This window comes from Galendromus occidentalis, unplaced genomic scaffold (assembly GCF_000255335.2).
Source record: "Galendromus occidentalis unplaced genomic scaffold, Mocc_1.1 scf7180000075683, whole genome shotgun sequence".
In the NCBI taxonomy this organism is placed as follows: domain Eukaryota; kingdom Metazoa; phylum Arthropoda; class Arachnida; order Mesostigmata; family Phytoseiidae; genus Galendromus; species Galendromus occidentalis.
In genome coordinates, this window is record NW_003803673.1 from 1 (window position 1) to 61,466 (window position 61,466).

A 61,466-nucleotide genomic window follows, 5' to 3' on the forward strand; every position below is an offset into this window, starting at 1 on the left:
TATAAAATCGAATGTATGTCTGTCTGTACGTATCGCGATTACTCCCGAACCAAACATCGGAATGCGACGATTTTCCGGTACCGAGGTCAGGACATGCTAGGGATGGTTATAGACCTATCAAATTTCATAAGGGTTCAATCGCCAGGCCCTTTCTCTTTCTTCCCTTTCGTTCCTATACTTCGTTGTTGTTGTTGTACGAATAATTATTCAACTCCGGGTGATAACGAAGATCGCCTTCTCTGGATCGACTCGATAACTTGAAGGCAAACGTATGGTAGCGTTCCGAATGCACTATTTTTGGTTCGTGCCCTGAAAGTCGGCACTCGAAATTACCCGTTGATGATCGTTAGGAATGGCCCCCAAGCGGAGTTCTCTGGGACGTTCCACGCGTCAAGTTAGGAAGCGGAAAGCATCACTCGCACTTGAGACCGAGGATCGGAGGCACGAGAGGCTCGCGCGGGAGAGAGCACGACAGGAATTAGCGCGTTCGAATGAAACAGAAGATCAGAGAACTTTGCGGCTAGAAGCGGATCGGAATCGTCATTTTTCAGCCCGACTTCATGAAAATAGTCGTCAGAGAGAGAGTAGATTGGAGGAAGATCGATTACGAACAGCCCGAAGCCGTATGCATGAGTCCGATGAACGAAGATCGGCACGATTACTGGAGAACAGGGGAAGGTGTACTCAATCCAGGCGCAACCTTCACGTGGATCTGAAACTTGCGGCTTATGAGTACGATCCGGTGTATGATTATAGCAAGCACACCAGCGTGAGTATCGGTAAAATGGATGAGGTCTGTCAGTTCTGTCGGGCATTCAAATTTAGGAATGAGAGTCCTGGAATGTGTTGTGCGGGGGGAAAGGTCGTTTTGCACGAGGTGCATTCACCGCCGGAACCTTTAGCATCGTTAATGCTCGGCCAGACGAGTCAGGCGAATCTTTTTCTTCGAAGCATTCGTAAGTACAACTCATGTTTTCAAATGACATCTTTCGGCGCCACGGAGATTATACGAGACAATTTTATGCCTACCTTCAAAGTATCAGGACAAATCTACCATCGGGTTGGATCGCTTTTACCATTGCCGGAGGCGGATCATCAATTCCTCCAAATCTATTTCATGGGGAATTTCGACGAGCAAGTTGACCAGCGGTGTCGATTTCATTCAGGTGTCAACAGAGACATCGTTGCAGCTTTGCAAGCTTTCTTGCATCAACATAACGAGTTGGTTCGGTTGTTCACGACTGCTTTGGAGCGTATGCCCGAAGACGATTACGTGGTTGTTATCAGAGCTGACAAAACACCGACTGGAGAAAACAAGCATCGCTTCAACGCGCCCTCAATCAATGAGGTTGCAATCGTGATAGTCGGAGAAGAATTCAATTCGCGAGACATCATTCTCCATCGTAGAAACGGCGATCTCCAGAGAGTGGCTGAAACTCATCGGTCTTACGACGCATTACAATATCCACTGATGTTTTGGAGTGGAGACGATGGTTACCATTTCAATATTAGAATGAGGAATGTGCGAACGGGCCAAGAGATGGACAAAAAGGTCAGCTCGATGAATTATTATTCTTATCGTCTGATGATCCGAGAGAACCATGATAATCATATACTGAGATGCCGAGAATTATTCCATCAGTATATAGTTGACATGTATGCGAAAATCGAGAGTGAACGTCTTTTGTTCATCCGGCTGAATCAGACCAAATTGCGATCGGAAGAATATATTCATTTACGAGATGCAATAGCCACAGACGGGAATGTGAATCCGAATCATGTGGGAAACTCTGTTATCCTCCCGGCAACTTTCACTGGAAGTCCACGTCATATGCATGAGTATGCTCAAGATGCGATGACGTATGTTCGGGTCTACGGCCGTCCGGATTTATTCATCACGATCACATGCAACCCGGCTTGGGATGAAATTAAAGACAATTTGTTTCCTGGTCAGGCGGCTTCGCACCGTCATGACATCATCGCGCGTGTTTTCAAGCGAAAATTGAAAGCAATGATGGACTTCATTGTCAAGCACCATGTTTTCGGAGAGCCGCGGTGTTGGATGTACTCCATCGAATGGCAAAAGAGAGGATTACCGCATGCGCATGTTTTGGTTTGGTTGATCCGCAAGATAACCCCAGACAATATAGATGCTGTCATCTCAGCGGAAATACCAGATAAAGATTCAGATCCAGGATTATTCGAGGTCGTCACCAAAAACATGATCCATGGTCCTTGCGGTGCGATCAACAACAAATCTCCGTGTTTGAAAGACGGAATTTGTACGAAGAGATACCCTCGGAATCTTCATGCGGAGACCATAACTGGTAATGATGGATATCCTCAGTATCGACGACGATCAATCGAAGACGGAGGGAGAACAACAACACTCAGGGTTCGCAACCATGATGTTGAAATCGACAATCGTTGGGTCGTACCGTATTCCCCGCTACTTTCCAAAACATTCAAAGCTCACATTAATGTCGAATACTGTAATTCGGTCAAATCTATCAAATATATTTGCAAGTATGTAACCAAGGGGAGTGATATGGCGGTCTTCGGAGTGGGGAACGCATCAGCACCGATCGACGAGATAAAAAGATACCAAATGGGGAGGTATATTAGCAGCAATGAGGCGGTATGGCGTATACTGTCCTTTTCGATACACGAACGATACCCTACGGTAGTTCACTTGGCTGTGCATCTCGAAAATGGACAACGAGTTTACTTCACTGCCGAAAATATGCAATCGAAGGCGTCGTCACCACCAAAAACGACTTTAACAGCTTTTTTCTCATTGTGCGCGAAAGATTCGTTCGCGAGATCGCTCCTCTACGCCGAAGTGCCCAAGTACTACACATGGAATGTTTCTACGAAAGCATTTAGCCGTCGAAAACAAGGCAAGCCGGTTGAGGGACATCCGAGTATGTTTTCGACCGATGCATTAGGTCGAATCTACACGGTTCATCCTAACAATCAAGAATGTTTTTATTTGCGCTTACTGCTGGTACACGTGAGAGGACCGCAATCTTTCCAAGACCTGAGAACGGTGAACGGCGAAGTCCACGAGACCTATCGAGAAGCTTGCTTTGCCTTGAATCTTCTAGAAGATGATATGCACTGGGGGAAAGCACTCAACGATGCTTCGAGTACTGCTATGCCTAAACAGATACGCATTCTGTTTGCAATAATTCTAACAACATGTTCCCCTTCGAATCCACAAGATCTTTGGAATGAATTCAAAGATCATATGAGCGAGGATATTCTCCATCGATACCGAACAGTGAGTCAGGACTACCACCTTCAATTCACATCATCAATCTATAATGAAGCTTTGATTGATATCGAAACTATATGTTTGACCATTGCTAACAAGAGATTGAATCAATTGGGTATGACCGCACCCGATAGAGCAGCGGAAACAATCTTCGATCGCGATCTCGCGCGCGAAACGATTTATGATACTAACAGCTTGAAGTCTTTCGTGACTCACAATCTTCCAAAGTTGACCTCAGAGCAACGTCAAGCATACGATACTATTTTACAAGCAATCGCGGAAGGCAAAGGTGGGTTCTATTTCTTGGATGCACCCGGAGGGACCGGAAAAACCTTCCTGATATCATTGTTACTGGCGTCAATACGATCAAGAAACAAAATAGGTCTCGCAATGGCCTCATCTGGAATCGCAGCAACACTCCTGGAGGGCGGTCGAACAGCCCATTCGGCGCTGAAATTGCCATTGAATTTACATATCAACGAGACTCCAACGTGTAAAATTTCAAAGAGGTCAGGGATGGGGAAGATCCTCGAATCCTGCGATCTTATTATTTGGGACGAGTGCACTATGGCGCACAAAAGAGCCTTAGAAGCGTTACACCGTTTATTGACAGACCTGAGAGGCAACGAGAGTCTGTTCGGTGGAGCTTTGATCCTTCTATCAGGCGATTTCCGGCAAACTTTGCCAGTTATTCCACGTTCCACACCCGCAGACGAATTGAATGCATGTTTGAAAATGTCACCTCTTTGGCAACATGTAAAAAAACTATCGCTGAGAATTAACATGCGTGTTCTAATCCAGAATGATTCATCTGCAGAAGTCTTCGCTAACCAGTTGTTGGACATAGGCAATGGAACGATTGACGCTGACGACTCTTCTGAATGCATTTCACTGCCAAAGAACTTCTGCACGATGACATCTTCCAAGGAGGATTTGATTCAAAAAATCTTTCCCGAGATTTCCTCAAATTATGGGAATCACGAGTGGCTAAGTACACGAGCGATATTAGCCCCAACGAACTCTGATGTGAATGACATTAACTCATCCATCTTAAATGAGGTGACAGGCGATGAGAAGATCTATAAATCGATTGACACTGTGATCGATCAAGAAGAAGTTGTGAACTATCCGATAGAGTTCCTGAATTCATTGAACGTACCTGGTCTACCACCACATGAATTGACATTGAAACTGGGAGTTCCGATTATCTTCTCCGGAACATAAACCCACCCAGATTGTGTAATGGGACAAGGCTCGCAGTGAAAAGATTAGCTGACAACATCATTGAAGCTACAATACTGAGCGGAAAATTCAAGGGAGAAGACGTTCTTCTACCACGTATCCCAATGATACCTACGGATATGCCTTTCGAATTCAAACGTTTGCAATTTCCGGTAAGACTTGCTTTCGCGATGACGATAAATAAGAGCCAAGGGCAAACTTTAGAAGTATGTGGTTTAGATCTGACGAATCCATGTTTTTCTCATGGACAACTCTACGTTGCATGCTCACGGGTCGGAAACCCCTCTAACTTATATGTTTACGCGCCAGATGGAAAAACGAGGAACATTGTGTATCCGCAAGCCTTGAAATAATCAGATGCACTATCGAATATATTCCAATCGAGCCAGTTGATATTGATATCACTTATATAATAGAAACAAAAATTGAATGGGGAAAGGTGAGGTGATAATATTGTCCATTCGGAGCTACGTCTAAAGAGAGTTTTTGATTCCGAAGATTCGAGGATGATTCCATATCCGGGGAAGCATCAATTGAGCAAAAAGAGGTACCTTTCCTGAAAGAGAGCAGTAGCTCTGATGCGAAAGTTGATCATGCGATCAATACGAAATAAATCGGATATAGATTTTCGAATTCAAGAAACCATGTCATCTTTCTCTAATCTCGAAACCCACTAGGCATCAGAACCCCAAATCGTCATCATATCTGGCCAGCATGGAAACCAGAGCTGTGCGTCAAGAATTAGTTTTGGTACTCGAGCCCGTTCTCACGGGGATACGATCGAAACGCATGGGAACTTGGAAGATAATATCATCCGTAACAGTGTTTCCCAACTCTTCGGTTCCGCGAAAAGATTTCTGGGGTTCCGTGAGACGTATTCTGGGGTTCCGCGAGACGAAATCTGGATTTTTCATATCCACATGTGTGATCGTGCATGAAAAATACCAATTCGTTCTTGCGGAGTATCTGTATCTAACACGACCATCATCCTGAATCTGAGAAAAATCGGATTCATTCTTGCATACCGATCACAAGAGATGTGGAAAAGCTAAAATTAGACGAGACATAAGAGCGAACCTCGTGGAATACGAAATACGCTTCTGTACGCGTATTCTGTCTACAGAGACGTCCTGAGACACAGACGAAAAGTATAAAAAGCCGCGAGATTTGTTTCGATTCACCAAGACAACGATATCCAGCATTCACGAATCATGGCCGATGCCACGAATGCGAGGAACGTCCCGGGTCCATCTGGATTTTCTAACAAGAAGCGCAAATCCAACACGACAAGCCCCGATTGCGATGTCTCCATGGTCAAAAAAACAAGGTTTCTAAAAGATGTGGTCTTGACGAGATATGGTGGAGTTTTGGAGGGCAGAGTGACCTCGAAAACACCCATAAAGGAATGGTCCAAAAACGGAAAAGAAGGAAAACTATTCTCTTTCCTCATGGCCGACGAGACAGCCCGAATTAGTGTCATCGTGTCAGGCGACAAGACAGATGAAGTATTTTCGACAATCCAGGTCAACCACTGTTATAGAATCACGGGGTTTAAACCAAAGCCAGTCAATCCTCACTTCAGTTCCACGGATCATGAATGTGAAGTGACGCTCTCGAAGGTAAAAACAAAGCCGCCGGTCTCGCTCAATCACATACTTCCATCTTACGCATAATCACTTTTTCTAGATCTCGAAAATCAAAGAAATCGAGAGGGACGACATCCCACAAACTCAATCCCTCTGTTCCTCGATTGCGAGCATTCTCAATATCGAGAAAAATTGCCTCATAGACTTGACGGCAATTCTATTTGATCTACTCCCGGTTCAGAACATAACATGTCGCGATGGCTCCATTCAGAAAAAGCAAACGGCGTTGTTGGTTGACGACTCGAAGAAAATTGTCTCGCTCGATCTCTGGAACAAGCACGTGGAAAAATTAACAGACATGGAGGGCTGTCCCGTATCTATCAAGTCGATAACCGTAAAAGAGTTTCGTGGCAAAATAGTTCTCGGTTCGATGGCGAACACCACCTTCAACGATGGTGAACCGACCGGCGAAACACGAAAAGAATATCAGAAAAAGTGGTGGCTGACGGGAGGTGTTTTCTCAGAGTTCGAGGAGCTGGAGATACCCCTGCCGACTACCGAATAAAGAAACTCGACATCCTATCCGCTAGAGTCTGATTCTGTAGTAATCAGTAGTGTGATCAAGAGTTTTCCTATTTCACCTCTACACGAATGGCTAGAAAACGAACCATGATTTGCGGCGGTCTACCTTCATTAGCCGAACGTGTCCTTGGTGTCGATCCGTCTATTTGCCGCAGCGAAGCGCGGGCGGGAACTTGATATCACGACGAAACCCTTCCTCGAAGCACTGTCGTCACCCTAGCCGAGCCTTACCAGTCTCGAGAAGCATGACCTCCGCTGGACGTGAAAGCCTTGTGAACCATCAAATGTGCCGAGAAGTTCGGCGAACGAGCCATGCTTGAGTGGGGGGGGGCTGTCATGGGAACAGAGCTGATGCGGAGCTAGGACCGAAAGCTGAGATCCTATAGGGGAATCCCGAAACCGAAGCTCAGCATCGGATCGGAAAAAAACGAAATTCTACGTCGTAAAATCTGCCGAAAGACGTTCCTAACCCCCGTGGAGTTACGCCCACGACAGTTTTAAAACAATCTTGTTTGTCTTGATTTTATCTCAATCAACGGACTGCAGGCCATCGATGAGCACTATATGGTATTAAACTAAGACGGCTGCTCAGTCACGATGGAAAAGAAACAAACTCAATCTCTCCATGGAGCCTCGTTCACTCAATAAGCTCGAAACGTACCGAGATTGCTATTTTCGTACAGGTACCTGCAGAGGACTCGGAAGCCGACGGTCGTCTCCCTAGCCAAGATTTCCGTCCTCGCTTGCCCGCCCATCCTCCCACCAGACTGCCTCTCCATTCAGGGTCAATAAAATACGCAGCACTCTGGGAAAAAAATAGGTTTTCCAGCTGCTCTCAGGCGTATGCTTCAGTGCCTTGCTCGTCGCCGAGGCTGCCGAGGTACACAGAACGAATTGCTCTGGTCTCGTGGGAAAGACGTCGGCAATTGCTCTAGGTATGTACCTAGCTACCTACTTCATGCTGCTACTGCTGCCGTTTCTGAAGTGGACTTGGCTGAGTCTACCACGAAACCCAATAAAGACTCGGAGTCTATAAAGCTCCCGCGAACAAGGATTGAGATGTAGTCCGCTGTGAACACACCCGCTGAGACGCAAGCGGTCCGAACGGGTCGAGTCCGGCTGAGCCGTGTCGCCGAGCTCAGATAACATATCGCGAATTAGAACTACTTAGGCTAACGCCTGACGGGCTAAACCGTTGTCGGTCTGCTTTATCTTATGTCAGGGCAGTTTGTAATCCACTCTGGCTGGCCGAACTCGATGACAGGAGACGAACTAGCTTTCAGATAGCAGTGGAAAGACTACGCCTACTGGGAAGCCACCAGACCCGGTATTCGCCGCTAAAACGAGCGGCGTCTCGGGCCGAGCCCCCGGTGGCGTCGCAGCATCTTTCGCGTCTGTCGTCGGCTGACCGCAGATATTTCCCTGGACGGATTTCCCTGTGATCACCTGAGGGGGAGAAAGAACCTGGAGAAAGAACGGGAATGGCCTTCTCCCCCCTTTCGGCTGTCCCCAAAACACGACGAAACGCTCGAGGCTGTTTCTGTGGCATCACTCCAGAAGGCGGAGAGACTCGTGCTGATAACGTTCTCAACTAGACTGACTGAGAGGGAGCATCAGCGCTTATCTCGTGGCGTTTCGGGAACAGCCCGAGCCCTGCGATACGTGGCATCCTGCTCACTGACTGACTGACTGAGTAATCCCTCCATACGTGATGAGCTCCCTTGTGCGGAGACTCCAGAGCTGCACGTCAGCAGTGAATGGAGCGACAGCGGTGCACAAATGCACACCGAGAAGTCCCAGTCCACGAAGTCGAGCTAAACTTCTCGGCGGATACGTGCTTGGATTTGTCATGCGGCGACAAGAACGGATACGACGACAAGTGGAAGAGACGAGAGCAACTGTCGCATCCACTTTCCGAACTCCTCCAGAGAGAAGTCAGACGCATCCCGGGAGATTTCGAGGATCCATCCAAAGGGCGGCATCTGGCGCCTGTCGAAATTTTCGCATCGGTATCCTGCTCGCTTCTCTCGGCATCCTTGTCCGATGCACCCCATTGCCCAGGACCGACTTTGTTCGGAACGAATGAGCGCGAGTCCGGACAGACGGACGCGGATACACACGATATCGGCTCCGGCGAGGGCATCGGCGCCCCCGTGGAGGGCTTATTGAGGTTCAAGGTCGCTTGATGGGTGCACTATTTTTAACGGTCCGATCGATCGCTACCGGAGTGACTCCATATAGATTTTCGGAGCACCAGGCTTAGGCTAGGGATGAAACCCTCGGAATCGATGAGCCGCCCGGAGATGAGAATCCGACTGAGGACGGAATTCGCAGCTCGGACTCCGACAAGCGGAGTAAGGCTAGTAGTGTTGAAGCCGTGGACGGAGGCGCGCACTTGGCGTGAGTGTTGCGAACGATCCTAGAGCTTCCGCTCACGCCACGGTCGGGAGCGAGCACGGCGCAGACGCTGTGGAACGACGAGCCCGGGGGAGAAACTCCCCGGAGGTAGAAACTTCTCCAACGTCTGCCTTGCGAAATGGCTCTGAGCGAGCGTCTAAAATGAACGAGTGATTTTCCTTTCGGGAACGTTCGATCTATGGATCCGCCCGCAAGGTCACGAGTGCTTCCCCAGAAGGGGAGTAGGGAGCCCATTCCCGGATGCCCATCTCCGAAGAGCGCTTCCAGATTGTCTATTCAGAGAACGTCAGTCTTTTATTTTTCTCGTCGCCAATCCGGCACGCATCGCAATCCACAGACGATTCGACGAGGCTTGTCAGCTGTTCTGAGGAGAAATTTCGCAAAACAGCGCTCACATGGCGAAGTGTGAGGAGCGAAGTGCTGGAGGACACCGCGGTCCACGACAACTCGGCCTCGGCGACAACTCGGCCACTACGACAACTCGGCCACTACGACAGCTCGGCCACTACGACAACTCGGCCACTACGACAACCCGGCCTCAGCGACAACTCGGCCTCCACGACAACTGGGCCACCACGACAACTCGGCCACCATAGAGACTCCTTTTTTTATAGAATTGCACGTAAACCCGCGCTCCGGCTTTCTCCGAGAATCTGCCCCTTTTGATCCATCCTGGAAAGCCCGAACGCCCCGCCTGACTGCACTCGGACCTCGGAGAATCATAGAACACTTCGGCACTTCCCCTCATCCACAGACGGTCTGGGAAGCTTTAGACCTCATTAGACCGAAAGACCGTATTTAGAGTCGCCGCCTGTCGTGCTAGAATGTAGTCGGTGTTGTTGCTATCGTCGTTGCTCGTACGTGCAGCATGTTTACCACGAGGCATCCGAAGACTTTCCGAACGGATCCCACGCCTGGCATCGGACTGAAACATCTCCGCGAAGACAGGAATCAGGATGTCAGTTTCCGTCGAAAGTCAGCGAGGAAAAGAGAGACTGGCCCACGACGGGTATCTGTACGTGTTCGCGCAAAGGAGTAAGGATCAACAGACAGAGTTCTGGCGCTGTCAATACAAGGCCAGCAAAAGTCAGAAGTGCACGGCCCGCGTTCATAGGTCTGTTAGAACTGGGGAGATCACGATCAAAGGCGCTCACACTGACATGCCGAGTTCAGCAGCTATAGAAGTCCAACAGAAGAAGGTAGCGATGAAACGTCGAGCGGTGGAGACTCTAGAAGCACCGCAGCAGATCATCAACAAGATACGTGCTACTTCGTCGCTGGCTGCCAAGGGGAGCATCGAGAGCAATAAATCGCTGACAAGGACGATACAAAGAATTCGCAATCGTGTCGGAATACCTTCGGTGCACTACACGGATCGTCGGGATATCGTCATCCCTGAAGAATATCGAGTGTATGAAAGTAGCCCCGGGATTGTGGAACGGTTCTTGCTCGGTGACTCGGGATCCGACGATCCCAACAGGATCTTCCTCTTCGGCAGAGAAACGGTGGCCTCCTGGATCGGGGGAGTTTCGAAAATCTACTGTGACGGGACCTTTAGTTTGGCCCCGAATGAGTTCGCCCAAGTCTTCGTGATCCTTGCGGAACGTCCAGGATGCGTGACCCCGATTTGCTACGCTCTTCTGCCGAATAAGTCGGAAGAATCGTATTGCAAGGTAATTTCTAGAAAGAAGATAACGTAGATTAAGTTTGAGCTGACGGTAGCAGTTGAGAATGTCGCCTTGTCCTATATTCTTAAGCCCCTTAACTAACCCGTCATTCGCTTCTCTGCTAGATGCTCGATATGTTAACACTCGGATGGCCGGCCTTCAACCCGACGAGCGTTTCCGTAGATTTTGAAAAGGGCCTGATGAACGCGTTCAGCGCCTACTTCCCCGATGCTCAGATTCAGGGATGCTTCTTTCATCTTGTGCAAAACATGAAGAAGCAAGTCGCGGCTCACGGTTTGAGCAGAAGATATCGTAACGAACCGGATTTCGAGCTCAAGGCAAAGATGATCTCGGCGCTCGCGTTCATTCCCCCAGAAAGACTGGAGGTCGCGCTCCGCGAGCTCCGCAGTGATTTGCCAGAGGAATTACAGACAGTCCTGGATTACTTCGAAGACAATTATATCGGACGTCTCCAGGCTCGCGGCGATGGATCTCTGACACGCCGGAACCCGTTGTTCCCGGTTTCCATGTGGACCGTCTACGAGCGCTCGCTTCGAGGGGAATCCCGGACGAACAACTACGCGGAAGCGGCCCATCGCAGTCTTCAGCGCCAGTTCCGTGTCGAGCACCCGGGGATGCTCAAATTCATTGACGGAATCCGTTCTGTGCAACAGAGCAAGGACGCCGATTTGGAGCGTTATATAGCCGGGTACGCCGCTGATGGGAAGAAGAACAAGTATGCTGAGAATGACCGTAGAATTCTACGTATCCTAGAAACGTAAACACCAATACCTTAAGCGAGACTTTGAGGGGCATCGCCCATACCTACAAAATGAACCCTTGAAGCGGAAATCCCTCAACGTTGTCAATCTGTACATACAGTACATTCCAGTCAATTCAAGTTTCCTCCGAAGATTGTGTGAGAGGATTTCATAAAAACCAAGTGACGCGTTCTTCCGACGCTTGTGAGAAGAGACAAGGCATACCGAGTCACCTTGATTCTTTCAGAAAGTCTTTTCATTCAGTCATTCTCCGATTCTATAAAGAAGGAGTCTCCATGGTGGCCGAGTTGTCGTAGTGGCCCAGTTGTCGTGGAGGCCGAGTTGTCGCTGAGGCCGGGTTGTCGTAGTGGCCGAGTTGTCGTAGTGGCCGAGCTGTCGTAGTGGCCGAGTTGTCGTAGTGGCCGAGCTGTCGCCGAGGCCGAGTTGACGCGGTCCGAGGACACCGGGATCTCTAGCAATCGTACCCATTGCTATTCCGAGGCGTCTTGGCCCCTCCTGGGTGACTCTGACGTACCTGTCAAACTTCCTCCTCATCCGCTCCATTGGAGTTGGGACTTTAATAGGAGTCAGGTTGTCTCACTTTATATCGTCGGCGCGGTTGCCAAGCAGCTTGACTTGACGCGGCAGAGCCGTCTATCAGCTGCAGCGGGATGAACGCCTCTCGAAGATAATAAGGCGTTGTACGCGCTTCGCAAACCAGACCTGCTTACACCCGATAGCGATGAACTCTGTTGCCAGCCCGATCGAGTTTGCCTTCTCCAGGAGGATGAGGACGACCTTAGGAACCTCGACTGAGCATTGATGCACCGCGTACAAGCATGGAGAGATCTTCGCCGTGATGCGCTCCATGGACAGCTGTGTCTTCTCTCGATCGAGCTGGCGAGCAATCCAAGGCGGATTCGCGACAGTAGATCCCTGAAGATGCGAACGGGCCTTGGTCAGATCCCGATAGATCCGAAAGGGGTGGCGAACATTAAACAATCTTATGCAATCATTTAGGTACGGCTTCCAACTCTGCGGAAGCGACTCGCGGCGAGCAAGAGGCGCTCTCCCGGAGCAGGGAGCGGGGAGGAACGAGGGAGAAAAAAGCAAAGCCTGGCCCTGCGTACCGAAGAAAAGGTAAACGGCAAGACAAGGTTCGTAATTTGTTATAATGGTCCGTGAGGGCGTCACAGACCCGAGATGCCGACCCTTTAAGCTCTGCCGCCTGTTCGTCTCACCCGACAGCTGATACGACGCGGCGGGCATAGGTACGTTCGTAGGTTCCGATAGGGCGACAGAAAAAAAAAGATAGCGAACGTGGCTGCCGTACGCGGTGCCCGAGCAGCCAAGAACCGCCGACGGCGCTCGAGTCGAATGTTCTGAGTTGTTTCGAATCGTAAAGAGAATCAAACGATCATTCTCTGTTAATGCCAGTTCACTTGAAGAATTCGCTCGGGAATCTTCCACTCGCTCCTCGTATCCAGCTCGGCGACCGCTCAGGACGATGACTTGTCGCAGAAAGCTTTCCCCCAAATTCGAATTCCGACCGGGCTCAATGAATCAGCGATTCCCGATTCGTTTTCGCCGACGCTCTGATCGAACCCCCGACTGATTACGGGCGAACGTGAGCACGCATCGGCGAAAGTTCAGGCAGAGGGGAATCGACCTAATTAGGCGCAGCTTTCGATCCGCATCCGCACGGCCCGAGCTTGCAATCAGCTGATTTTGAAATATGTCCGACGTCTGATTTAAAACGTTGCGTTTGCCGTAGAGCTGACCTCTCGGGAGCGACTACCCCCGAACACGATATGTTCCACTCACGATCTGGTCGTGATGATCATCGCGGCATGATCTGGTCATCTGTTTCCGAACTCTGGTCGTTCCAGGACCTGTCGGTCGGCTATATGCGGGAGTTCTCCCCTCGAATCCTCGGAGTAGCGGACAGAGTGGAGTGAGCTGCTCCACAGTCTCGACCTTCCAAGAGCACGATCGATCACGAGGGTCGAGAAACTTCTTCAAAAGGACATCCGAGCATCTTGGAGTTCCGAGCTTGTAGAGCTTCTAGAGCCGAGGGTGAAATATTTCTATTTGCCCCTGGGTCTCGGGAGACAACCGTGCGTGAGGTTTCCGGCGCTCAGCTTCCAGCGCCACGACCGGAAATCCGGTGAGCCAGCGGTGCGTCAAGAGCGTCTGACGGCTTGCAGTCAAGCCATATGAGACGTCGCAGGACCGACCGCAGAAAGCTCTCAGGCCACCCACGGCAGTTTCTCTTGAAAACCCGAAAGCCTTTCTTTACGGATGAGGTTATTCTCACGGGCGCCGACTACGGCTGCAGCGCTCTGTCTGTCAGACCGAGCGAGCAAGCGTCCGACCGGCCGGCTGACAGACTGACTGAGACAGCGCCAGGAAACAAGCTAGTTTAAAGGCTGCTCTGCCGACAGCCGACCACTAACCCGTTTATGGAGCGCGATCTGGACTCAATTAAGGAAGCGCTCTATCGGCGGCGGAGGGAGTGAGCTCCTCGCTTGTTTGCTCAGTGGCATTCAATATCAGACCAGCTAGCTAATTTGGCTTATCCGTCGAACCAGAGGTCGTATATCTTATCGCTCATTTCGACCACAGACACTTCCTGGCTATGGACGCATGCGAGCGAGCGAGCTTGCATTCAGCGTCGTTCGATGCATTGATGCCTGCCCTGGAGCTCCGTCAGGCATAGTTTGCAGGGCAACGCATCTCGGGGAGACTTCTTTTCGAGCCGAGCTCTGAAACAAAGGTTCCGGGAGTATCGATGAGCTTCAAAGAAACAATGCACCGACGCCGACGTCGCGACGTTCCAGCGCGGAACGCATCCTCCCGGTGCGCGACTCAGTGACGCTCTGACGACGTCTCGTTCTCTCACAGTAAAAAAAATCTCATGAACCACGAAGCCTTCGGAAGCCTCGCTCTAACGAGTTTCCAGGACGAATGAACCATCGAGTTTTCTTTGCAAGGAGTCGAGGCGGAAACGCTTGCTAATCTCCTGTTCGTGGAAACCAGGAGAGTATGGCGAAAAAAATCGATGAACGCGGGGAGAATATTGATCGGGATAGCTCGGAATTCACTGTATGATGCAATTCACGTACGCCGGACGCGGAAATTCGCGGTTTTTCGCTCCCTATTCGTCAAACAGGTCTGCTGTTCGACCGTCTGTTCTCCTGCTCGGCCCAGAATCACGTTTTTGCGCCCGCATTGGACCCCTCGAGCTCGATTCGAAGTCGCTCGCTTCGGTCATCGCAGAGATAATGACGTGGAGCATAATTAATCGAGGAACTTAATCTTTGCTTCTCGCTCACGCTGTCCCCGCCAGTCGGGACTCGCTTTCCCTCGGGAATCCATGCCTAAATTGAAGGCGTATCCTCCATACAAGCGCGGCGCGGCGGTGGCCAACCCTCTTGCTCCCGCGGACGACAACGACCATGATGCCGGAGTCCGCAAATCTCCTGGACCATTAGTTTTCCAGAATGAGCGCTGTCTGCCACTTTCCCACTCCGATAAGACCTTTGCTTGTCGACTTTTCGAGCCTTCAGGGTTCAGGGCAACCTCCGTCTCCTTAATCTATGGATTTGCTCCGAGCGTATTTTGAATCACCGCCGAGATAAATTATTGCCCCTTCATATCGAGCACCTCTCAAACTCCTAGTTGTTTGTCCGTCGACGTGAAGTTGGCCATCGCTTTGGGAAAATAAGGCTCCCACCTGTATTTAATACCAGGAACAGGTCGGAGGGAGTTCGCAAAATAAACGAAGAAGCTCCGCTAGGCAGTGGAGACCTCTCTCCCACGATACGGACTCGCCCACTTTTGTTGATGACTCGTGAAATGAGATGGTAGAGCTCAGGAAATCATCTTGAGTCTGCCGCTTGGGCTTCGAGTAACTGGAGAGTTTGCACGCTTCTTTATTCCAACGGAATATTCCGCCTGACGCCTTTGTGTGGCTCTGTCACGTTTTATCTTTTTATATACATACATATACAGCGGCTGTGGCGGCTGCTCCAATTCAGAAGCTTCGCCATCACCGCCAGCCCCGCTCAGAGAACATCAATCACGAGGGAGTTTGTGCAAGAATTTGGGACTCCTCGATGGGGTCACTCGCACATACTGTGGAGAGCTCCAGTGACTTCGTCTGGCTAGCTCACACAGGGATCGGGATTGGCAAGGACCCTCCCGGAACAATCAGAGGAAAGAGTCCCTAGCACAGACATGAATATCATTTAGGTGATTTTATCGAGCCCCAACGGCGGAACGAGAGGTCGCGGGGAGCGTGAAGCGAGTTTTAGGAAATGTAAAATCCTCGGCTGATATCGGAACTTCCGGTACCGCATTATCTTTTCGCATCACGAGGTATCCTTCCACGCAGACGCTGCCGTTCCTGAGCGCTAGCCTCTGTTTCGAATGATTCCAGTAGCGTGGCGTTTATGATGATTAAGATTCGAGACGGTACATGGCTCACACGTTACACTGACGATGAAAGGGATGAGCTAGGGCGTCGTTTTTCGAGGAAGTTCTCGGATTATCGTTTTCTTTGGAAGCTGGCGCTTTTGTCTCTGTGTCCGCTCGTGGTTACTCTGTTCCGGCTTTAGGAGTCGAAAGCAAGCGAACGCGATAGCTGAGTCGGTGATCTGTTGGCCAACCATAGGAGAATAGAACAGATAGAGCCCGCAGCGAGGCTGAATCACCAGAAGAGGAAACTGCAACAAAGGACGGAATCTCAACGACGAGCGGGCAGCCCTACCCGAAGGGTACCCCCTTGTCCCCCTCCCTACGATAGATAAGAGATCACAATTAGCGATGGAAATCAGTCGTTCGGGAGGATAAGACCCTTTCAAAACTTCTATCCGATCGTACACTCCAAGACAGAAGAGATTTGCGACTTTCAACCTCCCAACGATAAGCATACGGAAGCCGTACTTCCCTTGGCTGGTTGAGACACCTCGTTTCGTCGAAGTGGCCAGCGCTACTCAGACGGTGGATAACCTTATGAGTCGGATGTCTCCTGTCCCGGACGGCCGGTTTCGAGAGAAAATCAAGAGAAAGCGCATTCGAACTGCGAAAGTTTTCAGAGGGGTAATTCGGTAGCCAGTAATGGGTTTCATTTGATTACTGTTTCGAAGCTCATTCCCCATGTGCGCTCGTTTCGACCGCAAATTGCGGCCGTTTAAGCCACATTAGACTTTACGGAAGTTGAAATTCGCAAGGTGCTCCAGCACCCGAAACGGACCAATGGGTCCCAACTCCGTTTTCGGTGACCAGTCTGTCCAGACTCCGTTCACTGAGGAGGAACCGCCACTTGATGCTCGACTCATTGATCGCTCCTTCTCTGCTTCCCCTGTCGCCTCGCATATGCAGATCAGCTTATCGATTGGTCACCTGATTTGCCTCCAGACTCGAATAACTGAAAATATTGTATTCAGAAGGTATTATTGGAAAATTCTTCTTTCGACCAATAATCGAGCATCCGACGGCCAGCGCAGAATTCCCGTAGTGGATACGTCTTGGGCACGGCTGAGGGACGCATTTGTTTTGTCTTGATCAATTCTGCAGACTCGGCCCCCGAAGATGTCATTTGAAAACTCGAGCTTGATTAAACACTCACAGAACCTCTTACCAGCCTGCCGAGAACATGTAGTATGTGGACTTATGGATCACCTCGATTCTCGCCGCTCACAGACACCCAAGACCGCAGCCGTCTTCTTGGGTGGCCCCTGAAATTGCACGTTAACAGCACACCCTAATGTCATTTCCGTGAGCAAACAAGAAGAAAGGTCATTTCAAACGCACATTAAAAACATGTTAACATGGACTCACAAGCCGTTAAGCGTTCCCTTCGTTTGGTCAGAGAAAACCCAGCACGCAATGGCTCCCACAGAAACGCTGCCTCGTTCTCGGTATTTTTGTATACGTTGGCGGGACAAACGACAGAGCAAGAAATCAGAAAGAGACATAGGAAGGTGTCGATTTGTCTCTGTTCCTAGCAGCGGAGAGATGACGGAAAGCTTCGACGTGTCCTTGGAGCTTCCATTTTCCCGAGACTTCGAGAGCTCCGCAGAGAGAAAGTGAGTTTTCGGTAGCCTGTCGACAGCGTCCGTGGGACACGCGTGCCTAAAAGCCTTTGGAGAGTGTTTTCAGCCGCTCTCTTTCTCGTCCGCATGCTCCCGATATTCCTGATGGCCCGGAACCACAGGAGAAGTTTCAGGATTACTTCAAGTCCTCAGAGATAGGGGGCCCCAGAAAACCGTCTCTTGAGACCGATCAATTCACTGTATCCTTTGAAGATCTCGGGATATCGCATGAGCCGGGGACGAGCAGCGACTCGGATCCCGACTCCGCCCCCTTCCGATTTTTGCCACGAAAGAGAGCGGTAGAGTTCTTGGGAGATGGAAGGTAAGGGCGCTTGTTGATGTGCGGGAATTCCGCGCTCTGGGAGCGCCGCACTGTTTATCCCCAACGAAAAAGCGAATAAGTGACGCGATCACCGCTGCGGTATTGGATTCTCGAGTCGATGTCGGCCAGAGAGCACCTCTGAGGTATTCTGGTCTTTCGCAACTGCTCCATGCACTCGTCCCGCCCCCAACGCAAAAATCAGTTATTCCATTGTTACGTCCATGGAAGGCCGGCAGAGGTGGAGAGGAAAGTCACAGGAGACGGACGAATGTACAAATACGGAGAGCTTTTGTTTCAGGATGAAAAGAACTGGGAAGCGCAGTCATTTTCCTTCCAATAAGGGCAACAATTGGGAAGGCAGAGAGGACTGAATTTCAGTTTGCGGATCCTCTCGTCCCTGGTATTCGCGTTCTCTTCCGCTGTCTCAGTCGCCCTCGACCTCCACGCCGTCGCTGCTCTCGCTTTATTTGACACTCATCTTGCGCGTGGCGCGGAGAATTTCCTGGGAACGGCCACCCGAGCGCGAGAAAGGAATCGATGTCCTTTCCGATACTCGGATATCGTCATCCGTACGTCGTGCTTCCGATGGGAGCGGGAAAAAACGACCAGTCATCTTTCTGTCGATCGCGTCCCTAAGCCAAACAACGTGAGGAACTGCGACGTCTCTATCGGCGAATCGTTCGCGGTGATCCGGGTGAATGCGCGAAAATATTCCGTCATCAATTCATGATTCCGAAATTCTTTCTCCTTCCAGACGGATGGTCGCGTGCTCGTATCGTTGAGCGCATCCGCGACAATCTGTCGCGTGAGCTCCGCACAATATTCGGATCGTTTCGTATTTCTTCATCTCCTCTCCAGTCGTTCTTTTCCGTCACTGCCGCTGGTTCCAATAATAGCCATGTTCCCAAATTATTGAACAATTTGATAGAATCGATCGCTGCAGCCGCCGTGTTATATACCCATCCACTTAATTGAAGAATTGGCTCCTTGGCTCGCGATGTGATCACCCTTTGCTTTTCTCGTGGCTCCTGCTTCGTTCGTTCGTTCCTCCGCTCGCTCGCTCGTTCACGTCTCCGCTGCCGAACCGATACCGAGGAAGAGAGAATGGTCGGCCGACCGAAGACCAAAACTACCGAATTAATATCAACAACGACGTCGGCGCGGACCGCAAGTTCTGATGGGCGTTTCTATTAGGATACAGTGACATCGCTTCTTCTTCCGATGCTTTCCATGTTCCTCGATCCCTCTCTCTACCCGCTGTGTCTCTTCCCCTCTTGAGCGTCGTATAATTGTCACAATTTTCAGAGACTGCGGCTGCCGCCAGGCAGAACGAATCCAGAAATCGTTGAAGAAAGACAATCCGGTACGATTCGGAATGAAATGATATATTTCTCAATAAAATTTCTGCCACTTCATTCTCAATATTGGTCCGATTGAGTCATTATTCTCTGCTCGGACACAGACTGCTTGCGGCGAGGGAATGCATTCTCCTTGTATGTGGTACTCATGGATACGTACGCTCTGGGCCGAACGTCGACGAATCGCTTTCAGCCTGACTTTGCTCTGGATCTGGCCTGTGCTCGACAGGCATGGAAAGTGCTCATAGATGATCAAGAAATTGTTTCCGACAGACCCGGACGTCATTCTGACCGAATAAGCTCAGTGGATCCGAACGGTACGACGAAAAACCTCCTCTCAGCCCTCACGACTGCTCTCTTCTTCTCTCTTTCGATCCGAAGCCGTAATGAAGCTATCGACTAATCGCATGAGATGAGTCGATGATTGACGGGCGACCCGTGCGCTGATCGCGGAAACTCATGCGAGGAAAAAGTGAAAGCGAATAATCTCGCTTCCCGCGTCATGAAAACCAGCGGCACCGTCGGTCGGTGTCGACCTGAGTCGATCAGGCAGTGGTTGACCTTCGACAGGCCTAGGGACGCCCTGGATTTGATTTGATTTTTTTCGCTGCTATTTTTTTGCCACAATAACTGCGCCCGCATCGTGTTGAGGTGAGTTCCACCGCCGAGTTCACTTTCCGAATGTGATCTGAGCTCAGAAGTTCAAGTGTTTGATTTGCGGCCGTTGTCTATGCGCGCGCGAGCAGTTCAATGACGTCGGCAACGCGCAGTCGCGCGACCGCCTGATCGGCTGTATCAGCTTTTTTTTGTCGTTCGTTCTTTTCCTTTCAGTCAGTGAGTGAGTGACTGACTCTAGTCGCATGCCAGATGCTGTCTTTGAGCCCCACGGTTTGAACTCACCGTCGTTCGCCGTCCCAACGGCTCTGCAAGCTAGGCAGCGAGCATACATGCGTCGACGACGAAGACGGCGGCGGCTCAGACCCGCTACATTCGTTCATTGAAGAAGCTCTGCTCACAAGCATACCCAAATGAATTTACATTCGTCGGCAAGGAGGTAGACAAACAGATGACTTCAGGCACAAGGGAAAAGGTATCCGAATCACAAATGCTGTCGCGTATCCCTAATCAACAATGCAAGGGCAGGGTGTAGGTCTCGCTCGATCTAAATGAGAAAAGCCTGTTGAGGACCTTCGTTCCGTCGAGTTGTCGAGTGTTTCGATCCGGGCCAGCATCTTCCAGTACGAAATAAATTCAGAGCCGAAACCGACCAGTCTGAATTCGATTCAGAAGTTCGTCGATATCCTTCGTCGAGGGAAGCCGCTACGGACTCGCCACCGATCTCATTACGCTCCATTAGGACTTGCTCGCGACGCTTGCAACAATGATCGCTCGGAGATTCGATCTCGAGTGCTTGTCGCCAACAAGCTATCGAGCTCCGCTATTCAATAGGCTAGTCTACTCAATCATTTGGCTTTCTTAGTCGTCGTTTAAACGACTTGTGAATAGACTTCCCAAAACAGAATGACCTGATGTATTGACTCTCGGAGTTGCAAACCTCTGATATAGGCGCCTTCTTTCGTCACTCGCATTGAAGACCCCCCATGATACAACGATGGCACCTTAATTCGATAGACCACCAGCACTGATTTCCCCTATCGGCCACAACGGGGCTTGAACCACGGAGCTCACATTTCGGAGTTCCGAGCTTCTCCGCTCACAGGCATGACTTCGTTTTTGTATTCAACAGCGCTGCAGGGACCACTGACTGAACTGAGTTGTGTCAGGTCTCCCGGGAGTCCGGTTACGCGGCTCGCGAGACCAAATTGAATCGAAATAACAAGACAGTGAGGAGAAGAAGTTGGGTCGAGGTACACTGAGATTCTCAGCGAACTCCTCCTGTGCTCACAATGTTTTTCCACTTATAGAGACAAAAAAGGGCTGAAGCAAAGTAAGACAAGGGACAGAGTAGGCAGGGCTTTTTGGAAGCACGGCGGCAGCGACGACGGTGACGACGAAGTCGAGGCGAACAGCAAAAAAGATTACCGACAAAATAGGATGAGGGGAGACCCAGACGAGGAAGATGAAATCCCTTTCGTCTGGAAAGAGGGAATCCACGAGTACTTTTCATCACATGACAGCGTGACTCGAGGGGAGCGATGAGGAAGATAGGGAGAATCAGGCAGAACGGAGGAGCAAGAAAAAAAAGAGGGAAAAAATCAATTTGACGACTGTCGATTTACTCCGAGTGAGTTCCGAGGATCCGGAGGACAGTTTTCCCTGGCCTCGCTCGAATTCGGATCTCGCAGCAAATCCCCTCCTAGGAAATCTCGGCTCTGTTTCACGGGAGCGGTCCGCTTCTTTCCATTCCCCTCGGTTTTTTTCCCGACGCTTCCTCTCATGCGATTCCTACGTGCGCACTCATTTGGTCCATCGAAACAAGCTCGGAGCCCTCGACAAACTGCGTGGTTCGTATCACGGGGATCCCTGCATCCCTTTTTGGAAGCTTCCACCTCCATCTCTCTCACGTCGGATTACGATCTCTCCTCGGGTACGTGCGAATCCACAGGCGCACAGCGGTTCCGAAGGCCTTTCGAATACGAGAACCGATTCTCAGTCTGCGGCAAATGCCGGCAGTCGTCTGTGAAGTTTGGACGAGAGACACGGCACAAAGTCGAACGCGGCCGACTTGTAGCGGAAGAAACAAATCTCTCAGACATCATCGGGGTATCAATGCCGAACTCAGGGCGAAACCGCATTTTCATTGAGACTTCAAAGTGGCTTTTGTACAACAACGGATTGTTCAATGTAAGCTGGGGTTCGCGCCCCTTGGACGGAAACGCCCACTGTTATAGTGTCGTGTCGGCATGGCCGGTCGACCGAGCGACCGACCATGTTGCTCTCCACGTTCGATCCGCTGCGACTTCAAGTCGAGGAGTGTCCTCACTTCGAACGACTCTTGAGACTTCCTCTCCTCCACGGAGCCTTTCTCGCTGACCGAATGTCCGAGCGAGCGACCGACGAACCGTTGGACTGACCGACCGACCGACTGACTGACTGACTGAGAAGGGGGAACTCTAGCGTAGAGTCGAAAGCGACTCGCTAAGCCAACTACACTCCGCTCTACGTTCGAAGTGACTCTGGTCGGAACTCTCGAGATTTAGTGCCGCGTCGCGCCCCGCCCCGATGACGACAATCGTCGCTCGGAGCTCCTGGTTCAAGTCTTGATGAGGTTGTCATCTCCTCTTGACTCGTTTTGTGCGAGATTCTGAGAACGAGCGTTCTCGCACTCAATTTCTCGTTGTCGTCGTCGGCCGCCCGTCGATCTACAATGCCCATTGTAAAGAATGCCGCAGAAGTGAAGTGTCAAAGAGTCTAAACGATACCTCTATAATGAACTGCGTCCTCGTCGTCGAAAGACCGCAGAGAGTCTCGCTTATTTTGTAAGAACGCAGCCGTTATCGTTCACTCTAACACTCGTCCTATGGGGAGCGAGAGGAGATCGTGCTTTCTCTAAATACTCGTCTCCTATTCTCGCGATCTTGACGACGTTTTGACACCGTGCTCTATGACATCGATCACAACTACACGGACACCGGCGACTATCGGCTCTCAAAAGCGATGCTGCTCAGGGCACTGATGATGTCGACGATGGCCTTCTATGTTGAAAGTGATGACGATGATGATGGTAACCACCACCGCCATGATGATGATGATGACGCTCGTGGTTCGACGCTATGGTGGCTACCAGCGCATGAGAGCCGCTTAAATTAGGGGTGTCTCTCAGACGACCAACGACTAACTAACCGACCGACCGACTGAGCGAGCCACCGAGCGACCCGAAGAAGGAGAAAGCATTCACGAGACCGCGCGCCACCGACCAGAATTCCTTCCAAGGCGCCCCGGTGAATTCACCGTTTTCGCCGTGCTCGCCGAAAGAATTCCTGAAGTCCACTCGTTAGACCAGCGAGGAGCCGTCTCACGAGCAGCTCCGAGTGAACTTCTCGCGGACTTCGACAGAGCGCTCGTGTCGCATCGCTACAAACCAGTAGGTGTCAGGAACGAGGTCCGAGAAAGAGAGAAAGGTGCAGAGAAAGTGGGTATTTCTCCATCCATGGGGAAGGAACCACTAATCCTGGTCCTTCCGTAAAATACTGCGGCCCTAATAGAGGCCGATAGGATCACCGGGCTGCGGCCCACCAGGAAAAAAGCGGACCCTACTCTCTCATCGATACGGTCTCATGAACTTGTGGAGTACGCCAGGATACAGCGCAGCGGACGGTCCGGTCGAGCGTTCTACTAGTGAAGAAATTTTGATACGCATTCGAATCGTCTTTTTTTTATCAGTTGCCGATTTCAGCCTCCGACCGACGGACGCGACGCGGACGATGACGCTCATCGCCGAGCGTCTGAAGTCTTCTGCCTGTGAAGGACTCTGGATAGCTGACGGACTTCGACGGAGGCGGAGCTGAAGGCGGTCCGGGCAAGAAGAAAATCTTCATTCTCTCCATCTTCGTCGCGTCCGGCTTATTTAAGCCGAGCTGCGAGGAGAGCGAACTTCACAGTTGATTAGACTTCGATCGACTTCGAAAGTGCCTCACTTGTGACCCACCGGACTACTTTAACGTCTCACGGAACTTCTGGAGACTCGAATCGGACCTTTCGTGCCAAGATCCCTTAACTCAGACAGAATGGCTCTTGTGTCAAGCTACTTCGAACACCGCGAGTACGCGTCCACCGAACCGACGTATTTCTACGGTGACTGCTTCAATCAACAGCAATCATCGTCCCCGGGCTTCAGCACAGTGTCGCAGAGCCCTCCCCAACAGTCCTTCGACATGATGTACACCGAGTCGCAAGACATGGAAGACGCAAGCAGTGAATACTCGACCGGTTCCACGGAGGCTTCACGAGACGATAAGAAAGTTTCAAAATCGAAGAAGAACACTTCGACTGGAGCACCTCCGACCGTGATGAAGAAGCGCCGACTCGCCGCTAACGCTCGTGAACGTCGCCGAATGCATTCGCTCAATGTTGCCTTCGATAAGCTCCGAGACGTCGTGCCTTCCCTCGGCAACGACCGGAAACTGTCCAAGTTCGAGACTCTTCAAATGGCTCAGAGTTACATCTCGGCGCTAGCGGAACTCCTAGCGAGACATTAGCGCTGCAAACGATGATTGTTAAGTTATTGATTATGTAGATTTAAATAAGCCCTGTGCGAACGCGACGCGGTCCCGGCCTCAAGGTTCATGGTCGCGGTTGACTGTTCCTGTATATAGCAAGATCGAGAAGCACTTTGTTGTATCATAACTACAGCTCTAACCAAACGATGCCGGCGAAGTACATAGATGACTATGTTACGCGAAGGGAGCTCCGTGAGAGTTCGTCATCGACGGGGACGAGACAGAAGGACGACTGAATCGATCTACAAGTCTGCTAGTCGAACGCGCCATTTATTGCTCACTTTTTTCCCTGCGAATATTATTTAGAAGCCCGATAATGATCTATCGAACCACCCATTTTGAAACACACAAACTTCTATGAGGATGATGATCTGTTGACCGGATGTAAATAAAAAGCTCGAACGTGCCATTCACTTTACGAAGTACGATTGTCTCTTCTTTCGGACAAATAATGCTCACTCCACAGTTTTACTATAATTTCTCCTTTGCTGAATCGAAATCAATATTCCTATTGAATAGGAATTGGAATGTCTCAAGAATCAGGCGGATGAGATCTCACCTTTCAGAAGTAGAAGCGAGTTTCTCCATTTCATTCTCGAGAGGACAGAGGACGCGTCTCTCTCCGGTGAGACCTGAGACATTCTCAGAGGGGGCTCACGTCTTCGGAGAGTCCCAGATAGTAAAATCAGTGTCCAGAGGGGACCATATTTCTTACTCTCAGGCTCTTGCGCGGAGCGACGCTCCGTCTGCGTTTTATCGGCCGTTAAAGTCTCGATTTGCCCTCCCCTTTTTCCATTCTTCGCCACCAAGGGAAACTCTCCACGGAGTCCGCTTAAACATGAGAGTCATTGATCCTCATGAAATTTAGGAAGTTTCTTCCTTCTTCCGTCGTTCGAAACTCTCGGTGCTCTTCTCTGCGACGACCCGTACAGGGGACTCGTCTTGAGGATGACATCAGAATCTAAGTTTTTGAGACCGGGTTCCCATCTAGGCTCTCATTGAAGACAGTGCCAGACCGAACTAATAGAGTTTTCCGCTCCTCCATTCCCCAGAACCACAACCCGCGATTCACCATCTCAGGCTATGGTTCCGCTCGTTGCTCCGCCGCGCCGTCATCCCTCCAGCTGGAGTAAGGACGAGCATAAGAAACGGAGTTGACGGATCGTTTGATTGGTCACAGAGGGAGCGTCCATCCCGCTCCTCGGTATCGGAATCGTCAAGCATCCTCTCAAAGGCCGGGAGCCAAGTATTCGATTCTCACGAATTCTCAATGAAAATTTCAAGCATTTCGATGAGTTCACTCGAATGAACAGACGAACGTCGAGAATGCATTTCTGACAAGAAGACGGTGGCGCTAGCGTATGTATCCCAACTGATTGAGAGATGCGCGGGCTCACACAACACACACGACTGAGGTGTTGTCATCGGCGGTGTGAAGAAAACACGGCACGATTACGTATTGCACCAGAGAAGTGGAACCGCTAGGTAATTCAAATTCCACTTCGCCGAGTTTCCAAATCGCGCGTACGATCTGACTCCTGCCGATTCCCAGCGATCGAATTCACTCGAACCCCGTCGCTGTATCGAGCCGCAGAATGTTCTTCCTACGAGACATTGCGGATCTGGGATAATCGAGACAGGAAATAAGCCGACGTGAAAGCACGGATCGGAAAGATCCCCACCGGTCTCGAGCAGGACGAACTTCTCCTCCCCCCAACGCTTGTTGTAGTCTGTTTTCTGAGTGTTTCTTGTCATGAACGAATAGAATCTTGAGAGATCGAGAATTATTGATGAAAAAATGGGGAGAGGGGTCGCGCGAGCAGAGAAACAGCCAGCCAGCGCATCTGTGCCGTTGAACCAGTTCCGATCGCAGCGAAATTAATGATCCTAGCGTAGATGAGTATTTGTAGAAGAGAGAGAGAAGGATCGAGAACTATAAAGAAAGACTGATAAAGAACAGAGTGGCTGCGGCGGCTCAGGCGAGACAACCACCAGTGCATAGAGGTCGTTCTAGCAAAAGTCTGGTATGTAACAATATGTATCCCACAATGAGCGGGAATTTAACGATCAGCATCAAGAATTACGATACTACCACAGGCTCATCTCGGTGCTGCTGGGGATTCCATCCCCGAAATTCCCGGAAGAACTGCGCTCGTGGGAGAGCAGGGTTTCGAGCCCCCGGGGAGAGCGCGGGGGTAATTCATTCCAAGAAAAGTATTAAGCACTATCCGAGTCAAGCTTGCAGCTCCGAACGCAGCAGAGGTCGAAAAGTTCATCTCGACGGATGTTGACTGCGGAGTTCCCTCCACTAAGAAAAAGTCCTCGAGACCGGCGAGAATTGAACCCGAAATCGAAACAAAGCCTCTTCCCAATCTGAGCCCAAGCGCGAAGGCGTCGGATAGTCACGAACTTCGCTAACACTCGGAACTCTGGATTGAACTCCGAAAAAAAAAGTCGAGCCTCAGTCGGGGACTTGAAATAACAACGGAGAGGAAATTAATTTTCCGGACTCCGATGAACTTCGGTCTTCGCGCGCCAACCCTTTCGCTCTCCGTCGGCCAGGGATCGCTGAAAGCGTTGCGGGTATTACAAAGTTTTAGATGGGGTTCCGCGACGGTATCCCAAGATTCTGCGATCTCAAGATCGACTCTGAGTGAGTTCATGGAATGCTCCCGGATCCTAGTTCGGTGCACTGGAAAATTCAGCGGAACGATACGTGCTACCGATGGAGACTGAGCCCTCCTCCAACACATTCCGCTCTCGAGGAACGCCCGATCCAGGACGACTCCACCTCCCACCCTCATCGAGCTGGACAGAGGAGGCTGTCCGATTCGAACTCCGAGTTCTCACATCCCGCTCTAATGAGTTCAAACCCGGGGATATGAAACCCCGGGTCATCGAATGAAGATTCTGTTCGCCTAACAGCAAGTCGCATCGCTGGACGAGAGCCCCGTTGTTTGTGTCTCACCGCCCGGATCGATTGCCGCCGCCACGCCGTGTGTCCCCTACACTTTGTCACATTCGGTGGCACTTTTTCGGACGTGTGTCCACACCGAACGACCCCGGATGCAATTACGAACTCAAATACACACGTGTGGAAGCCGTACATGTACGTTGGTTTAGCGGTGTGGAAGAAGGCGTGAGGTCATTCGGAAGCGACATCTAGAGCCGCCGAAAACGATCAAAATTATAGTCGCTCGCACCCAGTAGCGATAAGTCAACCGCCGGTCAACCCTTCATTTCTCAGGGTGCACGGGCGTTGAGCACCCCATTCAGAGCAAACAAGGTGTGAAGTTCAAGATTTGATTTCTTGGAACGTCTTCAACTTCAGAGCGATGATTTTCGGGGAACCTTTCATTGGTCATCATTGGTTTATTCACGGTGATCGAGCCGCCGACGGGGGAGAGGGCTGGAGCTCTCTGTGTTCTCGCTCTATGAAAATGAAGAGTGAACGAGTTGATGTGAGCCTCGCATCTTGAAGTCGGACAAGAACATTCGACGGTTGTCGGAGAGAGCTGGAAACCACACCTGAAGGAGTCGGCTCATAGCGAACCCGTCGACGTCAAGAGATTTTGGGAGGCGGCCATAAAATCTTCCGCTCCTCAAAAAGAAATCGACTCTCAGAAGAATGGCATAACACACGCGACGAGAGGATACCTGGAGGAAGGGCGCTCTCGGGAGAATGTCGATCAATCATCCGCCATTTCCCATGCCAATATTTCGGAAAAGAATATTTCAACGAATAAAATTCACCAGCCAGTAGGGAACGGCGAATCTCTCTCCTGATCCAGGAAGCCCGATCCAAGTTCACACATTATCATCTCGTTGATGTACCTCGTCCTCAACTCGTAGTCCAGACAACGGAATACCGGAGCTTCCCAACTTGAGAACTCGTGTGTTTGCCCGACCTTGAGATGGACTCTTTTTCTCGGAGTGAGTTCCTCAAGGTGGGCTTCGTCCCCCGGCATCAGAGCTCCCTGACATATACATCTTGACCCGAATGTCAGTTTTTTTTTCGAAACTTCTCGCTGATCTCTCACCAGACGGTAGATGTTGAGCGGCATCGTGTTCCTCGACCTCATCAACGACTTCTCGTCGTAGCTCGAGTCGCAGAATCAGAGGAAGCATCGAGTTTGCCACTGCAAAGGGGACGTGTGACCTCTGGGACATCTCGGCATAATTAGAAACGTAAGCAGTCTCTCACTCAGTACTACTTCAACTCCATATACAGGCGAAGGCTATCAGAGGAGGTCGAGAACACTCACCAGGTTGCCTCCGCTGGGCCGTGCCATATTACCCCTTCTATCCTTCTCGAAGACGAGAAAGCGATATCCTCGAGAAGAGTCTTGAGACCGTTTTCGTCTCATCAGCCGAAATTTCGTACGAACTCGAGAATGAAAAAAGGCGATATCAAGCGATCAGCATCACGTAGAGAATGGGCGTGTTGCCAAGCAAGAAGGAGGGTGCCATAGGAAAACACAGGCACATTGACTCGGTGGCAACGATCGTCCTGAAGGCACACTTCTCGTGGCATCGGTGCTCTCACGGAGCTCCCCTCAGCGGAATCCGTTCCCCGCGGGGTGTTCAACGAAAAAACCTCGAATTTCCATGCATACTCTTCCCAGTGTGATAGGAAGGTCCGATCCCAAGAAATTCAGTAATAAGTAGGTAATATTATTATTATAATAAATAATAATACATTCCAGCCTCAAGGTCGAACACGCTGTTCCCGAATCTCGACTACAATTCGTACCGATGGCTGGTCGAGAGGTCAGCGTGTTTGACACTTCTCCGGAGAGGTGTCAAACACGCTAACCGGTCGTTTGACGCTTGCGACGTTGTCTCGGTGCTCCCTGCATTCGTCAGAAGGAGTATTCCTGGCTGCGCGAGAAAAAACCCGGAATCAGAAGACTAATGACTGAAGGATTACGACTTATCATGACGCAGCGATGTGTATATTTAGATCGATAGCAACCTGTCCGATTCGTAATCCGTCGGGTGCTCCCTTGATGTCCAGTAGCTCTGACTTTCTTATTCGTACTAATCGTTCTTCTCACGATATCGCAATGTCAACACTCTTGACGACTGAAAATCGAGCTAATGAGCTCGACTCGGACAAGATTCCTCTTCAATTACAAGGCTCAGTGATCACGAGAACCCTATGTTCCTCCATTCATGTTCCCGTAGGAAGGAATTTTTCTGTGAGAACCGTTGCAGGAGGTGTTCCAATGTTTTTTCTCTGTGAGGACGAGGTATTCGTCATTTTCATCCTAAACTCATCACATCGCTCCGATTTGTTCAAATCTGGGAGAGATAATTTCGTCTGTTTTTCAGACAGGAAAAAAACTTCGGAAATTCGAAGTTTTGTCGTGGAACTCCCCGCGGGGAACGGATTCCGCTGAGGAGAGCTCCGTAGCAGCACCGATGCCACGAGAAGTGTGCCTTTAGGACGAGGGAGACAATACCCTAATCGGCTCATGAGACGCATTGTTTCCGACGAGCTTCCTTGTCCCCATCCGGAGACATATCCGCAGAGGCAAGGCTTCTCAAGGATTGCTTTGCCATCTATGCGGTGCACAGCACGTTCCGACCTCCACTCAGTTTGTGCCACGCGAAAGTCACGGATGATCCTCCGCAGAATCGGACACTTGAATGAACGTCCGAACGAGCCCGCGGCCGAATCGTCCACTCCGGCGGCAGAAGCAGCAGCACGTCACTGAGATGGCGTATAGACCTCCCGGGACTCGCATTAATGCTCCATTAATAACGGAGATACCATCTACCCCAGCCAAAGGGTGGCGGACCGACCGACCGAGGGACTGACTGACTGACGAACCAACCACCGAAAGAAAGAAAGAACGAACGATCGAATGAACCGACTCGAGGACGACGGTCGGACCGACCTTTCTTCTGATATTCTTAGGTCCGTACTCGATAGCTCAGACTCCGGGTTTCGAGATCCGTTCCGGATCCGACTTCCATTTTCCTCCTCCGCTCCAGAATATAATCATGGCTGTCTGGACCTCTCCCAATGATGATTCTGAGTTTATTGATAGCTGCTGCGATCCATCGCAATTCCCCGCATGCACAGTCTTCCCTTTGATCGTTCGTGCGAATGCGAAAGCGTTGAGCTGAGAGGGGACGGACATTTTCTTCAATCAAAGTCCCCGAGAGAGAATATCGATAAGGCAAGAAAAAAACTCCGTTAAAAGCCTGAACAGCGTCCCGATATACGTTAGCTGAAAGTCGAGAGTTTGCGCTGAGCGATCCGCGCTGCTGCACAGGCGGCTTTCCGAGATAATTATTGACAAATCGGTGATTGATGTAATCACGTTAACGCTGTGAGCGGAATACGGGCTAGGGGGGCAGAGGGCGAAGCATAGCGTTCGTGCCCCTTATCCAGCTTTCGTTTACAAGGCGACTCCTCGTCCTCTCTCTTGCGTGAAGGCCTTACCGAGCGAGACGAAGAGAGCACGAGCGGGAAAAACTCGGTCAGGAAAGCAGGGAACACGCTTCTCACTGAATCAAACACCCGAGGCGAAGCAATACATGCAAGTTTCACCATAAGAAGGTCGCCGCAACGAACAAACTGAGACTCGGGACTCGGCCGGAGCTTGTTTTACTCCTGAGGAGAATTATTACTTGATGTGCTTCGGAATACCGAGTTGCATATGCCGTTCTCCTACTCACTGGAAGGTCCTTTATTTTCGTCTCGTGCCTTCCGACGACGTAGCGGACGCGACGATCCGTTCGAGAAGACGAGTCTCGCGTTGACGAAAAACTGATAAAATTAATTTTCGATTAATCGCTCTGGCTGCCGTTCTTCGCATTCCTTCTTCTGCTTCGGATTCTTTCTCTGCTCTGTCTTATCTTGTAGCGCATCGGTCATCATAAAATATCTATCAAGCGAATACCCTTCTCCGTCCAATTTCGGACAAGAATGTCTTTCCCTGCCACACGTCTGCCAAGGGCTGTCGGCTCGCGCCCGACTCAGCGTCCCGCCGAGCAATATCACGGATGAGTCGAGAGAAGAACAAATGTGTGAAGACTCAGTCAAGCTCATGAGGCTATTCCAATGGTGGTCCCACCGTCGGATGAGCATTCAGTCCTCGATTCTATAGACTCTAGGAGACTAGGAGAGAACGTTGGAATTCCTCCCTCCCGAGCGCAAGATTGAGTTACGACAGAATCTCCCCGTCTGCGGGTGGAAAGGCTCCAGGGAAAGAGCGGCGACGCTCCGCACTAATGGCGAAGAATGTTGTACAGTTAACGCGGACGTAAAAGTCCATTCCGAGGATGTGGGGATGAAGAGAGGAGCCTCAAACCCAGGCGGAGGAAAAAACGCAATGCTCATAAACTTTTTGGCTAGTCTGCCCGCACCGTGCTCGATCTCAAGGTCAGAGAGAAGGGTCTCGTTATGAAGAAACTTTTGTTTTTTGTCTTGTCGACCGACGCCCCGGAGCCCTCCCATAAATCCGGGAGAACTCCTCATTTCTGCCCAAGCCACATCCTCTTCCTCCAGTTCACCTCCGAAAGCTTCATGTACAGTGCAAAGGTGCAGGTCGTCAGCATATGACCCGCTTTTCGAGTATGTGTACCAGAGCATGGTACAAAAAAGGCGGCAGTTAAAAAATTATGCACTCGAATGGCGAAGCTACAACACAGCCGCTCCCGCATTGGAGCGGTGGACGTCGGAGTGAAGAGGCACGTGTAGGTATTACATGCACAAACAGTCTTCCGTCAGGCTCTCGAGACGGAGCAAGAAACCCGCGGCCCGAAATTTTCCGTCTCGTGTAGCGAGATCCGCTTAGGTGATTTCGGAAAATGGCATTACTCCATGGTGAGAAAAATGTTCACAAACGGGGTATGTACATACGCGTCGATATGTACAGAGCGGCAGCACATTCTCGTTTTAAGACAACTCGCTTCGTCATTTGAACCTCGCTGCGATCTGTGAAAGTAAAGTTTTCCGCACTCCACCCTCCGAATCCGACCATCGCAAAGATCCTGTTTCGAGGACGATAAGGTGCCCTTCCGATTCACTCCGATTCTCGACAAGGCATCAAAAGGCAGCAGAATAGCCAGACTCTAGCCTCGAGGCATCAAACCCAGGAATGGAAGAATAGGAGGATTTCTCTGGGAAACAGGATATCCGTGACATTGCACAGCTTCGCTTACCGTATATCCTTCTCAGATTTTTCCTCGATTTCGCCGCACGGGCCTGAGCACGCAAGACCTCTTCCCTCGAAAGGAATGACGATTTCACTTCACTCGAGTTCGTTCGGTCGGTCGAACCACTCTCAACGGCAGTGTACACACGCACAAGCGGATGAAGGTAAAGGAGTACATCCCGAAGAAGTTTTCAAGGGTCTATTGACAGAGAGTATTGAAGATTGAAGGGTTTTGCAGGAACTCTTGCATCTGGACCCCCCAGCGGAGAGGTGCTTGCTGATTAAGGTCCCGGCTGCTGACGGACATCAGGTCCGGCTTAATCGTTAAGGGCCCTGCCTTTGTGAGTTGAGGGAGAAGGAGAATCGAGGACCTCGGCTGTTCATTAGAGCTGCGAATGAGGATCGTGAGTACTGCGACGGGAAGTCAAAGTCTCCCCGCGCATCGCGGAATGCACTGAGGAAAAACGAGAGAGCCGATATCAAGAAAAGGTCACCATTGATTTTTTTAAGGCCTCGGGGCTGCTCCAGCGTCCGTCCATTAGGACCTAATTTCCATTGGGTCTTGTGTCACTGGGCAGAGTCTGGCATCGGAGGGATGGACCAAAAGCCTCGGAGCCGTCTTAATCAAATGCGTAGTAGGCTCCGTTACCGGATATTTTTGTGATCGCGAGCTGCTGAGCTTTGTGCAGTTCTTTTGTATCTCTCCTCTTTTCTCTCGAGCTCTGGGAATCGAATCAGTCCGACAGACGCTGAGTCAGTATGAGTCGGGTGGTCTCACTCAGGGATTATATGGGAGCGGCGCACACTCTTCTGTCCTCGGAGCAATCTCAGGTTCGGATACTGAGGTAGATGTTTGTAGACTGTAACCCGTAGACGTCAGAGGTTTCCTGATATAGGAGAAGGATCGCAATTTACCGAATTATAGGGAAATCAGGCGAGACTCTCCATCTGGAGGAACCCAATGAGAGGATAAAATGTGTAGAACGAGAGAAAAAGGGGCTAGCTCACGACGAGGCGCCCGGTAGTTTACCTCGTCTGTTTGTGGAAAAGATTCCATGAGATAGATGACCTGCGTCCGGGGGTCGTCTTATACGCCAATCGCAAGTTCCAGAACGCCCGGCATCGGAGCTTCTTGGTCGGAATAGACGACGATCATAATTTCGGTGAAAGCGCTATCTGCTCGTGTTTCCCCCCTGTTCCCTCGAGTGTTCTCTCATTCCTCCAGCGCCGATCTCCCGCTCGATTTTCAGGAAAAATGCATTTTCAGGACGCAGTTCGCGGGTTCCGTGACTAGCTGTAGGAGGAGGACCTCTCTGGTCGTGGAACGAAAAAGTCGTATCGTTTCCCTTGCGGGTACCAATTGCGGCGATATCGCCGCCCGAAGGTCTATGACATCTACCTCGACGACGGTGTTGCGATTGACAACGGTAACGGCCGCCGAAGACATGGTAGTTGTTATGTAGCTGAACGAAGCTCTCGGGTCAAAGGTCGGTCAGTCAAAGGGTCCGTTCGACCGTCCGGCGATGAGGGCGTTCCCGCCTACGCCCTTCCGAGCGACTCCAATATGTACAATTGAGACCGGCAGCAAATGTCATGCGGCTACAATCCAGGTTTCGCTCACTCGCTCGCTATCAATGACTCGACAGGCACGACGACGGCGCGTCATTCTGATGCAGATTGTGAAACGAATTCAACTTCGAATACCCCTCCCCTAACCCTTCCAACAACAAATACCACTAGAAAGGGTATACAAACACGTACACCCAAAATACTGACAGGGGAAGCTCACGACCGATTGAGTCTTTCTCAGCACACTCGGCGCTTCCGACGCACGACCTTTCCATCCACCGATTTTTCTGCCTCTCCTTCCTGTGTTCCCCTCGGATGCTCGGATTCTCCCTTTGTGAAAAAGAATGACTTTGTGAATGCAGTACGCACTCGAGCGACTTCCCTCGATAAGTGGCAGTACTATATCTTTGTGGAGAAGAGAAGGAGGGCTCTGTGAGCAACCCGATATCAGCCGACGTCCGCCTACAGATACTGATTGAGAAAAGTATTTTGAAGCTCCCAGACGTGCCCGTCCTGTCGAGATAGGGCGCAATAGAGGCGCAGCGTATCTGACGTTGCACTTCGAGCGAAATCCGGAGCTCCGCGAATTTATCTTCCCATAATGTCTTCCGTGAGACCGATACTCGTTGACTGCAATTGTGATTTCTCGCGAGCGAAGGGGCGGCAATGAACCTCTAGACTCTAGAAGTACGCCGTAGCTGCGAATGGTCGGTCGCTCTTTGCGTTTTTGCTCGGGGGGGAATCGTCGAGTAGAGGTCTGCCGCGAGCTTGCTCCGCGGATGCCTGTGTAAAAAACCTCGTACTCATTACCCGAACACGGCCCCGAGGCTTCAGACTGGAATTGACAATGGTCACAAATTGGATGGAGCAGCCGGGGATGCGACAGCGACGCTGGAAAAGAAGAGACGGGGAAAAGTGCTGCGGTACGGGAAATTCAATCATTGAGTGAATTATTTCGATCCTGGTTTTTACAGCAATGTTGTTGCCCAGGCTCCGTATCGAGAGCGCCGCGTAAAATATTTCTGGAACCAGAATTGAAGTAGGCGGGTCTGAGAGTTCCGATGGGAAGACACATCGCTCCCACTCTGTCAGTCAGTCGTGAAACTTCACTCCGTTAGACGTCGCTTGTCGGGTCCCTGTGACGGGCTCTCCGGCCACGGACACCGCGGAGGTCCCCGTGAAAATTCCATGAAAGAAGTCTAGAATCGTTCCTGCGGGAAAATTCCTGGAGTTCCACGCATCATTCCGGTTCCTGGATCCGCCCTAGGAAGCGACTCGCTCACGTCGGTACCTGCGCTATATTGGGAACACTGAGATGAAGGAAAGAAGAGATGAGCTCAAATCGTTTTACGGTATGTAAGAGCATCCTGGGACGATCCGTGGTCATCTGAATCGATTACAATTACCTCACGAGATCCCACTGAAGGAGGTCGAGTGATAAACTGTGGAACACAAGGGAAACGGGGAGTTCTGTGGAAAGTGGAATCTTCGAGACGTTGTCCCTCTTGGCAGGAAATGAGAACCTGGCCAAGGCTCCTTCTTTTGGAGACGGGTTCCGGCGCGAGCGGAGTTTTCTCTGACATGTTTGAAAAATGCTCCGATTCCTCGCCGGAGACTGCACTCCTTCCGTCGTGTAGCTTTCCAATGATGGAACATAAGTCACGGTGCATCGCGGGTCGCGAGGAGATGAGGCATGGAGAGAAGAATGCCTCGAGCCCGGGCTCTCGGTGTACAGGTTCCGCCCGCGGGAACATCTTTGTAAACACCGATTCTCTAGACTCGACACAATCGCGGAAATTCTTTGATACACCGATCCTCTCGAGGAAGGAATACTTCATTGGTGGCTGGAAATCGACCTGTGTCCAGCAAAGAACTCGACGTCTGAGCCTCGAATATTCGGCAGCAAAGCTACAGATAAGAAGATAAGAAGAAAAGAAGAATTAAAGAGCCCCGTGTGGCATGCGGAGATGGACTCGTCCTACAAGCGAAACCGAGTCATTTTCTTGCGACGGGCAATGAGTGATCCTTCAGTTTTCATTTCTTCAAATCTTGAGGTCCGGGCCCCGCGACTCTTGCTCCGTTTTTATCATCTGATGCGAGGTCGAAGAGTATCCGTCCCTGCAGACGGGAGCGACGAAGGTCGATGCTTATGGGACATCGCTAGTGCCGCTCTCGCCGCCGGAACTTGCAGCTTGTGAATATACACCTACGATAAGTACGAGTTTTTCTCTCCCGGAGCCTGATTTCGAGTGCATTCTCTCGGGAAGCGGAGACTAATTGCAAGAGATGACCTCTTCATCTGTCGTCTCGCATCATAAGGTTGGTGATCACGTCGTCCGAATCCTACGGACCAGGCGCGTAGAGATTCGAAGCAGAAAACGAATCTTCTCTCGAGTATCTCCTGACCAAGGAAGTAATAGGATCCGCACTGTAATTGTGTCCGGAGGCCTGTCTCGAAAATCGAGAAAAGAGCCTGGAGTCGGATGGGAACATGAGTTGATCGAGAGAGTGGACTTCCGGATCCGCTCCGTACGAGCCGAAATTTCGCTCGACACCGACCGGCCACCGAACGCGCAGTGTCACTAAAGATCCCGATTTTATGGAATTCACGCTGCCCCTACTCACGGTCATCCTGCTCGAGTCGCTCCATCCGACCCGAGGTATAATCCCAGCATCCGTCTTCCTCGAGAAAGGATTCTTCCCTCTTTTTCGAATGATCCTCACGACTCATTCATTCATCGAGGATCCTACGGGGGACATAGAACGAATCAGGCTCCGGAGCGGAGCTTTACCTGTTGAGGGCCTGGGGAGCCGAGAATAACCGATATGGTAATTCAGGAACAGAGCTCATAATTTTCTACACCGTCTGAGCCTGGGTTCGTCCGGAGCAGCGCTCCATGCCGACACCAGTACGAGTCCTACGCAGAGCCAGAGCTCTCCTGGAGGATAATTCCGGAAAACTGTCAACTGAAACAGTGAAAACTAGACTGTCGTCCGGTTTTGTCATTGGGGCTGCGCAAACATGCGATGTCCGAGTCCATCTGGAGGAACGAGGAGACTCGAGGTTCTTGCGTTATCCGGAGACCAGCCGTCGAGCGCTGCCCAAGGCCGCGATCACGGGGCACGAATAATGAGAACGATATCCGCCTTCCTGAATGGAATCCGTGCCTTTCGAACCCTAATCGAAGCACGGCGTACCTTACAATTAGTACCAAATAGTACCACAAGAGTTTCGGGGTCAAGTAGGAGGAACTGTTTTTCGAAAATCATCTGGCGGAGAGAGGGAAGATTAGAAAAAAAACATCAAGTTGCACACCGCGGGATCATTTCGCAACCGCCGAATCACGTGTGCGCCGAAATTGGTGGGGAGAAACAGCCGAGAAACGGCTCACGATAGAAGCGCTTGCGCTTTTATTCTATAGGGGGAATAGGGGGGATGAGAACAGATCAAGTTCAATCGATGTCGACCGCGAACACGCTCACCGGATCCATGGCGGATCGGCTTTTCGAATGAATTTCATTGCCACGTGCATCAACATCCATCGAGGGCATTCTCATTCAAAGTCGGAATGGAGCAAAATCAGCTCGAAAATCGTAATCTTCCGAAACTCCAGAGTCAGGAATGCGATCTCGTGTCGCAGAAGCGGTTCGACAGAAAACCGAGAGGGCTCATCGTGAAGGAGCTTTGCATTATACGAGATCACGTGACAAATGTGTATTTTCATCCAGCGATGTTCTTCTGTTTCTGTCGAACAAGTGTCGGCCCGTGATCATCGAGCCAACAGGTCGGAAAACGAGAAGCAAAGAAACAACGAATGGGTGATCACAGCCCTCCATAGACGGCCGTCAAACGGCGGCACCTCGATGTATGTAGCTCACGGCGGCTTCTCTTCTCCGGGCGGGAGCGGGACTTTGGAGAGAGAAAGAGGAAACGAGGGGAGCATCGGCATTCCGACAGAGCTTCGGTCGACGACGCCGGCCGTCGTCGTCGTCTTTCAATAAGCCTTCTACTTCTGTTTCTATCAGTTGGTCAAAGGGAGAAGCCGCTGTCAAATTATCGGCATTTCGAAAGCACCCAAATTTATTAATCTGCTAAGCCAGCCGAATCACGCACATGAACACACGTCGTCCGGATCGGCTTCTGCGGTGACAGAAGTGTCTAAATATTTGATTGGCGAATCAAGGGTCGGCAAGCGAGCGGCGTCGATCACTGGGCATGCTCACGTGGGCTCGAGGAAAAAGGGAAATCGAAAAGCTCTGCACATTGCTTCTCCGCGCGCTTGTCATGCGACTACGGTCGCGTGCTGATAAACGATGAGCCGTGAAGGAATTCTAATAAACTCCTCACAATTGTGCAGAAGAATTCTCAGCCGACAGCCATTCCGCGGTGTTCCCACGGGGGGCGCAGATCTGACGATTCTCGTCTGTAGGCTGCAAGAATTTCCGGGAGGAAAATCTCCATGGATTCCCAGACATTCCAAATTTTCCGAGCCTCCCACAATCTCGTCCGTACGTCGGTAGACTAAATCGCGGCGATATGAGGCACACGTATTCGAGAGACTCGAGGTGCCATATCGGCTTGATCGATGCGTGAAAGAGTCGTCGACGCGGATTGGCTCGAAATCGATCACGTCCCAGAGTCGGCACGCCGGTCGAGGATCTCGAAAAGACGGAGATAGAAAATCCAAATGAATGTGAATCATTGGCGAGGAGCTGAAAAATAAGGATACGCCTCCCTTTCCCATTTCGTCGTGACTCGATTCGCTCCGGATTCCTCCCGAAAATTCCCAAATCGGATGTAATCTGCTGAATATCGAACGTATCCCGCCCGTGGCATGTACGCTAACCTGAACCCCGGGGGAAAGGTCATGAATGAGCGTGTGGCGCCCACTTCGGAAAGCCTCTGGCTGCCAGACCTCGGCTCCAAATGTCCCCGTTCCCGAATAGTAAGAATTCACGGAGCGCAGGTTTTTATTCCAAGTCTAAAGAGTATGGCCGCAAACCGTGGAACCCCCAAGGGGCGAAGACGGGTTAGCGAGTAAAAACAACAAGTTAGTAAAAACAAGTTTTAAAGCACGAGGGCGAGCGCGAATGACTCGGCTGGTTTGGAAATGTGAATTAGTCACAACACGAGCCCACAGACAGACAGTAAGGCAGCGGCTGCGAGCTCGGTTGGTCGCTCGGGCATCAACTCGTATCCGTAAGCCCACTCCTTTCGAGCAGAGTCATTTTATTTATGAGGGTTGTCCGCCATGGTCGGCGGGAAGTTTCCGTCTCCCTTTTTTTCACGCCTGCCGTCCTATTCCCATCTTTGACTTTGAGCTTTTTTCCTCCCACTCCAATCAGACGACTCATTCCACAAGTGGTCCGACCTCGGCCGCTCAGGCTCGACTATTTGGGGAAGCGGCGGAGACGGTGGTAGGCACGATGGAACTGAGGGGAGGGGTGCCGGTTTTGTAGGCGGCAAGGTGACTCGAGCTATCTCGATGTGGGATTAAATCGGGACGAACTTCTTCTCCTATCGGAATTTCCACTCGGAAAGATCTCTCACTTCAGTCGCAGGCACGCGGCCCCGGGAGAGAAAAAATCAGTCTCCGATTCAGCCAGCCGTTTGACGAAGCTCGAGGATGGTGCGGAGCGTAGGGAGATTTCTCCCTCGACGGTTGTCCAGTCTACAGTCTGGCGATGTTTGCGTCGATGCGTGCAGCAATCGCGGGCACAATTTACAATTCAGATGATTCGTCCGAAGTTTCGAGCTGTTGCCGAGCCTGCAATCAAGTCAATTGATTCTCCTCGTCTGGCGTCCGGACGGCTCCAGAAGCGACAAGCCGGCCATTCCAAAGAAGCGATGGACGAGTGGATGGATGAGCAAATCGAACGGCTTCTCGGGAGAACTTCTTAGCTAGGGACTCTGAGTGGCTGGTTCGCTGGTTAGTTGCAATGCTTGCATCATCATCTGGAAGGACGACCCCTCCATTGATCCTCGAAGAAGAGTTGTTATCGAGTGAATTTCCACATCTTGAATGGCCTCGTGACTCGGGAAGACGACTCATTCTTAGTTCGTCCAAAATTAGCCGAAATCCTCTCGTCTTCCTCCGTTCCGCATCGTTTCCGCAAATTGAAATGTCACACACTGCTGTACGCACCGAGATTTCCCTCATCAATATCGCGCGCGATCAGAATTCCCCGGCTCTGTACCAAGAAGTGTCTCGCAGTAGAATTGAGAAACATTCAGGATCTATCCGAATGAAGACTCGATACAATTACATGTGAACTCGGTGTAGAAGCAGCATCGACATCTCCTTGTAGAACGACAATAATTCCATGTCATGTCGGTGCCATGAATAGCAACAGGTAAAACGCTGCGACAACAAGCGGAGAGGCGGTCCAACGGAACACGGCGATTAATCAGAATTTTTTGTTCAAACTCGCTATTCTGGAACTCTTGTGTGCTGAGTACTGTCACGCAAATGCGGGTGGTAGCGAGCGAAGCGCTACTGGATGGCTCGCGGCAACGTTCGGCACCAGTTGAGGAGTCAGCGAACAGTTTTTCCGAACGGTCGGCCGGCTGGTTGGAAGAAAGAACATTAGCGATCGTTTCGCCTCGAATTCCACCCGATTCTTGCTAGCGAGCTCCCATGACGGCGACGACGGGAAATCATGGCGACAGCTTGTACGACAACGTCGACGACAAACTGCAAGACCACTGCTGCGACTCTACGACAACTCTTCTGTTCATGTTCTGTTCATTGAACGACTCCTACGAGGAAAGCGTACCTAATGGAGATTAGTAGCTCTGGCTCCCTTCGGCTCCGTGTTCGTTGTGTGAGTGACGTGAGTTCTGCTTCTCCGTCCGGTCTATTCTGGAAACACGAGCACAGCTCACGTGCACGAGGAACGAGTGGGATTTCTCTTCTGTTTTCGTCGGAAAGTAGTTCGGTCCTCCCATGTCACAGAGAAGCGGAAGATGTACGAACGAAGATGAGAGATAGTAATTAAACGATATGCCTCAATCTTAATGAATATCACGCCGATCTTGAATTAGCTGCCTGCGCGAATCCTGATTTACTCCTTGTTTGGTTGTTCAGCTCGACGTTTTCGGACGTTGCTCTTTGTGGTACGGAAATTCGCTCCAACAGAATGCGCCGCCTCTACGGGAGATGGCCTTCTCGCTGGAGTTTCCACGAGGGCATGTTCGAGGTCTATCAAGAGGTTCTCCGGGATGCATTCTGCGAGTGTTTCCATGGAGCCTCTCTGAAGATCCCGGTGATAGTTCCCGTGAGACTTCCTATGAGGGACCTGCTGAGGTGGAGCCCGACCAGGTCCGCTTCCCGAATGCTCCATCATATGAAGTAGCTCATCTGTTGTACATAGGTGCCCGAAATTCGATGGAGCTTCCAGTTCTGGATTCGACGTTCCCGGTCAATCCAGGGCACGGCAGAATCGATGAGCTCAGGCCTCGGGATCTCTTCTGGAGAATTGGTCCATTTCAGATGCGCTTGGGTCGGAGCTGAGCGCGACCGAACAGAAGCCGTCGGAATCGAGGATGGTCTCATTTTCTGAGTGAACACTTCTGGGGGGTCTCAATTCGGTAGCAAGGCGTCGATGACTAGCATTAGACGACAACAGCGGTGTCAGTCACGTCTACACACTAGAATCTACTTGAGAAAAAAACGGACGAAGAAACCGTCTAACAGTAGCCGTCGCTCGACCCTTTTTTTCAAGACTTCCGACTGAAGGGTGATTTCATGTTCCCAATTCCCAATCATCTCACAGAGAACCCGATTCAATGGTCTCTTCCTATTATCACGAGAACGTCCATTGGTCCAACAGAAGAACGACGGCGGAATATTTATACACCCACATTCGATACTAGCTCGGGAAAACGTACTCAATCTTTCTCACAGGAAAACCATCGTCCAGATACGAGACCGTCGTCTAGGTCCTGATCGTCGCTCCACGGCGTCGGGCTTGGGAATTATCGGGAAGCTCATTGGGCTTGAATGACTTCCGGAACCTCGATAAACTCGTCATATCCACTCTCGTAGACGCGATTGGATCCTTGAGTGCCCAGGCTGGGTTCTGGAGTATCGGGTGTCGGTCGTCGCATGTGTGGTCCCGGTCATCATGAAGTCTTCTCCGTCGGATGCTCTTTGAAACGCCTTCAAGATGATGAACCCTTTACCGTCGTCAACGTCTTCGGCGTCGTCAACGACATCGAACGCGGAGGTCTCTGTCATCCATCGATGTTGTCGTGTAGAGGTGTGGCTGCCAGCAACCAATAAGTCAGTCAATCGGTCCGTTCGTCTGTCCGTCCCTCCGTCCGTTCGCTCAGTCTTCAACGCTAGCGGATCGAGTGGCTTGCGCCGCTACTCGATCGATTGCTCGACCGTGATCCTCATTGAGATGTTTGGGGGCGAGTGAAGGCTGCCGAGCTGCACGGAGACAAATCTCCCTTTTTAGTTTCCGCTCACAACAAAAAACCTAACGGTCGAGCTAACCTCTCCTCGTCAAAGACCAGGTCATCCCATCCGCCCTCTCGAGCGGGCGAACCGGCGGGCGACCGACCGGCCGCCCAGTTTGATGGCTTTCACTCGATCCGCCGATCGGAACAAATTGCAAGTTGTATCGTACGCCCGTTATTGCTATCGCATTCAAAGATTCCCGGAAGAGTTAGCCGCGGATGGGACCAATCTGGCGTTCACACGTCGGCGTCGCCCGAGGAGGGAAGGAGTAGCGCGAGATGAACGCAACAGCTTGATTCGATGGATGGATTTCCAAAATGAAACGATTCTGGCATGATTGCACTCGGAAGCTCGTGATCTGGAACCAGAGCTACGGGAATCGTTCCTGTGTGGAATTCCCCATCGGAGATGCTTCGGAGGAACGATCGTTCCGGAGAGCTCGGAGGACGTTGAATAGCGCTACCACTTCCTCGCAGCGGTTTCCCGGAGACCTCTTCAGCCGAGATACGACCCAGCGAATTATTCATCGCTGCGTATCGTGGGCGCGGGCTTCTAATAATTCAGGCCAGAGAGCGCTCCATGGATTTCCCTATTTCATCACCGGGACGGTCTTTGCTCGAGGGCGCTTCGTCGAACGATTCAGCCTGTTCTGTACTCGCAACGTTCGACAGGTGGAATTTCCTGCTGCCATCTTTCGTTCTATTGATCCGGGCCGGATCTCATTTATCACATACCCGCGAGCGTGAACTCTCGGGAAAATTCCGACTGGTGAGCTTAGACGAGCCTATGAGGTATCGGTGAGAATACTCCGCGCACAGCATTGTTCTCCTTAGAAGCTCTATCGGGCGCTCTGTTCCAGGGGAACCGAGCATAGGCGTTCACAGGGAAAAATTGCTTGCTGCCAACGCCTCGGTCTCGGCGGACATTCAATACGATGTCGAGGCGTCAATTCAGGAGTGACAACTGCTTCGTTGGCTTGCGCGCTCGGTCGGATATCGCTGCCTGCGGGGCTGTTTCCCGCCGCGCGGCTGCGGTTATCCCATCGCTGTCGAGCTATTGCGGCCTGGTCCCGAGGGACTTCGGAACCTGTTTGTATTCTGCCTGCGCGAGACAACGATTCTACAAATAAAAAAAAATGCTATTGCTCCTGCGCGGATCCACGTCAGTTGGACGGGAGACATATGGATATAGCTTTATTGCGAGGTCGAAGCCAGGAACGCGCTGTCCCGAATTACCAGACTCTGGCTGATTCCGGTCCGAGAACCCTTCGAAACCTCTCTTTCCGGATATTCTCCCAATCGGGCACCGGAGACGCATTGAACCCTATCATAGGTTTGCGAGGTGAGTCTGTCCACGGATAACCGATCTCTCTTCTTTGCCCATTCTCACTCTGGAGCTCTTCACGTCCCCCAAATTTTCTCAGAGCGGAGCTTACGAGGTCGATGGAAGAAGACAGGGAGGGTCTCGGGAGAGCGCTCGCTCAAGCCTCGGCGCTCATAAAACGCACAGGTAAGGAGCGAGACGAATTTCAACCGAAGGAATTTGATTCTGGAAATAGAGCACTTAGACTCCGTTCGCCGAGATCTCCACGAGAAAGGAAGTAGTAAATCGGCGGGTGCCGATCCCTCTCTCTCTTTTGACGCACGTTGCCCACATAGCGTAGTGGAGGGACGTAAATATCCCTTCGAAGTTTTCGGGAGCAGCTCGGGGGATTGGATTTCTGGTGCCTTCTCGGGAAGATTGATCCACCTCGAATGAGCGGCACCGTGACGGCAGCGTTTATGTCGAGATCTCTCTGCTGCCGAGAAGGGAGTGATCGTTCGAATTGAGCAAAACGGCTCATTAAAACTTCGAGACTGGACTCTGAAATATTCAAAAGTTCTTCTTCTCGTCTTTGTTGGGCTCAGTCCGCTTTCGCTTGCCAGTCTCGCATTCGTCCGTCCCTCGATCTCCATGCCCATTGCACGAATCCCCCCAGGGCCTCTCGAGAGGAATTTGCATAACCAACCGCAACTCAGCAACATCGCTCACGATTCTCTAGGAATAAAACATTCAACTACTCGAGACATCTCGCTCTGACGATTCATTCAAGCCCGCCGCAGACGATCTTGACCCCGGGACTCCTACGCATCTGGGAGCAGGATCCGTCTCGCAACTAACTGCAATGACCCTCCAAGACGGGGAGCCCCTCCGAGGCGGAGTTCCCCACTGCTCTCTAGATTCCGGAGTTGGCGAGGGTTCCATGAAATCTCTCTCAGAGCCTGGCATTCCGGTATATCGTGTCTCTCCGACCGAGGAAAACTTCTAGGACGGCGAAATAGGTGAAAAGACTCTCTCAGGAGCTGAATCTGGGAACGATCCTTAACGATGGGATATTCAATCAATTCATTTATTTACGCATTCACATATCATATCATGAATAAATAAGTCATAGTACAGGCGAACGATCTCAGGATGTCGCTGAGAGAAGTCGGTGGGGGCAGAAGAATGCGGGACTGAGTACAATACCCCTGGGAATAGCATACAGGAGTCGATAACACAAAGAATTCGTGGCTCGTCGGATAATCGTTGGTCTCGAATTTTCGCTCCCAACAGAATCGAACACGACGCTGACGTTGATGGTACTCGTTCGCGGACGGGAAACTGCCGTTCTAGGATTATCCAATGGATGTATTGAAAACTTGGACGCGATAGCCTTCGCATTTCGTTGAAAAACCGTGAGCTTGGCTTCAGATGTTAGACCGCTGGACCATTGCTTGACCAGCCTCGAATTTCCGCTATCGACATTCCTGTCGTTTCGTGGACTACCAAAAAACCCAACACACAAACCCTTTGAGTCAGAGCGCTTCGGCTGAATCGGGGCCAATCGCGACCTCTTTGCTGCGTGGGACGACTTCCTGCTTTTTTCAGCGGCGAGTTGAGGTATGAGCAGCTAGCATGGGGACGAGTGCAGGGTAAGACTCTTGAATTGTCTTTGCGACGCGCACATAATGATAATCCCCTACAATAAACTTCCCCTTCTTCCCGCGCGACTCGTTTTCGACATGAGCACGAGTCGACGGATGTATTTCCGAACGTCTCTTCGACGTATTCCCCGTAATCCCGCTCCGAGGCCGCTTCTGTTACGACGACAAGCTGATTATTCCGGTATCTTACAGCGGTCTCGTATGCTCACCTTATTCGCCTCAGTCGTGGGCTTACATATATCCCCTCTTGCACAACTGGGACAGTACATGCACAGCATGAGGCTTTCAAAGTACAATTTCATAAAAAGGACGTTGAGCAACTTCAACTCGAGGCTCGAGTCGTCTCTCCCTTGATGAGATAAATTCTGCAAAGCAAAACGACGACATCGTCCACGACGATATTGCCCTGCTCCTCTCGTTCCTGAATTCCCGGGCTATTGGAAATCTCCTGTAGTCGAAGGGGTGGATATCAAGGTTTTTTGTTCGAGGAACCGGGGTGAAATCGGAGTCGTAGTCCTGCCGTATCGCGAGAGAAGAAACTCCGGGATCATTGATGAGCGAATTTAGGTCTGAAAACCGAGCACCGAAGGAGAATGTCAGAGTTCAGGATGCTCATATTCTGCCTCCGCGAGGGAATTTTCCGCATTAAGCCTGCTTCGAAGCTCGAACAGGTGAATTATGCAGGAGAGAAAACCTTTCCCAAGCGGATATACATATGTGACAATCGACCCCCCTTCGTGTCCGAGTGCGCATGGACAACCGCTCCGTTCCGTCCGTCTCTTGCCTGATCGCGGAGAAACCTGAGAGTTGCCAGTTTTTCCTGTATTTATTGCAGAAATATTGGGCACTTCATACGAGTAGACTCGAGCAGCTCTCGAAATCACGGTCGAATTTCGTGCGAGGAATTCTCCACCGAAAAACGCTCCGAGTCAATGGCGACGAACGTATTGGCGGCATCAGAAAGTGTCCATAAGTGTGTTTACGCGTGTCTTACCAGTTGATGCATTTAATACACACCCTTTCGTCGGCGCAATTATCCATACGCTGCTCGATTGATGGCTTTCTGCCTGCTGCTGTACGGTATCAGAAAACAAACTTACTCGAGTCTGCCGACAAGAAATACCTCACGATAAATCGCTTTCTGCTTCGCTGTCGACGAGCTTCCATTCATCAAACTGTGTCACGGTGCATCGTCATTCCGCTTCTTTCGCTCGGACACCAACAGACGATCTGGAAATAATAATTTTGAGGCCGAAATCGAGTGAGATAGAACGCGGGAGCGATCATCACGATGTTAAATCGCATTTTCTCCTCGGGCGGTCGGTCATAAATTCGCGCCAGAAAATGCTCCCCAGACCAGAGCCAGGCGCTCCACACTCCCGAAAGGATGGCAAAACTCAGCTCGGAATTCGAAGCATTCGAAAAGTTGAAAAAATTATCGTGATTAGCGATGAGATGAGGCTTCAAACGAAAAAAGTATGACGCATCTGGGAGTCGCCTTACTCTTTCTCTCTGAGTTTCGCTCTCATAGATCCAAACCCGGCTAATTCCGGCGGGAGCTTTCATGCAATATTGTCTTGTGTTTGTCCTCGGCAAACTGCTCCGCATGAGCCACCACAGACACGTGTCGGAGATAATGCGCGCGGGCCTTGTTTTCCCTAAGACGTCCGAGGACTTTCTCGGAGCTCGGCAACAACCGGACTCGCCTCAGACATCGGATTAGGTTGCAGCTTTCGAGCCCGGGAAGCTACGATAATGACAACCTACACATCGGAACTCTTCCTTTTGTGGGGCCGGGAATCCAGCCTTGCGGAAATTCTCCAGCCCAAGGTTTTCGTCGAGCTCCGACCCGATGGCTTCGTGGTCAGCTACAGCGTCGCTGGCTTGATTTTCGGAACTCTTGGAGATTCTCGGATCTGAACCAGAAGAAAATAATTCTCTCCCGAACGCTACGGTGCTTATCGGGATAGAGACGCAAGTTGACGAAAAGATATGATTTCGTGACAACATTGTCTAGGAAAAAGGAGGGGCTCCCCTAGAAGATTGGCTGACGAGGAGCTATGAGCTTCCACTCGTTAGACCTGAGTGAACGAACAGCCGACTCAGGATGAAAAAATTCCACTCCGTGGTCTAGTAGAGACTCCGGCGTCGATCTCAGCCGGAGGCGAATCACAAGATAAACAAACAACAGTACAAGGGACTGAAGGCCCAAGAACGGTCCTCGCGTAGGTCTGCATCATCGGCTCTAAGGGGCGCGCGCTGGGAGCAAATTAAAGAGTCCGTTCCCAAACATTCTGATTTCTTCTCGATCAACACCAGTGTCCCCGATATCCATTTTCCGTCGCTTACCACCGAATCCCCTAAGTTTCGTATGTCGACCGGTTTCGTGCGAATTCAGAAACTTCTAGAAGTTTCCTCTTGAGCCTGAAGGTTGCGGTTGCTGTGAGACTGTCAACCGCCGGAACACAAGTCACGTGCGGCCAAGAACCAATGCAGAATTGAAGACGATCTGGAGCCCGAGGTCCCCGGCTCCGGGACGAGATCATGAACGCCGGCACTGCCGGTTCCAATCACGTCCGGCTTGATCCCCCTTGTCGAAGAATCGAAAAAACTGGTAGGCGGCTCTCTCTGGATCTCGTTCTTGTTCCTAGTCGCCAACTGAACTTGAAGGTCCCGCTATTGTTTTCGTTGTTGACGCCGTTGCTGTTATTGTTGCCCACAAACAGCGGCAACGACAGCGACGAGCGATTCTGACAGCGAAGTTGAGGTCTAGAGTTCCTCACTCGAGCGAAAGACAGGCTGCGCGAGCGAGGGGGCACGTGGCGCAGGAGCATGGCGGCAACTCAAGATGAATCCACAGAAGAATCCGCCGCCGATCCAAGTCGAACGACCAATCAATCTCGATCACAATCGATCATCGGATCACCATGCTTTAATTGGCCTCAGACCGCATTCTGTCGATCTGTCGGGCGCGGAGTCAGCCCGTGCGTCCGTCAGTCAGTCAGTGAGTCCGTTCATTTGTACGTTCGTCAGGGTTTCCTCGCGTTGTATCTTCGCGAGGTTTGCATTCGCCGAGTCTATCAAGGTAAGTAGTCGCTCATCGGATGAACGAGCGAAAAACCGCATGTGTTCTCTCCTAGTCCGCTAATTGCATTTAGGTCTATCATCGCCGAATCGTGGTTGTCGATTGGATTCTGTTCGGTAGGCGATCGATCGGTGATTGCATACTGCCATCTTCATCAACAAGCTGGGGCGGCCACGCTGTGGACGTTTGTACCCGACCGATCAGTAGCTGAATCGCGAGATAAACATGGAGAAAGACTCAGGCGATCAATGGAAATTCATCAGGACCGATAAGAGGAAGATATTCCGCCAAAGCTTGACGAGATTCTTCCATTCATCCTTCCAGACCTATCACCTGATCGGCTCATCATATCCCGGAACCGGAAACAAAATTCGGAGGCCGTACGACAGCTCCAATTATCACCTTCGGTGGGCGGCGTCGACCTTGGAATCGACCCAGAGCGGGACCGACGTCGAGCTGAGCCCGTCCGGAAAGGAAGAATGTTGGATTTCAAGGAGCGCTAATCTCTGAAAGGAATCCCAGGTCGGATCATTTATTCTTCAGTTTCTGTACAGGCGAGTTGGTTCTCCGCCGTTAATCATTTAGGCAGTGAGTCGTCAACGCAGCCGCCGCCTCGCCAGGGTAGAGGTGCCATCCGATGTACGGCACCGCAGGGTGTCACCTTACGTTAGCGTCTTTCGGCGAAGGCACGGCCCAGCCCGGGAGACTTTCGACGGATCGGCTCCATCCAGCTTCATACGACTGAATCCAGTCAACGATTGAGTTAGTCCTCGGAGAGCTGGCGAAAGGAGCGCTCGAGCTAGGAACCCGCCGAGACCAAGCGAGCGGACGACGGGCCGACGCTTTCAATGCCGCCTGAAGACAATGGAAGCTCACAAAGGGTGCTATGATTCTCCTTTGTTCGCCACTACCAACATCTACCTGATTTTGTCGGCGGGCGCTCTCTATTCTGTTGTCTCTCACCCGCTCACACTTTCTATATTTTCCGTTCTGGGTGGCAGCTCCGCAACGTCGGAGGGAGACTGCTGCTCATTCGTCGTTTCGAAGCCCGAATAGAACCCTTCCCTTCGAGCGGATGGCTTCCCGTTAATGGCGACGGCCGACGGTGATGGTTAGGTGTCAAAGGCGATTCCGTCACAGACTACTCCGGCTTCTTTCAAAAAGGAGAAGCCCGTGGATTACCGCAGCGAGCACGCCGACAATTGCGGATTGATTCTGCGAAACGGAGTCTTTCGTCGATCCGCTGACTCAGTCGTTCAGCTGCTTCTCCGGAGCTGATTCGACTGCTGATCGAGAAATGTCTATCATCCTGCGAACTTTTTCCTGAATCAATTCTTCAATTTTTTTTTTGCAAAGCTCAATACGCTCTACCGACGAGAAGTAGAGAACATCTACGTCGACCCTTCGGCGACTAATTCGCCCTCATGGGTGACGACCAGGCGATTCCGACTCCGCCATTCACGCGTTCTACTCCGAACATGCGAAGAACGACCCGGGCATCTGGCGATTCGATATTCCGGCCGACGCGACGGAACAAATTGAGCGTGAAAGCAAAACATCCGATCGTAGCGAGCTCGATCCCATGAGGAGCGCTCATTAGCATTCCAGCGAGCATGCTCCTGATGACAGGGATTAAAACGTCCCGGGAATCGCAGCGAAGCTTACGAGTTCTGTGATTCTGATCTTTACGAGGTTCAAGCTGGCTGGATGATAATCGATTCGAATAAGATACATTGTAACAGAGTTTGTCACCACGGTGCGATCTGTGATCTTGAATCGTCTCATCTTGAGTCGGGACGATTATAAGCACATCCACCATTCTTTACTCGGAGCGGAGAGCTTAGATCTGCATGGTTTCCTTTCCCGTCTCCAGGTACATCCTGTCGACTGTAGTGCCTCGGAAAGTCATTCGAGGGTCCCGTGATTCGATTATCCGGTGACCTCGAGGTCCGGATTACCTTCATATACGAAACCGATCTCTTCGCCCTTTCTTTGTTCGAGTCGACCTACTCTTCTCGCGTATTCATTGAGCCCAGCCATTACCCGATTTCTCCCCCGAGAAGCCGTCCAGCAATCGGCAAACAGAGAATTCGTTCACTGGAGCACAAGATATTCGAAATCGAAGTGAAGATGTCCTCGACTAGGCGAATTTGCGCGCGGCCCGGTCAATGCGATCTGCCGAATTGCCGGCTTCTCGTGGATCGGAGAAGGCTCGCCGGAATTCATGGCGTGAACTTTCCTATCCGAGTCAAACCGAGCGCCATGAAACGAAACCGGTAGCAGCGCGCCTCTTACGAACATACGTATCTTATTCCGGTTTAGGATTTCGATTTCTAATCGTGTTCGTTTTCTGCCGAATATGAGATTCCGCGGAGTTGACCAAAGAATTAGAATATCGCAGGAAATTCGATTCTCTCGGCTACATCTCCTTCGCGCGGGAAGCCGGGGCACTCAGAGCATAGACCTCCCTCAATGGGTGGGAAGGAGAAAAATGAGTCAGGGATCTCTGTTTTGATGGCGTGAAAAGAGTAACTAAGCATCGAGGTGCGTGAGGCGACGAAATGGATTCCAGAGAAAGAGGAAGGATCAAAAATATCCATCGCCACAAGATTAGAGTTATGCATGAAAAGAAAGGGGATGAATGAAAATCGACGCGAAGGGGGAGAACATAGAGGATGAGGAAGAAGGAAGGCGACGGGGAAGGTATCGCGAAGACCACACGGATAATGGACGGCTGCGAAAATCTCGGGATAACGAATGTCCCGAGAACGCTGATAGAAGCCGTCGCTCGATGCTCGGAGCAGGCGAGCAAGTCGCGACGATGCCGATCCGTAGCTCGCACAATTCATACCGAAGACACATCTTTTGAAGCTTCTGACTAGCGAGTCCGGGATTTCATGTACAAAGACCCGAGACAAATAAAGCTCATATGAGAATTCAATTCAGACTAGAAACCTAATTTGTCCGTGAAATACGTCATCATAGTTCAGGGGCGCCCAGACGGATCTGGGAATTCTGTGCGAGGAGCCGCTCCGTCGAGTCTTCAGACGAGGCTCCGGATGAATTCAGATGCGTCCGCCGCTCTGTTTGTCTACGTACATGAAATCTTTTGTTAGTACCCGATTCGTAGCGGAAAAATGCTCAGCATTCAGCGCTCGGCAGTTTTCGTACGCAACGAACTTCATGTGAACATAGTTCAGAACGGGAATCGAAAAGTCGACCAGTACTCTTCCCGATCCCATGTAGGTAGAGTTGAGTACTCGACGAGTTTCCGTCGTCCGATTTCCCCATATGGTCCATCATGGAAATCTGAACCCGGGTAGAAAACCATGTTCTCGGACCTTGAAGCTAGAAACATCGAAAATTATTCCTGTCGAAAACTCCGATGCCCGTGGCACTATCGAGTGCGCATTTTGAAGAGACTCGTACGAGGACAGCCTGACGTCGATGTTCGATAATTTATAGAAATCCTCGTTCCGATCCAAGGGGGAAATATACTATGCCGAACAATCCACAATAAAGACGAAGGACCCGCGCTATGGAATATTTCGTTAGGCCGGCGCAGTCCGAAATGTCCCATCCAGTGCTTCTGATTCTCAACTCCGCGTGAGTTTTCACCGCCGCGCCGTGGCCCTTCTAACCAGTTACGCAGTCTATCAGGTCCGATAAGCAGGAGCAACCCTCCACTGAACGGGGAAATAAAAACATAATGGCGATAGACAACTGGCGCGTGGACCTATCTGTGCGTCGGTCGGTCTGGCCCTGGCTCTGCTGCGGGTCCGTATTTTTGATCGTTCTGTGCGTCCATCAGTCTGTCCGTCTTTCTATTTGACTGACTGACTGACTTACAGTTCTATGGCGCATCAGTATCTCGGCCGGTCGCCTTTAGGCATGCCATATGGATAGTAGACGAAGGCGACAGCAGGCGAACACGGAGTGCTGGAGTCGCTGCGACCGCCGCTGACGCTATGCCCAGGATAACCGTAAAAAAAACACAGAACGGCTCGAGCCATCAGGGAAGCACCGAGGTGAACGCCTTGGCCACACGACACCGCACCAAACCCTACGTTACAGCTACCGTTGGCGTGTGCCTCACGTCATTACCCCTTGCCGTCGTATTGGGCTCAGAAATTCAGGAATTCATCATCATTATGAAGACATGAAATGGAAGTTACCCGATATCCGGCGGTCAGAGTCGTCGAGCCTGCTCGGGTCAGGACGAGTCCATACTTTCGAATGGTTCAGGTTCCAACTCCGAGGTTGAATTATCCCGATTTCTCGACCCTCCGAGTCCTGTGCGGTCGCTTGATTCAAGTTGCAGAGATTGGGGATCGAGGAAGCGTAGATACTGGAAGGAAACCGCAAGATATCGACGGCAGTGAGAGAGGATAAATCCAGAGCTTGTGCGGAATTCTCTAACCGTTTTATATGCTTCTCGAGGTAGAGGTGAGACTTCAGCGAGGATTCGTCGTCCTGGGTAGCGGATGGCGTTCTGGTGTATCGCATTGGAACAATGGAAAAAATTGTGAGCTCGGGAACTTATTGGCATTCGATCCTGCGCCAGCAACTCCAAGTGGATTAAGCTCATGAGTGCAGTCTGTGTGGCTTAACTTTTTTTGTAGCGGCTCTGATCTAGTTTTTGTCGCTCCATCACTGGGACCGAGGGAGATTGAGGAAACTTTTATTCGGAGCCCGCACGAGGGATCGCTAGAAGCCGGGAGCCCTGTCCTGTGCGCATAATTGGCTGTTCCCATCATATATCGCCGCTCTCACTCGAAGACCTTCAGCTTTTCCAATCCGGGAGGATTTCTTGAGTCCATTTTGAATTTTAAGAAGTCATGTCCATGACGGAAGATCATGAGTATGAAGTTAATCCCATAACATGAAGAGGTGGATGATCTGAGACTGAGGGGAGATATCCATGGTGAACGCATTCTGGTGTTGTTCTGCAGTGTTCAGAGCGGAGAAACGGGGAATCCTCCGGGAACATCGTCGTGGCCGCGTCGAGGGGCACTCTACTAGATTGCGGGCTCATCTCCAACCGGAAATTAAGCCGACGCTATCGAATAGAAGCAAACTCACATTCGGGAGAGCAGGAAAATGAGGAGAGATGGAACTGGACACCATTCATCCCCCAGACTCGTCGGATCGAGCCCCGAGAACTCTAGGCCGAGAAAATAAGGAAAATCCAAGGATCCTTCGAAACTATCAACAGACGTATACGGTCGATCGGAATCCACTCGGAATCGACACCTGACGAGGAGACGCTCCTGATTTCTTATATGAACGGAGTATTCGTCTTGAATTCTCTCTTTCCTCAGCATTAGCCACCATCAGACTCGTCACACTCCGTCCCGGCTCGGAGAGGAATCATCATTCCAATAGTTTGGTGAATAAGCGTGCCGAACCGTGGCGTTTTCGAACCGAGAAAATTTTTCAGTGAAAACCTAACGGGTGCCGTACGCGCCGGTATGCCGTTTTCTCAGTAGCTGGGCCTCCCCCACTTCAGGTGTTGTTCGCTACTCTATTTTTCAAGTCGTCTGCTCAATGGATTCGCCTCGGACAGAACAGGGTAGGGTAGGTCAGCTACCGAGGGTAGGTGGGTGCTGTCGGCAGCATATGAATCTTCTCTTACGTAAATTACTGCCGATTACGTACGGCTCCCTGAATGGTTGGGCAGCTTCAGTGAAATAATTCGATGTGACTGACTGAGCGAGTTAGTGTGCGCCCCAAACGTAATGAAGGCGATCCATTTTCTCGCCGAGTAAGCGCTGAAGGCCGGTGATTCAACGAGCGCGGTGTAGACTTCACGCAATTTTTCGAGAAATAAGAAAAGACGAAGGATATATACTTTGAATAATTTGTCTTCACAAGACCCCGGGTGCAAAAAGATATAATGCATTTTCCAGCTGAGGAGAGTTACAGATACAATATCGAACGCCGCCCGATCATCATTGTCGGTGCATGGCGCGTGTAAGAGCGGGCGAGACTCGAAAAGTTCGATAAGATCGGTCGAAATTTCCCCCTGATGATTCGGGCGGTTCTTTCACGCCTAAAAAGGTTTGCAGACTCGCTTTGGACTGTCAGAAATACATATGAACGCTCTCCCAGCTTGCGGAATATTAATGATGGCGAGCGTCATATCGCACCCCAGAAATGGCTCAAGACATCATCAAAAAAAAAAGAATCAGAAGAGCAGAGGCAGAAATTGAACGGATCCTATTGATCGGCGCAGTGAGCAGCCGCGAGATACGATCTCTCCAACTAATTACAAGCCGCATGTCGTTTTTCAAAACACGGCTGCCGCTCTTGAAGGCTCTCGCTTCCACTCGAGAGCGGGCCGTCGGGGAGAAGCGTCGAGGATCGGGGTCGAGGACGGAGACGTCTCGAATTTCAGGCCGGAAATCCGAAACCAACCGATGTTACGCGCTGATTCTATACCCCTCGGTGACTCTGTCGACTCCGTCAACAAGGGCATAACCGTCTCGTTTCCGGGGACGGACTGACCGGTTTATTAGCCCGGCGCAACCTGTGCTAACTTACCCCGGATAACAAGCTCGACCATCGCTAGTAAACACCTGAGTGCGTCCCTCACCGTGGGTGGGAGGGTGTATGGCACCAACTTGAGCAGCGACGGCGGCGACGTTGAAGAGCGGCATTAAGGCCCTCACGGCCTCCATCACCATTAGGCGCTGATCCTGCTTTATCATCATCGAGGCCTGTGCCGTCGAGCATCTCTGCTCGTCCGAGCGGTCTCAGGGAGAGAGAGAACGTCTCGCTTTCAGGAATATTTCGTTCGTCGACAGAACTGACAGAGTCGAAGTTCGAGAGAATATCAGTACTCGAATCACGAACAGAGTCGTCCGTGTGAAGTCCAGCTCGATCGAAGAAGAAGACGATGACGACGATGTCGACAGCAGCGATGAACGAACGAAGATCCATTAGTAAATGAAATGTTGTCGGCACTTCTGTTGCTACTACTTGTGCTGCTGCTAATGCTCCTTATGCATCGCCGGTCATCTGGAGCCGCTGACGGAGAAAACAAAATGGCCATGAGAAAATCAATTATAAGCCGCGTCGGATCGCAATCCAACGATCGAACCCATGTGTTGTAAAATGCGTTCAAACTGCATTAGAGACGGCTCGGCGAAGCAGCAAACGATGAACGGACGGCGGATCACGCGGACAACCGTAAACAAAGGGCCACGAGTGTGGGAACTCACAAGACGATGAGAACTTCAACGTAAAATGCTTCAGATGATGACTAATGCTCACGCTGATAACAGTGTCGGAGAACGGGCCGATAATGTCGAGTTACGAGGAGACGGTTTCTGAACGTCAGACAAGGATGAAGAAGGCATTGCGCGTCGTCATTGTAGGACTCGGGTGGGCGCTGTGAATCGATCTCCACTTATTTCATTTTGGCGGATCCGCTCATATGATCGCCGCTGATTGCTCATTTCATGACGGGTGTCCGAGCGTTGGAAAACTCTATCCTTCTTCCCTATATCGGATATAAAAAAAAACGGCTATAAGAGACCATTCCGAACCCCCGGCTCCATAGAGTCGCATGTCGGGGACCTCCTATATAAGAGAGAACCATCTCAAGCAGAATTCTGATTTGCCCTTCCATGACTTCTCTCCCTCTCGAGAGCGAATAAGATATGATAGTGAATAATTCTGATGAAATTCCGTAATAAATGAGAATTAGCTCTAAAAACGATCGTCTCTGCGCTGAATCATGGTATGGGAATCCGAGTCATATCAGAACGGGACTTCTCAAGTTTTTCCATGGAAAACCCGTACCTCGGATATCTGAGAAACCGGATATAAGAGACCATTTTCAATTCGCCGAGAGGTCTCTTATCAGCGGGTTCGAGTGTCTCCTCGAGAAAACCACATTCCACCGAAATAGATAATGTCAACTAGTTTTCATCAACTGATCCTTCGGACCTCTGCGACCGCAATCCTTAGAGAGATGAGAATCGAAATGAGACGGTTGATAGAAGCGCCGCGCGGTATGTACTCGATCCAAGCGAGGGTTCGAGATTGAAGCGTGGGTGGAGGACTCTCAATGTTGTTAGTGGAGTCTTATGGAACAGAAGTCCTCAACGGCGTTCCCCGCTGAGAGGAGCGCCGACTTCGGAAGAAGTTTCGTAAGACTATTCTCGGCTCCTAGTTTATTTAGTAAAACTTTGCCTAAGAAACGCTCTCATATTTCAGCTGCGGGTGTGGCCTCCTGGAACTTCCCACAGACTCACCCACGCGACTCCACTCTACTTGAAAGCTTCTGGAACATCTGAATAAATAGGTTATTCTTCGCGAGACCCAGTCGATATGATCCGCCGCGAGCTCCCCGGCTCGTCTCACATCGCTTTCGGAAGCCCGACAGACCGGAGACAGACATTCGATGGAATACTTTAGATCGGCTCAAGGGGGCCGTTCCCATTGCAGTGAGTAGCATCGTAATAATTCGATACCGGCATTAGCGACAACTCTGCTGAAATTTCTCTCAAGCTCCGCCTCTTCCCGACCCGGCAGGGTCCCACCGCGGTCCAAACCTTGGAATGAGCCGCGTCGCCTGCCACATGTTACGCCTCTACGTCCATGAGACGTTTCCCGCCGCAGCATGGCCCCCATTCGCCTTTTTTCGTTTACTTCCAGGAGCTACCAACGCACCGTCTCAGTACCGCGTCACGTCTATTTCCAATCAGCAAGGACGCCGGCGCCGTGACGACCTAAACTCTCTGCTCGGTTGCACTCCTCCCGGGGAGAGACGCCCAAGATTCTTGCTGTTCGCATCCGCGGGCGTCTATTGAGGTATTTTAGCTAATCTCATATTCAGTGGTGAGCGCTCACATTCGCGTTGATCTGAGAATGCAACGTTCCATGGAGGCCGCGGAAAATTCGGAGAAGATAATAATTAGTCGGTCGCGATTCATGGCGTTTCCGATCGTGGAATCTCAAGACTCAATCCGCAGATCTCTTCCAGCGAGCCGCCGGGGCTGAAGGCTCCTGGTCACCGGAATAATGGATGGCTTTCGAATTGATATCATTGGTATCGGCAGTCGACGAGAATTACGGGGAATTCATCACTTACAGAAAAACATTCGATACGCTAGGCGGACGCGCGTGTTCTGATTAGTCGTGGAACGGCCGATAAATTCCCGATCGCGGCACACGGAGGCACACTCCGCGCGAGTCGCGAACAGGAGCAGAACAATTTCTGATATGGATCACCGAATAAGATTTACAGTTGCTGTCGCTCGCGAGGGCCATGGTCTCACTGCAGTCGATATGTGCCAATCGAGGAGATCTCACGGAAAATGTTCGGTGCCGGGCTTCCGAACCTCGAATTTCTTCTCGGATGTGGAAACAAGGATGATCGATCCGATCCCCGTCGGCGACGCGTCGTCGGTATATCGTAAGATCTCAATCTTTCGAAGTGAGCGCCCCCGAGATGCGGTGACTTGACTCGGATGGAGTGAGACCTAGAAAGTCGCTCTGCAAAGGAATATCGTCTGACCCGAGGGACTTTTCCGGGATGAATTCGGTGAGAGCCGATATCTCGATTTTCGGCCACATACTACAAATGGAGTTCACTAGTATGAGAATTTCCAAGACGAAACTTCATCGAAATGATGAATGGCAAGATTCAACGCAGCAGATTAGGTACTACGCCGGCATGGCGCCGCTGATTCCGTGATGGCCACATAGAAGCCTCTCTCATCGTCAGTGCGCGACGTCAGACGCGGATTCCTCGGACGAACTCTGACGTCTGCTGCCGATCGCTCGGAGCAACAGACCAAAGACAACTTCTCACACAGGGAATTCGAAGGCGAACAAAAGCACAAGAATCGATACAACTATTGGGAACCGTTTTTCGTTCGACTCAATGAGGCAAAGAAGTCTCGGTACCTGTACTGGGTAGTTTCCGTTCCAAGTCTCTTTCACCCTGATCTGTTCCGGGCTCGTGAGGGTGCCCGGGCAATGGAACGAAGTACGAGCAGGGGCGTGTAAAAACTTGTAGGAGGGCGGACCGTAATGATTAGGATAGAGGATCGAGGTTCCGGGAATCCTTGCAACGATCTCCGGAAGACAAAGAAGGGTCGAGAAGATTTTGCGGACGGGTTAAACGTCTTGCGACTTTCGGCTGCTACCATTTTGAGTGTTGGATCATTCGCATGTGGAATGCTATTCTAGGAGCGAAGCCCTGGATTTCGCTTGGAGCTCAAGGTCATCTCCGAGGATAGCGCGCGATACACGGCCTCCCTGACGTTCTTATTAGGTACAGAGAAGATTCCGTTACAGCTTGCTTTTTCGATGAGATACGTCCCGATCCGACATCCGACTCACGAGAGACCATTCTCGTTCATTACGATTTTTCCCCTGCGTCTCCTCGGCATGTATTGAGGTGAGCTCTTTGCGAATCTCTGCGGATCCGGATGATCCAGGATTAGGAATCTGCCAGCCGTCGGTCTCTCTCGCGCTCGCCTCCACTGGCAACGTAATATCACCGGCTGATAGTCCAGGTCTGGTTTTGAGGAGTCCTCGGTTGAGAAACCGTAAATGGAATGGAACTCGATCAATCCCGATGAGCTGTCATAGCGTTAATTTGGGATTCCATCGTTCGCGTAGATTCTATGCTGTTTCTTTTCGAGAGTCTGGGGTCGGAAATCGCTCCCGTCGACCAGTCGCCTCTCACTCTCGTTCCCGGTGAACCTTCCATCTGAGTCGTCCGGAATCACTGTGCCTCCGTGTGATTTCAAGACGGAATGAACAGACCGAGCCATCGTGAACCGCTGATCCTTCACCTCGAAATATATACGTGCCGTATATGTATGTACATGAGGTATAAGACAACCCGGGCAAGATACAGCGTCTCACAGAGTCGTGAATCGTGACACACCTCCAGGAAATCCACCGCCAAGAAATCCACCGCCAAGAAATCCACCGCCAAGAAATCCACCGCCAGGAAATCCACCGCCAGGAAATATCCGTCATCAGGAAATATATATCTCCACCAGGAAATATATACCCGTCTAGGTATGTACATGAGGGATAAGACAACTCGGGCAAGATACAGCGTCTCACCGAATCTCGGTCTCCTATAGAGAGAGAACTTTTCCGCCAGATCTTGCGAGCGAATGAGTGTTTCAAAGTTCACTGAGCAGCCGCTTAAAGTCCGAGGCAGTACGGAGGTCTGATCCAGACTGATGAGAAAGGGTCATGGTAGCACGCTCCCATCGTTGTGAGCTCCAGGAACTTGACGTTCCTGAAACTTGCAGTCAGAGTCTCGCCCTCTCAAATTGGAATGGAGCGATCTCGAGAAACGTTTTAGAACTTTTGTATGCTCCAAGCCTCCGGCTTGACGATTCTTGAAGGGCGCGGGGTGTATCGCACAACGGAATGCAATCCCAGCGTCAGGTTCAGGCCTCATGCAAAAACTCTATAGCGATGAGAGAGCGATCTGGTGAATCATCTGAGCGTCCACTTGATATCCACATCATGATCAGGCTGATTTTTCGGACCTAAGTTTGTGGAACAGGACGCTATTCCTATCCACAGCCTTCATTCCGAATCTATACTCTTGTTGCCTTGTCCCGCTGCTGAGACTCGACCGAGACCCGCTCATCGACATGCCACTCGCTCCAGAGTAAACCTACTCCTATCGCCAGCGGAGTCACGCAAGAACATGTTGTTGGAAAACTCCCGGCCCGAATCGGTGGGCCCTCTCTGATGATTCACCCTCGAATGAAAGAAACTACCGTGATAACTCATTCTTCTGTGACCGAGGCTCTGCCGGGGACATCTTGAGGAAACAGGCAACTCAGCAAAGCACCAAGGAAATCAGAGATTGAATTGATGTTTCAAATATTCTCGTTGTTCTTACCTCTCCTCTCGATGAAGTAATATGCCATGGGAGAAGGATATCCTGCGTTCGTTTCTTTCCCTACTCTCGGCATTCCACCATCTTTTTCTCCCACAGCGAAGACTGCTTTCGCATTGAATCGTTCCTCGGAGCCGGGCTCCACGAGACTTCTCCTTTGTGACTCTTTACTTTCCGATTTCTCTGACCGAACGTCCAATCCGACCTGACCCACGTGTTGTAGATTAATTCACAAGGCGACAGACGGGAATCTTGACGAAGCAAAAACTGTTTCGGGCATGAGCTGGAAACCTTCTTCTTAAGCATCGAGTGGAAATGCATTAAGAGGTCTGATTTCGCGAAGTCTCACTCACAGAAATTACATCGGATTTGAGAGTCACCGTTTGTGAAATTGGAGGTCGCAGCACTTTTCGGGACTTGTCCGAGGAGACGCGCCGAAAATCCCAGCTCGAGGCGCCGCGCCCCCTGACTCAACACCACGAGAGTCAGACATGACTTTATGTAAAATATTCAGAGTCAAGGTTGCTGTTTCCCTCAGCGCCGACATCGTTAAAGCTCGAAACCGCCTCCTCACACGTTGACGACGGCTAAATTCTCTACAATGTGGGTTCGGCACGAGAGCACGCTGAGCGGATACGGCACGAGTCGAAGGCTCCGCGAATGGATGGCATTTCTCTGAACCGCAAATGCTCGCTAGGTCGCCTCGATCACGAAGTCACCTGTTTCGCGATGCGATGATTAACGATGTGAATGTCGCTCAAACGACGTTAAAAATTTCATTAGGTGTGAAGAAAAAGCTAATTATCGAGTGCCATCCACGGACAGAGCC

At 50.9% G+C, this 61,466-nt stretch overlaps 4 protein-coding genes across 4 annotated transcripts; all 4 read left to right on the forward strand.

Moving 5' to 3' along the window:
• Positions 1-784: 784 nt before the first annotated feature.
• LOC100904976 (uncharacterized) lies at positions 785-4,872 on the forward strand. The gene is given in 2 exon segments (XM_018640910.2): positions 785-4,481; positions 4,484-4,872. Coding segments are annotated over 2 exon segments (4,086 nt in total).
• An 858-nt stretch (positions 4,873-5,730) lies between these two features.
• LOC100905117 (replication protein A 70 kDa DNA-binding subunit-like) lies at positions 5,731-6,670 on the forward strand. The gene is made up of 2 exons (XM_003737923.1): positions 5,731-6,138; positions 6,206-6,670. The coding sequence occupies exons 1-2, from the start codon at positions 5,731-5,733 to the stop codon at positions 6,668-6,670; spliced, it is 873 nt and encodes a 290-aa protein (XP_003737971.1).
• Positions 6,671-10,061: 3,391 nt separating this feature from the next.
• LOC100905260 (uncharacterized) lies at positions 10,062-11,554 on the forward strand. The gene is made up of 2 exons (XM_003737924.1): positions 10,062-10,778; positions 10,898-11,554. Exons 1-2 carry the CDS (start codon positions 10,062-10,064, stop codon positions 11,552-11,554), a joined length of 1,374 nt encoding a protein of 457 aa, XP_003737972.1.
• A 12,445-nt stretch (positions 11,555-23,999) lies between these two features.
• LOC108864734 (basic helix-loop-helix transcription factor amos-like) lies at positions 24,000-24,470 on the forward strand. The gene has a single exon (XM_018640918.1). The coding sequence runs from the start codon at positions 24,000-24,002 to the stop codon at positions 24,468-24,470; it is 471 nt and encodes a 156-aa protein (XP_018496434.1).
• The last annotated feature ends 36,996 nt before the right edge of the window (positions 24,471-61,466 follow it).

Excerpts from the sequence above, each read along its gene's own strand:
- LOC100905117 (XM_003737923.1), top strand. The coding sequence starts at position 5,731 with ATGGCCGATGCCACGAATGCGAGGAACGTCCCGGGTCCATCTGGATTT. Across the intron at positions 6,139-6,205 it reads GTGAAGTGACGCTCTCGAAG|ATCTCGAAAATCAAAGAAAT; the intron begins GTAAAAACAAAG and ends CACTTTTTCTAG.
- LOC100905260 (XM_003737924.1), top strand. The coding sequence starts at position 10,062 with ATGTCAGTTTCCGTCGAAAGTCAGCGAGGAAAAGAGAGACTGGCCCAC. Across the intron at positions 10,779-10,897 it reads CGGAAGAATCGTATTGCAAG|ATGCTCGATATGTTAACACT; the intron begins GTAATTTCTAGA and ends CTTCTCTGCTAG.
- LOC108864734 (XM_018640918.1), top strand. The coding sequence starts at position 24,000 with ATGGCTCTTGTGTCAAGCTACTTCGAACACCGCGAGTACGCGTCCACC.